At 42.9% G+C, this 72,089-nt stretch overlaps 1 protein-coding gene across 1 annotated transcript; it reads right to left on the bottom strand.

Annotated features, from left to right (window-relative positions):
• Positions 1-47,310: 47,310 nt before the first annotated feature.
• MARCO (macrophage receptor with collagenous structure) lies at positions 47,311-69,020 on the bottom strand. The gene is made up of 18 exons (XM_067549916.1): positions 68,842-69,020; positions 66,979-67,080; positions 65,112-65,339; positions 63,115-63,159; positions 62,749-62,820; positions 62,621-62,653; positions 62,071-62,163; positions 61,933-61,986; positions 60,738-60,782; positions 60,321-60,398; positions 59,108-59,215; positions 58,946-58,990; positions 56,764-56,835; positions 56,588-56,641; positions 55,917-55,952; positions 55,646-55,753; positions 50,986-51,168; positions 47,311-49,054 (listed from the first exon to the last, which is right to left on the bottom strand). The coding sequence occupies exons 1-18, from the start codon at positions 68,954-68,956 to the stop codon at positions 48,924-48,926; spliced, it is 1,602 nt and encodes a 533-aa protein (XP_067406017.1). The 5' UTR covers positions 68,957-69,020; the 3' UTR covers positions 47,311-48,923.
• Between the last annotated feature and the right edge of the window lie 3,069 nt (positions 69,021-72,089).

The following is a 72,089-nucleotide window of genomic DNA, read 5'->3' as shown; positions in this document are numbered from 1 at the left end:
GTCACTCAGCAAAATAATTTCTTTCCTCAGTCAATATTATTAACGTATCAAAAATCAGCTTTTGATCTCAAAGGGGCCTTATCCAAAGTCTACTGAAGCCAAGGGGATATTTTCCACCTGACTTCAGTGAGCTTTGGATCAGGCCTTCAGGGCCCCAACTAAAAAAGAAATCCTGGGTACTTGACCTCCCCAGCTCCAGTTGAAGTCAGTGCGAGCTGCAGGTTCTCTCATCAGCTCTGAAAATCTGCCCCCTAAAACTTCCTTATAGTTTTGTAAGGAAGTGATTTTATTTTGTGTCTTTTACATGTTAAGAACAGACGTAGAGAGTGGCATAATAGAAGCCATTTGCAGGGCACAAATTTTATTGGTCCTACAAAACCGAGGAACTCTGCTACATATTCCTTAGCACTATTCCCTGGCAACTTATGACATATATACAGAGAGATCACTCCCATAACTTCAGCCGTCTAACTTCCATTGGAAGTCAGTCACAGTTGCATGCCTACTTGTGCTTTTGGCAATTTCTCCCTGGATAACTGATGTCCTGGGACATTTGGCCATAGAGGATTTTTAATGCATTTAAATTGGATAAATAATCTTTCAGCCATTGAAACAGCAACTCTTAAAACTGGCTCCAAGGCAAGTCACGTGGGAGAAGGGAAGTGTTTCTCCTGAAGCTATTCAATCATTTCTTTTTGTACAGCAATAGTTGCCGGGGGCATTCCTGGTGGCATTTCCTCCTCCATTGGTTAATGAGATACAGTCCCCTGGTCAAGACCAGCTCTAAAATAAGGAAGAGCACCACTGACAGTACTAATAAGTCCCTTAATTGTCTCATTTTAGGCCTTTTAAAATAGAGGCAGGAAAGTCCAGTGGGTAGCACGCTGGACTAGCCCCTGGGAAAGCTGGGTGCTATTCACAGGCTGGCCACTGACTTTGTGTCGCCTCAATAGAGTCACTTCTTTGAGCCTGTATCCCAGCCCACCTTTTATGCCATGTTCTTTTTAGGCTGAAAGCACCTCAGCACAGGCACTTTGTCTTACCGAGTGAAAGTAAAGTGCCTAGCACAGTGGGGCCCTCAGCTCAGTGAGTGCAATGGTGATACAAATAGTGTGCAAATCCCGCATGAAGTTCTCTTCATTGGACATAGGACAAAAGCTCAACAACTTGTTTGTTCCTGGCTGACGAGTTTGTCTGAATTTGACAAACATTTGATAATTCCAAGCAGTCACCCATTGAGGTCCTGGACCAGGACATGTACATGTTATTACCTACCTACTCTATGCCAGCTGGCTCTGTAAGTAGGTTGGAGATCATGTATTAAAGATAAACCTCAAGAATTTGCATATTCCAAGGTTTAGGATTATTTATAATGGACCAAAGCAAAACCCCATCTCTAATAAGAGGGGACATTTGCTAGATTCAGCTCCACATCTGGGTTTGGATTTCAAAATTCACCCTCAAAATTCAGCGTTTTTTTCAGATGCAGCGTTATACTTTGGGGCCAATCTGTTATATACATCCAAACTGCAGAGAGATTTGAGGTTTTCCTCCATTAAGAAAGTTTACACCAGTGTTATGTCATTGATGTAGATGCACAAGTGAAAACCTTTAATGGAGATGTGCTACCCTAGCACAAAATGAGGTTTACATCTGTGTAGTTACATTGGTGCAACTGTTCTTAATGTAAACAAGTCCATAGTGAGACTTGGGCTTTTGCCATAATTGAAGGAATTCTATTAAATTGTAGCTGTTTCCTTTAAGAACATAGAGAAGAAGATCTCCATCCATTTTTCCAAGCCAGGTGGCTGCTTAGAGGTTTGTCTCAGACACACAGGATCATTTTAAGATGGGCTGTCAAACTTCATGTCCAGTGAATGATTTTAGAAGCCTGGCCTACTGGTTAAACGCATCACTCATGCAACAATCTTTCTGTGTGTCTTTCATTAGACCTTAAATAACTGCTCCATATATACCTTTCTTCACACGTGTGATCCTCTCTGGTAGGAGAGAGGAGGAGGAGACCCCTTTGAAAATTTGGACCATAACTCAACATTTACTTTATTATTCAGGCTGCAAGATTTGGGGGAGAGGGGATAAATGAGTCTGCTGCAAACATTTCAAAGTGAAAACAACTTGGAAGTTTTCCACAAAGCTCGGTTTTCATCGTGTTTGCAATAATTGCCTTTTTGGTCATTTATTACCCTTTGCACATAACAGCGTTGTCTGAGTTGCATTTAACAACTCTTCTCCTTGGATGGCCTTGTGAATGTCTAGTTTCTTCATGTTCTCACAGAGGTGATACATGCTGAGCAGACAAAACCCCCTCAGCCCATCACATTTGTGCAATTAGCTTAGCTGACAAACATCCAGCCCAGGTTCTAATCGGTTGGATCTTTTGCTTATCCTGCTGGTGAGGTCTTTTGGACCAGTGAGTACCGCTGGAATTGGGCAAGTGGTGCTTTTGCTAGGGATGGGCATACCAGTTCAGAAAAATATGCAGCCAACCCCTCCCAGGCCCCAAGCTTTTACTCATGCCTAGGATCAAACCGTCTGCAGTTCAGCAATGTTTACTACTGAGCTCTCGTACAGAACATTTCAGCAGTAGGTCTCAAAGCACTTTACAAAAGGAGGCCAGTTTCCTCATCCCCACTTCAGACAGGGACAATAAGGCGCAGAGAGGTGAAAGTGATTTGCCCAAGGTCACCCAGCAGACGAGCCAGGAACAGTACCCAGGTCTCTTGAGTCTCAGTCCAGTGCTCTGGCCAACTGGGCCAATAAGACTCTTCTCTCTGCTGCATCCCAATCTTCCTGTCTCATCAAGCTGGATCAGGACTTTGATTATGGTTTTGAAGTTAGTGCAGGCAGGGACAAATCATTTTCTACAGGGACCAAGGCCCAGCCACGACCAGCTGACACTACCTCGAACACACCTTGGTCCTATCTACTCTGTTTGCAGAGCCCTGGTCAGTACTGTATTAGTTACCCTGACTCTTCACAGACCTGTTCTCTCTGGATATAGCTAGAAGTGAAGACAAACCGCTTGGGGGAGGCTAGAGTGTTCGCTACCCCTTGCTCCTACCCTGCTACAACGTGCTGAGGTGGAATGGGAACAGGCACCGAAAGGTGAAGTAACTTGCCCAAGTCACACAACACTTCAGTGGCAGAGCTGGGAGTAGAATTCAGGGCACTGAGATGGGCGGCAGGAGAGCGATTTTTTTTTTTTTTTAAACCTTTGCCAGTTGTTTGAGAGATTTTGTCTGAGTTTGGAAGTGGGCCCAGGTCTGGGAGTGGTGGCAGGGGAGGGTTAATAACTTTTTCCTGAACTAATTTATCTATCCCTACTCATCAATACAGTATTAAGGGTAAGTGAGTGTGTGCCCCCTTTCTGCAGCTCATGCTTATCACTCCTACAAGCACCAGAGAGTCACGTGGGTGTATCAGCAGCTGGGCAGAATCTGTAATTGAGTCAAAGATTTTAACCGAGCTGTGGTCACCCAGCGCTTCATGGTTGTCAGCATGCTGAGCAGCAGGGTGATTCGGACCTTCACAGGCCTCCATTCCACTTGGAAATTAAAAAAAAAAAAAAAAGGTCTTAACTAACCTGAGTTAACTAACTCGGTAAAATCTTCCTGAAGTTAAGGCCCTTGGTATTTTTCACCTATTAGCAGATGGAGCAAGAGACTGAAGCCAGAGCCACTGGGTCAGAACGCCATTCTTTCTGTTGAGGTCCCACTTGGAAGGCACTTAAGCACATGCTTAACTTAAATTGGTTTATAACGGGATTTTGTGAAGCATTTTAATTTGGATGGAAATGGCATTATCCGGTGGAAACTGGTTTGTCAAAGTTTTTCTGGCTGTCTCGACTCGTAATCTCGTTTCTCTGAGCTCCCTCCTGCGTGATAACATCCTGCTTGTAGCGTGGCTGGATGGGGTAGTATCAGATAATTACTCTCCTGACCTGAGAGAGGCCACCGCTCAGGACGGCGTTGGCCTTTTTTGCTTCCATGCCACATGACTCTATTAAGCCCATCTCCTTTGCAGGCCCAAGATGGTACTCCATCTGTGTTACCATCTGTGGTACTCCAGAGACAACACCCAGGATGACAATGTATTGGTTACTGAAGCCTTCTGTACATTAGCACTTATTTCGGCATAACTTGTCGGTCAGGGGCATGAAAAAACACCTCCCTGAGCAACATAAGTTTTACCGCCACCATAGCTACTGCCTCTTGTTTAGGTGGTTTTATTATGTAGGTGGGAAAGCGCTCACCTGTCAACATAACGCAGCTACACAAACACTCGGACAGCAGCACAGTGGTACCAATACATCGTGTGTCCTTGCTCTTTGCACAATGTTAAAAAGATGAGGAACCATTTGGAACGGTGTTTCTGTGAAAGCATGTTTACTAGCTATGTATAAAAATTATAGACATTTAGTGCTGCTCTGGTAGGTTCTGGTGCTTCTGCAACAGAAGACCAGGAGGTGTAATAGAATGCTCCCAAACTATTTAAAGGGACACTGCTCAATTCCTATCCATTACACACAGTGTTTCCTCCAGCTTGGGTCAGGAGAGAAACTGGCAGCGTTTCAGGTTTCTCATCACTATCCCCTTGGGTTGACTATGGAGCTGTGTAGACAGGCAGAGGATTTCCATCCAGTCCTCCTCAGCCTGAAAGGCAGTTGCTGCAATGGGCGGGTCTTGAGGGTGGCACGCGTTGATAGGGAGCGATGCTCAGCACTTGGCCATGAACATGGAAGAAAGACAAGTAAAACATTTGGTCATATAAATACGTTTTTAAGATCTGGAATTCTCTTCTGCAACCTTTACTCACGGGGTAGCTGCACTCAAGTCAGACAGAGCACATGCTGCTGGGAAGGGGGCTTTTAGGATGGAAAGTACTACATAAAACTACCTACTGCAGCTTATGGACACATACAGAGAAGAATTCAGCTTTGTTAGCACTTCAGATCTCCTTAATCAGCTCAAATCATGGTATTCATGAGATTGCATGAGAAGACACTGACGGTTCAAGAATTATAGTTGGCCCGATGTTGTTAGCTATCCACACAAGAACTCCTGTTGACTTCATTGGGAGTTCTCCTCCTGCAATGGATATAAAATCCAGAAGCCAGCTGCTATGGAGAAGAACTGGCCTGGAAAGAAGTATAGTGGTAATGTGGTATGCTTTGAAACTCAGCCATTTTTCAATAAAAATTGTTTCAAAGAGCTGTTAAACTAATTTGTACTCTATCACTTCACTGTAGATGTGAGTGGATATGTATGTCATACATTTCAAGGGCCAATATTGTTGCCAATGAAGTCAATGACAAAACTCTCAAAGCCTTCAGTGGGGCAAGATCAGACCCACAATATTCACTTAAAAAAATGAATAGATGTGTTGTCCGCCTAGGTGGCTCACATGACACTTTTATTCCTTGACTGGTGGATCAAGTCTTTCATTGTTTTCTAGCTAGTGGATTTTCCACTATAACAGTAACCTTCGGGATACTCTCAGTCTACAAAAATATCTTGACGTACCATAAAATGGGTCTTCTCCTCCAGAAGGAAACGTTGAACAGTTTGATAGTATTCTTATTTCCTCACGATATAGCCTTCCCTCCATGTCTTGGGCCAGTTTGTAATAAGAACAGGAGAAGTCTGAATGGAAGTATTCTACTGTTGCGTCTTTATGTTGTACTGCTACACCTGGTACCTTTTATTCTATCACTTGCCACACTGGAGTAATCAGTCAACTACTTAACACTTACCAGGCAAAACATTTTAAATCTTTTATCCTGATTTTTCTTTGTTAGTACTAAGAGGAGACACCAACTCATCCCTAACTGGCACTATGTTGCACTGTACTGTTTTATGAATGCATAGAAACACCTGCTACCTGCCCTTCAATCACTTGTCAATGGGGAGTAATCAGTCAGCCACTCAACAATTACCAGGCAAAATGAAGCTTTTGAACTGGCAATTAGAGCACATCATTTTGGTGAATGACTGCAACTGTATGACAAAGCATCTAGGGGTCCTCAAAATAGCTTGTGTATTTCATATACATAATCTATAAATAATCTACAGTTGATTTCTTTCATGGATTTCTAAGAAGCCCTGGCAAGTTCTATAATTAATGATCATTAGGATTTAGAAGACAAATGAGTCATTCATTAGCTCAGTGTCCAAGCTAATGAGCAATAAATGTTTATGAAAGACATGATTTATTTGGTATTTAATGTCCATGTCATCACGTTATACATAATAAAGGTAGATTGTGTTACAATAGCAAGACACAGATGACCTATTGACTTGCAGCACCTATGGGATGGCAACACATTCAAAAAGACCTGATCCTGAAAACATTATCAGACACAATGCTCATTATTGTTGAGTCATTGGCTTTGTTTTGGCTAGGAAGAATAAGCTTAGCCAACCCTTGCTAGCTAAACCTGGTGTTTTTCCTACTGGTTAGGTCCAGGTTTTTTGTTACCATTCTATGATGTAACTAGCTAGCTATGTGGAGCATTTAGGTATACAGGACATTGGCATGGGTTTTCCATGTACTAAGTATATGTGATAAACAAACATGTAGTCAGCATTTGCGTTAAGGACATAGTAGCTGATTTTTAAAATCTTGACTGCTGCGTTTATGTCGTTTCTACATCAAGCGACGGTTGTTTGGCTGAATTTGAGAGAGGAAGAATTTTTGAAAAATTGGTACAGAGACATTTGAGCCAGACAATTGACATTTCCCCATTTTAGAGTGCCGGGTACTGTTAGTGTCAGGAATGTTAAGAATCCGTCAGTCTGTCCCCAGGATATTTCCCCATCTTTCCTTCAGGACTCTCAAACTTTGATAATTTCAATTAGCAGTTAAAAAAAAAAAAAAAAGCAATTGAGACCAAATATCTCATTGAAATGCACGGAGGGAGACATCTTAAAACCACCTGTCCTGAAAATTAATCCAGTGGGCTAAATATCTACTATTTTTTGTTGAGGCTAGAGACAAAACTTAGATGAGTTCATCTCCGAACAAACCGTACACTCTGCCACAAAGTTTAAAAATCCTATCAACATACACCAAACATAGCTGGCAGTGCCTGAGGTTCAAGAGAATGAAGAAAGGAGTCATGAAAGCATGGTACCTTGGTTTGTCAATACTCAAATGCCTGCAGCTTATCATTCAGGATATTTGAAGCTACTGCCAGCAGAAAGATTCTGGAGGGCATACACTGTACAATCTCCTCAGGGCTGCCTATCAGTTCTGGAGTAGACGAGTAACTCTATTGGGTTTAGGGAGGGCGAGATGCATATTTACTCACTGAGTTTCCTGCTTTGAACTGCCGTGTCATAGTACAAGTAAAACAGACTGTACAGATCTGGGATCTTACATGAAAATGCCTTACCCTCTGAATTGGGGACATGGGGAAAAATTGAGTCCAACCATCCCTAGTTTTGTTTTAGCAAGGGAGAAGGGGATTGAGAGATTGAGCCAGAAATGATAGGGCCATTTTGAATGAGGATACTGGGTGTGGGGGCGACTCCAAACAAAACCCACATACTTTCCCCATTATAAAAAGAACTTTGCAACATAGTTTGGAACAGCTGCACAGACAAGACAGCTGGAGGTAGACAAATGACATCTGGCAGGGAAATAGATCCCATTGATAAGGATAGCTGAGTGTTCCAGTGAAAATTGGTTTTGATTTGACTGAGTTATGAGCCTTTGAGAGTTACACTTTGTTCATGCAATTAGTATGATTTGTATCATTTTACAGCAGCCATCAGAGGAAAGCTAGGCTGCCCTGCACAGGGAGTGAGGAAAGACTCCTACAGGGAAATGACTCATTCTTTGTCTCGTTTGTAAGTGTACATATCAGTCCAGTGCATGAAAGTGTGCACAGCATGATACACACTTTATAAAATGTGCTGTAAGGGCCTGATCCAGAGTCCATTCAAGTCAATGGGTGTCTAGGAACAGTCCCTTAATGCAGAGCACTGCCTCTTTCATTGCACGTACTTAAGGTGCGCGTGTTAAGCTTTGAATATTTAAGAAACAAACTGATAGAGATTCTGCATAGGAGCCCTGCATAACATAAGGTGATGTTTGCCCTGGGCAGGGAGCAAACACAAAGTCTATGCGGCTTGTACTGGCCCAATGTCCAGGCATGAGTTTCAAAGGCATTGAGACTTTTGCCTCATTTGCTGAGCCTGAGGTAGGTGCATGGGATGTGGGCAAGGGCTCCCTGTGAAGCCTACTCGGTCTGGCTGTGTCCTGGTATACAGAGCAGAAACTGCACCACTCCCAAGGGTGCATATGGGCCCTCAAAGTGCATCGGACAGGACATGCCAGAGGTGTTTAGTGTTTATTTGATTTTTTTTTTAAGTCTAGCCAATTAGCTACATTAGAAGAACTTGAAGGCTGCATGATCAATTTTGTATTACAGTAGCACCTGTATTTTGTATTACAGTAGCACCTAGAAGCCTCAATTAGCACTATTGTGATAGGTGCTGTACATACAATAAGACATTCCTTGTCCAAAGGAATTTATGATCTTAAATCTCAAGGTAGCTAGGCATTTAAGCATGTGCAATTTTGAGCAGTTGAAGAGTCCCACTAACTTCAAGCCTACACACCTTGTGCAAGTGCTCTACATTGGAATGATTGTGTGGCTTAAAGTTGGGCAGATGCTTATTAAGTACCTTGCTGAATTGGGGCCTTAAAGACCTGTACACACAACTGTTCTGAAATTTAGCCACAAAATGCCCTCTTCTCCACAAGCAAGATGTTGCTGAAAATTGTCAACAGTACCCAACTTTTCCAATTTTTGTCTTCAAAAAAAGCATTTTTATTAAAAGTTTTAATTTTAACAGTTCAAGTTATTGAATTTTTACTTATTGAAAACCTGATTCAGTAAGAAAATGCATGTTTTGGTAAAGAAAAATGTAATGATTTGGAAGACAATTTTGATAAAAACGTTGGTAACATTAATAAAAATTTCAGTAAAAGAACAATGGTCATATTTTTTATTTCAAACACTGCAACACAGACAACTTCAAAATATATGGTTTTTGCAGAATAGTTTCCTCCATTGTCCCACCTGCTTTATTTGTGTAGCAATAACTTTCAAGGTCTCTGATTGTCTAAGAGATGGAGTAGTGTGCAATAACACTAGATGCTCAACTTAAGTTTGTAGAAAAGCGTGGTTATATATAAAATATATTTTATTTGAAAGTTAGTTTGTGATCATACAACATCATAGTGCATACATACAAGGAGCAGAGTTAAACTTGCACTCTGGACTTCAGCATGTCTTGATTTTTGAGTGCTTGTTGCGTATTCTGAATGATACTTTGAGCGCTTACCATTTTTAGGGTGAAATTCACCCTGGGCAGTTGACTAGAATAAGGTATATGCACTGCTTAAGCTCTGTTTTTAGAGATTTCCCATCTCCTGTAAGATCTCAATATGGGGCTTGTGTGTGCAGGACTTCTGCAGAGTGGTGAATTTCACTCCTTATGTGCATTTTCTGATGGGATTTAAAGTCACTAATTCCATTTTCTACATTCCATTATTTTCTTAGGAGACGTAGAATGGGCTCCTGTTTTAAACATGCTTGCTTGTACATATCTGGCTTGTACAACCAGGTGTTATTGAATTAAAGACACAACAAGTGGATAAGTAGTGGTAAAAAGGGGAACGTTTAGAAAATTAATTAGTCTTGAGCATTTGTTTATCTGGGTGACTCATCCAACACAAACATTTTGCTAAAAATGTGTGTGATTCACAAGATGAAAACTAGGAATAAAGACAAAGACAACAAGGACCTGGGGCTAGAATCTCAAGTGGTGTAAATCAGCATAGCTCTATTGACATCAATGAGAGCTCTGTGTATCAAATAAACATCATGGCCAGATTCTCAGCTAGTGGAATGTTTACTCTGCACATCCGTGGGAACAGGATGGGACTCTATGTACAGAATAAACATTACACCAGCTGAGAATCTAGCCCTTGGTGTTTATTTTGTTCATCAAGCTCTCTCCTTTTCCCCTTGCAGCCAATGGGGTTATGCTGATTTACACAGCTGAGGATTTGATCCTTTAGACTGGAATTTGGCAGCCGGGCTACAGAGAGAGTTAGGCACACAGCTCATAGGATTTGGGCACCTTCTTTGGATTTGAGGAAAAAATGCCAGCCTGAAGGGCAGTAGAATTTGGCTGTAAGAGCTCATTCAAGTGACCAAACTCATTGAATGGTACGAGATCAGGGCCTAACAGAGCCAACCTCCCGTTAAAGCCAAAAAGGAGTTTCTATCAACCAGAGACCACAGAATTTGACTCAATATTTATTCTGTATACAGACTAAATCCTACTCCCATTGCAGTCAAAAGGAGAAGGATCAGGCCCAGACAGCGTTTGCCCAATTAACAACATTTTCCTTTTAAAGAGCGAATTTACAAAAATTACACCTCCTCAAAACTTCCAGAAAGCTGATCAATATTAATCAATGGGTGGGTGTTAATTAGTATCTTATTTCTGAAGCTGAATACCATCAAACTGGCAAACCACTTTTAACCTCACTTCCAGGTAAATTATGTTTGGTTGCCCTTTTATTCAACATGTTTTGTATACAAATGAGCAGAAACTCCCCGTAGACTCCACTGAAAGGTTAGCAGTTGCACACAGCATCTTAGATGAATGTTAGAAATCTACTCAATACAAATGAGCATTTCAGCAAAGAGCACTTATATTTGATTAATAGGGACAAATTTCACTTTGATGGGAGTACAGAAGGTACAATGGCGAAAGTGGTTGTTAATCATGGTGCCAAAGTGTCAGCAGTTAAGTATTGTGTACTCCAGCATCGTAACTATTGTTATGACATCAGAATGGGGCTCTGGAATGGATGGTCTGTTATCCATGTTTAATCCACTTTTAAAGACAAGCACGTTAATGCAGGAGTGTAATGAGGGGCCAGTCCCTCATTTACAATCTTTCCAGTCTACAGACTGTCAGAAAAATCTTCTGACGAGTTGGGCAGTTTTGTCACATTTCCCTCCCCTGATGCTCAGCTGTTATTTAACTATTAATGTGAGTGGCTTAGGGTTGTCTCAGTAGGACAAATGAAAAGAGTCTCCCAAGAAAGCAACAGGTATATGTTTGAAGAGGCCAATAACATGAATGTTCTTGTGAGTTTTTTGGGAGAGTGGTGATACTGGATAAAAAGTCATGAAAACACCACTGAAAAATGCTTACTCCAAAGCTCACCGAAGTCTGTGAATCTTTCCATTCACTTCCATGGGCTTTGGATCAGTCATACTTTCCAGTTAGCCTTTCAGTGAGTCTCTAGAGTCCAGTCTAGACTCAGACTCACTCCTTGTATTTGAGTGTTCTTACTAATTGTGGTTCAACTCATTTCACAAGGGCGCTCACCTCTCCTCACAATACCTATACCTCACTTAAGTCCCTCCACTCTCAGGAAAATTCAGAGAGGTACTGGAGGCTGTGCAGCTACAAGAATATCTAGAGTTGCATCAGTTAATGCAAACAGTTTTGGAAGGGGTTAAAAACTAGTGTTGAATTACTCTGGATGAGATAACAGAGTCTCTAAAGCAGTTGGTTCTGGTCACTGTCAGAGACAGGAAACTGGACTACATGGACAATGGCTCTTATCCACTGTGGCAATTCCTATATTCTTGTGATGTTAAGTGGTGCAAGTGTCTCATGATAGTTCTCTGAACTGGTGTGTATTCCATCTTTGTGCAGATATATCAGCAAAAGTACTTTTGCCAGAAGCAGCTGCATCTAATGTAGTTACTGGCTTAGCTATAGCAACATACCCTTTCTGGCATAGCCATGGGCTTAGAATCGGAGCGGGGCTCCCTCATTCTGGATAACATTTTGGGCCATTTTTAAAGTATCTTCCCTGTGTGATGACTGTGGTGATGAATGTGGCTCATTGGGACATTTCAAGTCACAGATTATTTTGGAATCACTCTCATTCAGCTTGTCACAGTTTGACAGCCCTAATTTTTCTCATCTGTGAAACATCTTTTGCTTTAACTCCAAATTACTACCAGGGACTTCCATGCATAGCATTTTAAAGCTATTTTGGTGTGCTTTTTTATTTTAGTTTTGGCAGAAGAAATTTCAGTTTCTAAGGAATAAGGCAGAACAGGCTCTTTATCAATTGCCCAATTCAGAAATAGATTTAGTTAAACCCAAAAGAAAAAAACAAAACAAAACAAACAGTTTATGCTTCCAAGGATAATGTTCAGGGAGGCATCATGGTGTTAAATGCAGCAGAGACATACATCTCTTTCTTAGCAATGATGGCAGTAGAACATCTGAGGAAGAGCAGGCCCCGAGTGAGATTCTACAAGACAGTATATTTATGTTCTACAATTTAGTTCTTTTTCTTTCTAGCCTTTTTCCAATAACGTGGGAAGCGGAAAAAAAAATCTCAAGAGAATGATGTGAGATTTCTTGATCTGCCCTTAATTTCAAAACATCCTGGATGCGTTCACATCTGTCTTCAGTAAAGTGTACTTACCAATCTTCCACTATAGCCAGCCAGTCTCTTACTTGTTCTTGTGCTCTTCTATCCCCTTCACAGGTTGACTCAGTGATTGTTTCCAGGGAATAGCCCTGCCCAGATGCTAAGAAGCCATCATCGGGATCAAAGATTGTGGTCACTAGTAATAAATAGTCGTCATTGTAGTTTCTTTGCAACTATCAGACTTGTATTTGGCTATGTAGTGTTAGGGCTTGTCTACACTACAGGCACTACAGAAACACAGATGCAGTGCTGCAGTTATGCTGCTGTAGCACCTATAGTGTAGATACTTCCTACATGGATAGAAAAAACCCTTCTGTCGATGTAGGTAGCCACTTCCCCAGGCAGTGGTAGCTAACCAGATCTAGACCATGGGTTAGGTTGTCTTAACTACATGCTCGGGAGCATGACTTTGTCACATCCTGGAATGATGTAGCTAGGTCGATCTAAATATTAAGTGTAGACCAGACTTAAAGGAATTAGCCCAGGTTTAGGACTCAAAGTCCTGCATTTGCATCCCATCTCTGTCACTGACTGGGCTTTCACTAATGCCTTCTGTTTATTACTTTGGCTCTTTATTCAGATTGGACGTGATACTAAACCGGTTAGTTTTACTCCTGTGTCTAGTCAGTTTTATTTCTTCATTCTGGTATACTAGTGTGAGGTTATAATATCTGGATTGCAAAGTTTGCAGGGAAATAAAACGTCACTAACTTTTAAATCAGTCATTAAATATTTCTATTAATATTTGAGTTTGTAAAACTTTTTTTTTTAAAGTACTTAAATTTTGAACTTAGTGTATCTGAACTTAGTGTGTCCCCCTTTAATTTTACTATGGACATTTTGATGGGAGAGTTGGAGATTCCATGCATCCTTTCCCTTTCTAAAGGAGTCAGTTCTATTTTCTCTTTCTGCATTCATTTCAATAGGAAGCAGTTGTTTTCATGTGTGTGTATTTATCCCCAGCACTGTATTTTTTTAATACGTCCCTGCACATTTCAATATGCAAATTATGTCTGTCTATATAGATACGTTTACCTGATTTCCTCCAGTCTGCTTAAAATGCTTCTGCTAAAGTTATCTTTTTCCTGCCACTTCAAATGTGCTGTGCCTGCTCCCCTTCACACCTTTAGAGTCACTTAACTGACTGCTAATTGCGTAATGCATCAACTTTGAACTTCTTGTCCTGCTTTCAAGGCTCTGTATCAGCCCACACATTTCTAACTTGACCTACTTCCATGCTCCATCCACCCTCAATGAGGTCGACTTGCATGCTCGCATACTTCTCTTTTCCTAACCAAGATCTTTACTTTTTTCCAGGCCACCCCTTATTTTTAGGTTGCCCTTCCAAATCCTATTTGCCAAGCTTCCTCCCTTGACTCATTCAAATCATTCCTAACGATTCACTTCTGCAGCACTGCCTACAAGAATGACTGCGTTCACCCTTAAAAAGCTATACACCAAGATGTACAAGAGTCTAAATGGAGTAATCGTATAATCATGGAACTGTAACCCAGAGCGTCCCTGATGTGTATTTTATCCTCACTTGTCTATCAAATCCATTATTTTGGCTCCAATCCAGCCATGCACGTGCATAGCTTTAAGCATTTGTGCCATGTGTTGAAGTCATGCTTAAAGTTGCCCATGAATGGGGCTGAATTTGAATTAGCAACCCTGGGAGAGGAGATGGAACCTTCGACTTCATTCTCCTCGGGTAGTAAGGCCCATTTCTATAGCTATTAGAGCCAGAGATGTAATGAAGCATTGTATAATAATTCTAACAATGATCTCGAGGTGTTTGCTCATTATGAGCAAAAGGAAATGAGCCACAGAGTTTGGTTTAATAGCAGAGATCAGAATCTCAGCAATTCCTCTCTCAAAGAGAGACAGAAAATGAGGAGAAACAGGAGCTGGAGAAATATAGCTCTTTGGTATGTTAACAAAACTCTTAGCCCGTTGGAGTCCTTTCCTGAAAGCAGCTCTAGCAACTTTGTATTTGGCACATGACGTGGACACTGGTCAGTGTGTTTGAAAAAGCACTTCATTTTTAGAAGAATGGGTTATAAGACCATGACAAAACTGAGCCAGTTTCGAACTATTTTTATGTCAACTGGGATTTTGAAAGGAAAAAAAAATGTAGACCACTATCCATAGGCTTCCACAAGACTCAGACTCATAGATGGTCAGAAAGGGACCATCATGATCATCTTCTCTGACATCCTGCACATTGCAGGCCACAGAAGCTCACCCACCCACTCCTGTAATAGATCCATAACCGCTGGTTGAGTTACTAATCCTCAAATCATGGTTTAAAGACTTCAGGTGACAGAGAATCCACCATGTACGCTAGTTTACACCTGCAAATGACTTGTGCCCCATGCGGCGGAGGAAGGTGAAACCCTCCCACGCTGACCCGTGAAAAATTTACTTCCCGACCTCAACTATGGCAATCAGTTAGACCCTGAGCGTGTGGGCAAGACTCACCAACCAGACACCTGAGAAAGAATTCCCTGTAGTAACTCAGAGCCCTGCCTATTTAGTGTCCCATCACCAGCTGTTGGAGATATTTGCTGCCAGCAGTCGCCAATCGACTACATGCCATTGTAGGTAGTCCCATCATACCACCCCCCTCCATAAACTTATCAAGTTTAGTCTTGAAGCCAGTTAGGTGTTCTGCCCCTACTGGTCACCTTGGAGGGTGTTCCAGAACTTCACTCCTCTGATAGTTAGAAACCTTCACCTAATTTTAAGCCCAAACTTGTGGATGGCCAGTTTATACATAAGACTCATAAGGCTTAATAGATCCATCTTTAAAAATTGTGCCTGTGTTTAGACAAGTATAAGTAATTTTCTAGCGCAATTGTGGGTGCTAGCTGCTACAAAACATAGCCTCAGAAAACTGAAGTCCTTTACTGAAGAACTTACACTCTGAGGCCCTGATTTAGCAAAGCAGTTAAGCACTTGCCTAAGACCCACTGAAATCTGTCGGCCTTAAATGCTTTGCTGAATAGGGATGGGCTTACTTGCATGTTTAGAATTAAACACATGCTTAAGGACTTTCTGAATTAGGGCCAGAGAGAACTTCAGTCTCTTGGGCTGTCAAGCCTGGAAATTTTACTAAACCCCAAAAAGATTAGAACTAAGATATGTATAAAATTAACTTCCATGGAGTCTGATTTCCTACTAATTTTCCCAGTTCAGACTATCTTTACAAAACAGCTCTACATAAACAGGGGGATGCTAATTTCTTACAGTGTCCAGTTAACAGATGTAACAGAGTAGAGCATAGCCACACTCTTCCTCTTTATAGGAATATCACCAAGTGGTCCTTGGTGGATTAGATTGGCCAGACCACCACAGAAACTGGGGATGAAGAAAGGAGGCCAGGGATGTAGCAGTTCTTTAAAAAAAAGGGTGCATCCATATATATTTTACCAGCATCTACATTCATTTAGTTTTAGTCTCATTTCTCCTTGCTCATGTGCAAAATCTTTGTTTTCCTCCTTCAAGGATATTCCAAGTATAGGGTGACAAGCCAAAGCCTGTATACAAATTCAGTACCTTCGTTTCCAAAGTCTTATTTTTTCTCAGACACTGACTTGGTGTGGAGCTTCCTCTCCATGGAAATGTACTGGATTCCTTCAGAACTTCAGCTTTCATTGCTGTTACCTCTCTTCCTGCTACTTGTAGAATGATCTGGGCCTGAAAAATCAGGGTTCCAGCTCCACTCACTCCAGCAGACTTTGCAAAGGATTAGTTCACTCGAATCAGCTGGAATACGCTAGTTCTAATTCCAGAGGAGTCAAACTTGCTAACAAGAAGCAGCAGTAGAATCAAAAAGGTATTAGGTTGGCTTTTTTCATTCTTTGTCACAATGAGCTTAGTAAAGTATCTTTTCTTCAACAAGCTTTATGGCTGGAAAAAACATGGACCCATCTAGCTAGTACATGCCGCTGATTGGAGGCAAAGCAGCCAGAGCGTAACAGTGGCTGGCAGAGTTAGCACGTGTGGGGAAAAATCAAACAAACAAAAAGTAAAAAAGCTACGAAGTTCTCAATATTTTGAATGATTTTTTCCAACATCTTGAAATTGTTGAATTTTTTTCCATCAATGGAAAGTTTCATTGAAAAAAAATGAAACTGGGAAAATTTCAAACAGCTCTGAAATCTGGCTTCAAATCTTTAAGGTTAGCTACACGTTTGAGTGGGAATAATTTCTTTTCTCATCTAATATCAAGAACTCACCTTGAAACCTAGCAGAATTGCAATAACTCCAGGAGTCATTTGTCAGAGCTACAGTTCCTACTGCCTCTAGTGAGAATTGCACAGCTAGAATCCTCTGGAGATTACTCCTAAATGATTGGGAATTTTCAGCTCATTCAGAAAAAATAATGAATCCCAAGTGTAAACTGGCTTGACTTCAATGGAACTGCGCTTATCTAACCAGCTAAAGATCTGACCCAGTACTTACAAATCTGAAAACGATTTTCTGTTTTCATTTGCAATTAAAATATTTTCTCTCATGGCCTATCCTGAATGTTCATTACCTGTTCTTTACATTGTTCTGTTGGTTGGGATTAGCTTAATTTTGGTGTTTTGACACATTAGATAAGATTTTTTATTTAATTTTTGCTGCTAGCAGTACCATGCTATTTTAATACTCTCAGCTGTGAAGATCACATTTGAACAGGAGTGAGTGTTTAGAAAGCAGGGGTCAGAAATATCAACAGATCAGTACATAAAACTATGAAAACAAAGATTATAGAGTGAAGTGCTTAGAGGTAGTACATGTACTCCTCATATTTGAAGAGACAATCATACTTGTCATCTGGTTTATAAGACCCTGTCATGTGAGCATCTTGGAATAGTTGACAGTTAAACACCAGAAGACGTACAAAAGAATGGGGGGGGAAGGAAAGGATCAGCAGATGCTATGTGAAAGAAAAACTTTAGTTTGTCCTATTTGGAAGTTTGGAAATGGGTCTAACAAAGAAATTTGAATTTGGAAATGGGCCTAACAAAGAAATTTGGATGGTACCCATCCAAATGTGCCTTTTTTGTAGAACTGGTCTTTTTTCTTTCCTTGTTTTTTTTTTTTTTTGCTCATAATGATTTTGACAACAAATTGCTTTGTGTCAAAAATGAAGCTTTTTGGGAAAAAAAAACAAAAACCAAAAAACCACCAAAAACAAAACCTTGGTTGAAATTTTTTTTCACTTTTTAAAAAAGTCTGAAAATTAGGCATTTTTCAACTGACTCTACTCTTGTGTGTTCATATAGGGCCTTTGCATATCCAATAGCTCCATCTCATAGGAAAGAACATGTTACATGGGAAAAGCAGGATGCCTTCCTATTTTAGGATTGAATGATCAAAAGCAGTTAGAAGCCTAATTTCTTGTTAGACTCCTAATTCTGCTGAGATCGGTGAAGAAAGATCTGCAGCACTCAGGCTTTAGAGAATGAAATAATACTTAATAGAAACGATCCTACAATCTACCTGTATTTATAGAGCACCCGTCACCATGGTATCTGGGCACTATACATAATATTATAAATAAGGCCCTACTTGAATCATGGGATTCAAATAACTGTGGCTGAGTTGCAGACAAGATGGAAAAATTGTGGAAATGTAATAATGACCTTTATTAATAGCAGTAATTTGGAAAAGCCAGAGTAGACCTATTTATTTAAGAAAAATTTGCTGGAACGATATAAACACTCAAGTATTATATGCCTGCTAATTTTTTTGATAACCAGACATTTTGTTGCAACGATATGACATTCGTTAAGAAAAAGTGACCAGTACAATATAAAATCCAGAAGATTAGAAGTCTTACCACAACTGCTGTAGAAATCAAGTCCGGTCACATTAGCCTTTTACAGACACTGAATGTTAATGCAGTACTAATTACATATTCAAAACGTATGCAAAACTGTCGACTGTGCAAAATAAACTAATTAAAATCAAAATTGCGGTGGAAGCCTAATATTGTGGGTTCTGCAATACCATGAATGAAGTAGGGTCTTAATTATAAAACCTCTGCACTATCAGAGCAGGAGCTAACGGTTCCTCCAAAGTGAGTGCAACATGCCATGAGATTTAGGTCTGGGTGGATAACCTCTTCTTGATACTCTAAAGTGGAATCAGAGAGCATAGTTTGAAGGACATGAGTAGCAGGCATATGAGTGCACAGCTAACATTTCTATGTTGCTGGTAAATACTAGAGAGGAGTTCTTCTTGCTAAATCACAGGGCTTGTTGCCCCTTCTTGAAATACTCCCTCCACCAGGCCCAGAGAAGATTCTCATTTTCACGCCATTTTCTCATCGGTTTTCCCTCCCTCCTTTGTATTTTTTTTTAAATAAACATTTTCTTGTTTTTACTGTCCACCCCTCACTCACTCCCCCACTCACCAGAAGGCTGCATGCTACCCAGGGGCTATCAGAGGATGGAAAGCAGGCCTGCTGATGGCTTTGTGGAGCTGCATTGCATGTGCTTCCAAGGTTGTGCCATGGCTGAGTGCGGCATGAGCCAAGAGAAAAAAGCTGGGACACCTCCAGTTTTGTAAACTGGAGTTAGTACTGTGGCTTGCAGCATTAGACTCAAACCAAACAGCAAGCCTGCAGCAGAGTTTAACACCATTTTATTGCTAAGGGATGTGGGTAGGGGCAATTATGCAGGATTTTCAGGGCACCCTAAATCAGAAAAAAACCCCAAACACCCCAATGTCTGTAATAGGGTTATGACTAGATAGAGTAAGGAGGCAGCCAAGGACTTACAAATGTCACCCAGGCTCCAGATATTCTCTTGGCAGCTTGAAGCAGCTTCTGGCTACTGTTTCTGTGTTACAAGCAGATGCAGCTAATAGGAATTATTCAGAGTGATGGACAAGGGGCATGTGGCTCTGAACCGCCAGTGCATTTTCAAGGAGAGGAAGAACTGAAATTGGATTTCTTTTAAGAGTGAATTAACTGCAGCGAGCTACTCAGAGGATCAGAAAAAGCCTGGCTCATAGAGATGCTTAGACTCTGCATCATTATTGGGCCAAAACCCAGAAATACACTCAAAGGGAAACCTAGAATTTTGCAGAGTAAAGGTTGGTGAAGAAATCAGCCAATTGGCTATTACAGAAATTGGTTAAATGGGTTTATAAGTGACACTAAACCACCCTGTGATTGATTCTCTCCTGTAGGTGCAGGCATTCTGCATTAGCTGTGTCTGAGAGGAAATAATCTCTCTTCTTACATGTCCCCATCTAGGTCGGATGCGACCGCTACTATGTGGGAGCAGTACCACCATGAGCCTCCATCAGAAGAAGGTAGCTTTAAAGTCTGTCTCCCCATGTGCCCTGCTGATAGAGGCTCTCCAGAAGGTGTGCAGATTGACTGCCTCTGCCCCACTGTCCTACTTCTGCCATCTCCCTGTTTGGCCCTGCCCCTGCTCACTTGGTGGGCGCTGCTAGATGCTTCCAGGCCAGAGAGGGCTGCAGCAACTTGTGCTGTTGTGCTCCGGTAGCAGGTGACTTTCTCTCAGGAGAGACCCCAGCCGGTCTTCAGTGAGCAGGGTGGGGCTGGGGCTGGAGCTGGGGCCAAGTTTTCTACCTGGATTCTCTAGATGCAGCCCCTATTAAGCTAGATTCTTAGGCACCCAAATTAGCTTATTGGTTCAGTCAAATACTTAGGCAGCTGAGTTATATTAACTGCAGGCACAAATAATTGAGGAAGCAGATATGGAAGCTAGATGGAAAAAAAGAATCTGGCTCTTAGTGTAGGGTAGCAGATTGCACTCCAGAGGGCTCAGATGTTCACAGGGGAGCTTGTGACCTAGGGAAGACAGCATCAGGCTCTCAAGGTTGGAGTTGCTGTGGCCCACCCAAGTTTGCCTGCGGGGGCAACCCGCCTGGGTCCTGGAGGGAGAAGGAAGGGAGTAGGAAGGAAGAGTGGGTAGAAGGCACCAGTCTGTGTGCAGGTGACTACCACATTCAGCTGCTGCTGGAACTTATAGTGGGAGAAACTAATTGCTTTAATGAAGAGACAGTTCAAGAAGAAGGGAGTCCTCCTTTTACTATCCAGCACAGGGTACATGAAGCACCTGCAGACTCCCAGTTAGTCAGCTCCAACAGCGCTCCATTTAGTTGATCTTTCTTGGCCAAAAACTCTAATCAAACTCCATTCCTTTAATTTTTTCTACATCTCTCCGCTTCCTTGTGGTCCTAGCTGAGGTTGAAAGATGCATAGACAGCTCTCCTTTCCTGGAAAATGCATTTCCAGCCCAAGCGGAAACAAGTACCAACCAGGCTCTCATGACCAGAGCTGGCTGAAAAATTTCTCAGTAAAAACAGGGATACATTTTTTACAAAAATTCCCTCCTTCCCCAAAATGCCACCTTGTTTTTCAACCAGCTCCATTTATGAGAAGTCCTGTTCTTCTGAGACTTCCATCCCAGTTCTACAGAGCCAAGAGGCTAGCATAGTTTGGTTTGGAAAATGATCAGCACATTAGGTTACTCCTCTACATCCCATCACAGAAACTTCTGAGGTTGTCCATTTCTAGTTGAGACTGGACAAACTTAATCTCTCACTTCTTTGCTATTTTCCCAAGAGATATTCATTCTGAAGCTTTCTCATTGACATAACTACACATCCAATGTACTGTAATCCTCATTTAGAATTTGTAGATGGTGGATTTTTCCAATGTCACATCTTGGTGTGGTTTAGGATGTTTTTTTCACTGTACTGCTGTAAACTCCAAGCGTTGTGGGGGAGGAAGAAGGCGATTCACAAATATTAGCGTTCTCACTTTAGATAGTATTGTTATTGCCAGTTGCCGGTGCGGAAGATGCAGATCCAGGAGGTGTTGAAGCGATTGTGATTGTAAAGTTATCGTCTGCAATATTGCCAACCTCAAATGTTCAAACATCATGAGCCTGGCTCACCAAAACTCATGAGACTGGTTTAAAACCACAGGATTATGTAAAAATAATAGATGTGGTGTTCTTTTTATTTGCTTTCTGTTTTTTGAGCCTTTAGGGTGCAGTGGGATCACATTTGGAAGCTTTCTCCACAGCCACGAGGGCTAGAAACTTACTTTTTCTTTAAGAATGAAAGCTGAAATCTCCACATATCCACTTGACTCCAGGAGCTGGGGCTTTAAGGAAAACAATTATCATCAGACTCATGAGAGTTGGCAACACTGGTGCTGTGGCAATTTTCTTCCTGAAGGATCCCAAACCCATTTAAACTACAGCACTGCGAGGAGTTAAGTGCTACCACGAAGTACTGAGCACCCTCACCTTCCACTGATAGTGGAGTTGCAGGTTCTCCACAGCTTGACTTTAATCCCTGGAATCAAACCCTTGAATTTATCTGGCCAGATCCTCAGCTGGTATAAGTGGGCATTGATTTCAGTGGATCAATGAAAATGGACCAAAGTAGTGTGCACCCAATCTAATGAAATGTTTTTATAAGCTTATTATAAGAGATGCTTAGGAAGGAGCGGTGGATTGGCAGCTTATAAAATATGCCTGTAATTGAAGTGCACTTAGCATATAATTCTGACTATTAGTTAATGTGAGCCAAGCAGCTTTACAGAAAGGTGGGCAGAGCAAAATTAGAAATAGAGAGGCCCAAATCCTCAGCTGGATTTAATCAGTGTAGCTGCATTGATATCAATGGAGCAACGTCAATTTACTCCAGCTGCGTATGTGGCCTGTACTATGTACTCTGTTACCCACAGTCCCACGATCTGCTCTCAGTTATGCCTGTGGACCCTCCATCAAAGTCAACGGGTGCCGTACGTGCACATCTGAGGGTAGAACTGAGCCCCACATGTTTACCAAAGATTGTCCTTTTTATTTTTAAAGGCTCAGTGCACTCTGTCTGGTTACATCAGGTCACGTCATGCCAGGCAGTGGCAGGTCACGAATGACATAAAGGGATGTAACAGCATGTGGCACCGAGTGTCTGGAAGCAATGAAGAGAAAATGTTGAAAAAGTGTTTTTTACATATTCTAATCCAAGAGGTGGAAAGTCACAGTGCCCCAGAGCACCACCAAAATAGTAGCCATCAGAGCAAAAATGTCCCATCCCCTGCCCCCGTCCTCATGCCAGGGCGCAGAGTCAGAGAGCCTCTCTAAAGCAAAGAAGCCAATAGTCCATTTTTCTAATATTGGAGAGTCCCCTTCCCCCACCCAGGTGCCTAAACAAAAGAAAACAGAAGGGCGTTCTTCCCCCAGCCATCTATTAATTGCAGCAGAGCCCACTTGTAGTATAGAGTGGAGAGTCCTTTTAAAAGTTGATGAGAATAAATTGATTCATGGAGACAGCATACTCCCCAGCCCCCCAGGCCTCGCTGCAGGCGTCTGTCCCTGCTTGTTGTTAGACTGTATTCCTCTTTAAACTGGATCAACAGTTTTTACCCTTGTTGGGAAAACGCACTGTTTCTTTTAGCACTATGAGCTTGATCCTGCAACCCTTAAGTGTAAGAGTAATCCTCACTCATGCAACTACAGCCATTGAGACTTACACGGATCTCCTTTTCACCTGGGTGAAGACCCACTCCTGCAAGAAACTGAGCATCAAACTGAGTTGCCAATGAGCTAAGCCAGAGAAGCTGAGCACCTTGTAGTACCTAAATTCAGAGCAATGATATTATAAACAAGTCTAAACAGAACTGGTGTGAAACCAGAATCAGGCCAAGTGAGCACAATCAGGAATACCCAGGTGAGCAGAGGTTGCAGTAACCATTATCTTCAGATAATTCACTTTTAGATCATGAACACTAGTAGAATCCAACACTATGCTTTGGGCCTGATCTGAGTGGTGCTGAGCATTTCTCACTCCCTTTGGGCAGGTCTACACTACAAACGTGCAGCAGTGCAGCTGTACCAATGCAGCTGCGCCGCTGTAGTACTTCTGGGGAAGACGCTCTAAGCCGACAGAAGAGAGTTCTCCCGTTGGCTTAATAACTCCAAGTCCGCGAGAGGTGGTAGCTATGTCAGTGGAAGAAGTTCTCTGATTGACATAGTGCTGACTACACTAGCACTTAGGGTGGTATAGCTACATCAGTCAGGGGTGTGTGTATTATTCACACCTCTGTGCAATGTAGTTATACCGAAGAAATTCTGTAGAAATGCTGAAATTCAGCGTGCAATTTAATGACAATGGTGGAGTAATTTCTGAGTATTAATTAGTGCTACTTTACCAAGGGCTCAAATTGTGAGCCATCCCATGTGCTCCTTTACTCCAATACACAGACTACCTACATCTTGGATGACAGGGCAGGAGGTGGGTAGAGCAATCACTGTAGGATTGATATTCTCCTCCTGTGCAGGAGGGTTGGGAGTGGGCAAAACCTTGAATACATTCCCCAGTGTGCTAGACAGGGCTGGCACACCCTACCCGCTCCTCCCACACACAGAGCAAAGAGTAGCAGGGACTAAACTGAGGCCAGGTCATAATTCAGTCTTTGCTGTGCTTCTGGAGCAGCACAAATACTCATGCCCCTTCCTCAGGGCAGGTTGCAAGGTGCCAACTTAGCACCAAGTTCTGGTATTCATCTTTCGAAAAGGATGTTGAGAAATTGGTAAGGGTTCAGCAAATAGCTGCAGGAATGATTCAAGGTCTGGAAAACATGCTGCCTTACAGTGAATAATTAAAGATCAACTAGCCAGTTTATCCGAGAAAAGGCTAAGAGGTGGCTTGGTCACAGTCTACAAATACATCCATAGGGAAGAGATTTCTGATAGTAGAAGGCTGTTTATCAGAAAAAGGCATAACAAGACCAAGGGACAGACAATGAAGCTAGACAAATTCAGACTAGAATAAGCTGAGCATTTTAAACAGTGAGGGTAATTAACCGTTGCAGCATCTTACCTAGGAATAAGGTGGATTCTCCATTGCTTGAAATCTTTAAATCGAGACTGGATGTCTTTCTAGAAGATATACTATGGCCCAAACAGAAGTTATGGGCTTGATGCAGACACTAGTGAGTGAGGTTCTTCTGATATACAGGAGCTCAGTCTAGATGATCATGATGGTCATTCTATTCAAGTTTGCTGCAATGTCTTTGAATAACAGACTAGGTTATTGGGAAATGGTTTTGTTGCGTTGGCATGTTAACAGACTCATTGTAGTTATGAAGTTATGGGGCAGCATCAGAGGGTTTAGCATCTGAGCCCAGTAGTATCACTCATTGGCAAGGATCTGTGGGGCCAGTAGTAGAGGAACCCAGGCCCTCCCTGATCTGCCAGGTTCCCACCCAGGGCCCTGTGATTGGCAGCTCATATATGCAGACACCACCAACCCTACTTCCTGAGCCACTTCCTACCAAGGCCTCTGCCCCTTCAAAGTCACAACCAACCTTGCTTATGGACTCACCAATTGGGAGGTCCTTCCAAACCATGATCCAGAGGCTCTTCTCCATCAGTCACAGCCCATCATTCCCAGCCTCCACAGGGGCCTTCAACAGCAAGGTCTAATCCAAGCAGTGGGGAGCTCACACAGGAACTAATAGCACAGGACTGGTCCCTTGCTCTGTCCATTCTGACTAAGCTGGGCGGTTCCCTTTTGAGCTCCGCCTCCACTGTGTGCTTGCCAAACAGTTGCAAGTGGGCAGGGCCTTCTGGGCCCAGAGCAGTTCATTATCTTTGGTTGCCCAGTGTGTGGCATATACTCCCCACCACAGGCAGGAATTCAGATCTTTAATGATTTATAGCCCAATGCCTCTGCGTGAAGCTTCCATTGATTTCCACGGGACTTCCTTAAACGGAGGGCTTGCAGGGTCACTCCTGTAGTTTCAACTTTTTGTATTACTCTTATCCTAACTCTATGCCGCACAACTATTTACAATGCGACTAGTTTCTTAGTATTGTAAAAACTAGCATAAATACTCTCGGAATAGTTCAGATTTTTCACGCTGAATGCAAAAACCTCTGTTTAGAGGGAACACATATTCAGCACCTTAAAAAGCTAACCAGTTGATAGGTTTTATATACATGTATATTTGTCGAAGAGTAATTAGTGCAAACCGGTTTTTTACATTGGAATTTGTACTGTTAAAAGTCATTTAACAGCAACAAAGGAATAGAATCGGCCTTTGTATTTCTTCTGAACTAGGTTAACCTAGGACTCAGAAGACAGCCATTGAATAGCAATGATTGTTTAGCACTCTTCCATCTACATAATCTTTGTGCATGTGGATGAATATTTCCTTTTGAACTGTAGAAACAAGTTCTTCTATTTGCCTGCAAACCCCTTTCTTCATCCTGTACTGAATCCCCCAGCAAATCCTCAAATATCTTTGCAAATCTCAAAGATATTAAGGCATTTAACTTTTTTCCCTCCCTATTTAGACCTTTGAAGGCTGGTGTGACTAGAATGATTTTATAGTTACAACTCCCACTCTGAATAAGAAATTAAGGGAAGAACATTGAAGTACTGTAGCCAGTACAATAACTAATTACTTATAGATTTTAAGTCACATTTGAAAAAGATAAATATTTAAATAAAACGTATAATCTTTTGGAGTCAGAGCTAAGACTTCTTCGGCTAAACTCAGCTGGGTCATAGCAGAATAACTGACTTCATTGGAGCTTACTCCAGATCCACACTGATACAACTAAAAGCAGAATTTGGCTCATTCTCTAGAATGGGAAAACCTATTCATTATACAGCACTGCTATCAGAACTGACTCTGGTCGTTTTATTTGGTAGGACCTTTTGTATGACATTAGTTTAAAATATGTATCAGAGCTGTAGTTTTTTTGAAAAGGTTAATAAAATTAGGGGTCAGAGGGAAATGATAAAGGAGACGGATGAGAGAACGCTTTGCCAAAAATCTTTCTCTTTGTTAGAAAACTTTTGTAGAATGTATGCAACACAATGTATACATAATGCATATATACAGGCCCTGCAAAGATTTATGCATGCCAGTAACTTTATGCACATGAGTAATCCTATGAAACCAATGGGGCTACTCATTTGCCTAAAGCTATATAGGTAAGTGTCTGCAGAATCTGGGCCATGAGATGTAGTACATCTGAAAGAACCATTTGATAAGTTACAGCTATGAGGCTTCTTCCTTCTCTAAAGCACCTTGGGGTACCAGAGTCGGACAGCCAGCCTCACTGGATCTACACCACCCAGGGATTGGCTGCTTAGGGGAACTATGGCAGCTTTTCATCATCAGATCAATAGGAGGCAACCAATGGAGCCAAAGAGCTGGACCCCCATCCCTTATCTACTCATGTCGTTTGGTTGACTCTAGTTAGATCAGTTTGTTTCTTTTAACCCAAGCAGTAGTTGCCTGTGGATTCTTATTCCTTCACAGAGACATATACACATTGATACAGAATAGAAGTGGCCTTTGTACTTTTAACTAACACAGTGTCAAGCAATACGCTGTTTCAGGCAATAAATGTGAGCAAGTAACTTAGGTAGATGGCAGGAGAGTTAAAAAGGCATATGCTGCATATATTGTCAACATTGGTGTTGGCTTCTGAAGAGGAGTAGTATGAAGGAGACTGAAAGAAACAAGATTTTGTGGACACATATTTCAGGCAGATACCTTCCTCTATTGTTACATTTATCTGAATGAAGCTAGGAAAAAGCCTTTAGCCAGAACAAGTGCTTGCAGAATTTAGCTGATGAGATTTTATTCAGGTTCACAATGGGAGTGTTTGGAGGAGATGAATGGAAATACAATTTGTGTATCGAACATTATCAGATGATTTTAACCTTTCGGCACGCCTAGCGTGCATGTTAAAATTATTACCTCTCTTACTGTCTCCAACATGAGCAGGAGAAATCATAATTACATTTGACATTTAATGTTATAGTTTCAATCGACTTTTAAAAAAAATCAAACAGATCACCTTTTTAGCTGTGAGCCAAATGTAATTGCCCTCTTCTGCCTTTCAGAGCTAAATCATCCTGCCATACCAAAGTTATTGATATCCCCTAGATGCATTCAGCATGCAGCTGAGGTTGTATACATTTGTTTTAAGACAGTAAACATTTTAGTCTTCAGAAGTGAAGGGATCCTTTGGATTTGCAGGATGAGGGCACAATTCTTAGCAGTTTGGATTATATACAAAATTCATTATTGGTACAAAAGTTGTATTATACCTGTTGTCTAACCACATTTTAGGAACTATATTTAATCCGTGTTCTCCTATATATAGTGTCTGACACGTCAGTGGTAATGCCAGTGTTGAGACATGGTAATGATTAAATAAATACTAGTTATCATTCGTGCCTTATGAACTCCAGAGTTCCACAGATATGGAATCCACCCCTTGCTGCAAAACTGAGCTTCAGAATACATGCTTTCATTAGTGAAACAGTGTTGCTAGGCCATATTGTGAAGAAAAGGGTGAAAATGTGAACCAAGTGCTGCCTTCCTGAGCCTGCAGACAGTCTAAAAGAATAGCTCAGCGAGATGCGAGGAGCCCTATTCATTTCAATGGGTTGTTAAATCTGAAACCTAAAGATGGCAATTTAAATATCACCATGTTCAACATTAACTATATCACTGGTGAAGATTTTAGCAGTAACTCCCAGCGGGTGTGCTTATCCCACAACCTCAGACTACTTACCCCCACCGCCTCCCATTTGCCCCCTACCGAAGTACCAACCCCCACCCCGGCTTCAACCCTGATAATACTCCAATGCTCGGTTTATTGAAAACTGAAAAAGTGGGGAGACAAGATAAGATTCAGTGAATTTAATCAGAAGCTAACATGGGGGCCACTGTAGTGGCTGCATTCTTCAATTTCATTTTTAATTCAATAAAAGCTTCACTCATTTAAATGTGGCTACCATGTCAGAGGACTGCAGGATCCAGGTCTCTTGCTGCCTAGTTTATATTCAGCATACAGGGGCTCTGTTACTGAACACTCATGATTAGAGTTGGGTGAAATTTTTTCAGCCTATAGTAAATTTGCTGTAAAATGCATTGTTCAGGGCACTGAAGCTATTCACAAATTCAGGTTGAATTCAGCAAGTAGTTTTGGCCAAAAAAACCCCTAAAGACAAAAATTTCAAATGTGTCGAATTAAGTCATTTCAAATCATTGAATCGAATCGACAGTGAAAACATTTAGTTCAAACCAAATACATTTCTTTCTGGTTTTTCATTTTGATGGGAAAAACTGAAAAAATGTCTGTTTCAGTTTGAAATTAACCATTTTTTTTCCAGGTCAGCCACTGAACTAAAAAATCATTTGTTCATGCAGCTGTCCTCATGACTATAAGGGAAGAGGTGTAAGGGTAAAAACGGTGAAGAAAAAAGTTGTTGATTCACTCTCCTGTCAAGCTCTTCAACAGCCTGGACTCCTTCAATCCTACCCCAACATCCGCTTCTGTGCTACTGAAGGTCTCTGCAGACAGTCCCACAAGCATGCTCACTTCTGTTGGAGGCCCAGTACAATTTGAGTTGCTTGACCGCTGTCCTACAGGCTTAGCATAGCATCAGTTGCTTGCTTGGCTATTCTGACCCCTGTAGCATGACATCTTCCAGTTGGCAGAGACTGAATAACCTTAGAGATGTCTCAGTTTCTGCATAGCATGGCACATAATAAGACAAAATACAGATACTGTGTGCTTGGAGCTGCACATAGATAACGGTGATGGGAACAAGAAGTTATCCTTGAACGTCTGGGGTACACTGTTTCATTGCCAAGGGGCATATTTTTACTCCGCCCCTCCTATCACCAGATGTTGTTTTGATGACCCCAATTATCATGGTAAGAATGAAATGTAGTTAACGGTGGAAACCCAATGTAGGTCATTAGCATATATGATAATGAGAGAGCTAATTAGGTGAAGGTTGTTTATGGAAGGGTATAAGTAGTCACCACTTAGACAAAGGGGGCGCTCCATCAACACCTGACTCCTCGGGAGGTGCTGCCGGTTGGACCAGAGGAGCCACTGACTCCCTGGCGGGGCCCCTGAAGAAAGCCGTTCTTGTATATAGCCTTCTGAGTGACTGCTTAGCTCTCCAGGCTTCGTGAGTATGATATATTGTAGTTAATTTTAGGCTTTGTATCTAACTAGTGTATTTATAGAAAACCTTGCACATTAAACCTTATTGATCTGCAAATCGGGCGTACCGTGTCTCACTGGTATCCACACTGATCACAAAGTGTCCAGAACCAACAACAACTTCCAGCTTAAGCTGATTTTTCCCTTATTCAATCTGGCCATCTGCCTGGTCAAGCAGCACAATTAGGCATCCTCCTCAACTCTCCCTCCCCACCCCCTGACCTATTTGTCATCAGCAGCAGGCATATCCCCCCTGCATATACCTGCTCTCTCATACCCACTTCCCTCCCTGCTCGAGATATTGCTGAAGAGAATTTTGACAAATTCCATCATGCATGGGGAGATGGCTAGGAGTCGGGAGGGCTGCCCGGCTGGGCTGCCAACCATTTCCCAACGTTCTCCCCTCATTCATTTGCTACCAAGTGCTGAGGACTCTCACCTCAATTCCTCCTCTGGCCCTGCCAGCTGTCCCAGTGATCTCTGATCCCCTCCCACAAAATGCTAGGGCGTATAATAGAGGATGAAGTGCTGGTTCTAGGTAGCAGCTCTGGGAATGATAGGCTTTTAACAGTATTCAGGTTTATTGGCCAGAAGCATCGTGTGAATAGCCTCATTGACTTCAGTTGGAGTATTTACTGGGCTAGAGGCTGCAAGATCAGGCCCCACACCCCTAAGAAGTCAGTGCAAATTAAAAATGTTCATTGCCCATCCATGTGTCACTGACGCCTTAAAGATATGGAGACGCTAGTCCGTTGGTCTTCATAATGCGTCCATGTGTCCGTGTGTGTGAGAGAGAGAAATGGATTAGGATAGCAACTCACTTTAACTCTAGACTTCTTTTCTTTCTCACCAACCTCTTCTAAAATTCCAAAATAGCGTAGTTCCAGATCATAAAACATGATCAGGGAAGGAGATGGGCAACATCTGGAAATACCAACAGTCCTCAGGGAAAATATTCAGTTTTAATTAATTGTATCCCTTTTATCCATGACAATGTAATTGCATTCTCTTTAACTAAATCTTTTTAATTGGCGCTGGGAGGAAATGATAAGCAGAGCTAGACAATTCTTTATTAGCTATTATTCAGCGTGCACACTCTCTGCTGCTCAGAGAGGTTGAGCTGAACTACATCAATCCAGCTAAGGACATCCAAGCTCAGCGTGGTGTGGTTCGTTTTTGGCTATGATCCTTGTGAGAGAGCAGAAGGAGTGAGACTTGAAGCCTGAGCAGGCTTGCTAAATGAGCCACCAGAAACTCCTGGCCTGAGGAGGGAACCTCAAGCAGTCGGTTCCTTATAAGAAAGCTGAAGAAGTTCTTGAAGAGGGAGCTGACTCTGGGAAGTCTGTAAGGGAGTCAGCTCTGAGCAGGGCAGTGCAGTGCAGATGCATGCTGACCATGACAAGTGGCTAGCTTGTTGAGAATCATGCTGAGTCACGCCAGCTAATGCTGAGCATGGTATTTGGACAGCGAGGGGGCTGGAGATGCTAGCTAACATCCGAATCTTAAAGTTGTCCCTTTGCCTTTGTTCTTACACTGAAGGCCTGCACTGCTCCAGAAGGCCTGAGAAGTGTAATGCCGTACATTCCCTATGTAACACAGCTAGAAAAGAACGCTGATCTCTCCTAGTGGAGCTCTGGAAGAAGGCCACAGCCTAAATGTGATGGGCCGATACAGCTGCTCCCATTGGAACAGGGGGGCGGGTCAGCTTCAGTCTCATATTGTTGCTCATTGTCAACTCTCATGATTATTTCATGTATCTCGTAGTATGGGGTGTTTGTCTTAACACCCCAGCTCCTAGACTCACGTGATTAATCAAGTGAGGATCTCAGCTCTCATTAAAAAACGAAAAAGAAAATTTCTAGCCCCTATGGCAGCAGAGAAAAAGTTTGAAGACATGCCTCTGATAGGCTCAGCAACCAGAAGGCAAAGAACAAGAACTCCCATGTATTTTTTTTTAAATCTCATGTTTTTGTAATGTTTGGGGCTGTCTTTGGGGCAGGGATTAGCTCACTGTGTCTTTATAATTCCTAGCACAATAGAGGCCTGATTTCAGTTTGTCCAACTGAATGGCAACGTTTCACTTCTGGTCGGTTCTGGCAATACTCTGTGTACACCTCTGCTGCCCTGTTTTCTCATGGGAGTTGTAATTTAGGTGCTTCCTGTGCCCATTCTCACCTATGGGCCAGGCTCCCTGGCTGGACCTCTGCACTCTGGTTGAACCAACATAGTGCATCGTAGGAGATTACGGGCTGGATTTCTTGACTAGACTATGAGAAGACGGGAGGCATGAGGTACTTTAGCAGCCCTGGCAGACACAGCTCAACGTCAGACAGAGATGAAGCATAGATTCATAGATCCCAAGGCAGAAAGGACTATTGTGATCATCTTGTCATTGGTACAACAGAGACCACAGAACTTCCCTGAAATAATTCCTAGAGCAGATCTTTTAGAAAATCATCCAGTTTTGATTTAAAAATTGTCAGTGATGGAGAATCCACCATGACTCTTTGTAAATTGTTCTAAGGGTTAATTATTCTAACTCTTAAAAATGATACCCTATTTCCAGTCTGAATTTGGCTAGCTTCAACTTCCAGCCGTTGGACGATGTTATACCTTTCTCTGCTGGACTGAAGAGCCCATTATCAAATATTTGTTCGCCATGTAGATACCCATAAACTGCAATCAAGTCACTTCTTAACTTTCTCTTTGTTAGACGCAAGGAGCTCAGTCTGTTCAGTTTAGCATTATAAGGCATATTTTCTAATCCTGTACTCATTCTTGTGGCTCTGCTCTGAACCCTTTCCAATGTAGCAACATCTTTCTTGAATTGTGGACACCAGAACTGGACACAGTGTTCCAGCAGCAGTTGTACCAGTGCCATATAGAGGTAAAAGGATCTCTTTACCGCTGCTGGAGATTCCCCTGTTTATGCATCCAAGGATCGCGTTAGCCCTTTGGGCTACAGCATTGCACTGGTAGGATATGCTCAGCTGATTTATCGACCATGACCCTCAAGTCTCTTTCAGAGTCACTGCTTCCCAGGATAGAATCCCCCATCCAGTAAGTAGGGCCTACAATCTTTATTCCTAGATGTAAACATTTACATTTAGCCATATTAATATACATAGTGTTTGCTTGTGATTAGTTTACCAATTGATACAGATTGCTCCAAATCAGTGACCTATCCTCTTCATTGTTTACTGCTCCTCCAGTTTTCACATTGCCTTCAAACTTTACCAGTGATGATTTGATGTTTTCTTCCAGGTCATTGATAAAAATGTTAAATAATGTAGGGCCAAGAACTGAGCTCTGTGGGACCCCACTAGAATCAGATACCTGCTTGATGATGATTTCCTGAATGTGGTGTATTTCTAGTGGGGTCTCACAGACCTATCCATTAGCCATATGTATTCCATTTAATGTGTGCCATGTTAACTTTATCTTATTCTAGTTTTTGTCAAAATATCATGTGATACCAAGTAAAATGCTTTACAGAAGTCTAAGTTTATTACATCAACACTATTACATTTATCAGCCAAACTTGTCATTTCATCAGAAAGAGATATCAGTTTAATTTGCTAGGATCTCTTTTTCATAAACCCATGTTGATTGGCATTGTGATGGAGCATTGGCACATCACTGGGCTCTACGGGGTTAATAGAGCCCTAGGAAGACTGCGCAGGAAACAGCCAATTAGAGATGGCTGAGAGGAGCAGCCAATCAGGTCTAGGAAGGCCTATATAAGAAGAGCTGCAGGGCAGCGGAGGGTCAGTTACTTCCTGGAGCTCAAGGAGGGAGGACTGGGTGCCTGGCAGGCAGAAGACGGGGAGAACCCTGGACAGAGCTATGCTGCTAGCAGGGACCAGGGGAGTTAGAGAGAGCTCCTGGCTGGCTGCTGGGATTTGCAGGCTGAGGCCCTAAGGTAAGGGTGAAGAAGGTGCTGGAGCTGTGGGGAAGTGGCCTCAGGAGAGATACTGAGGAGTTGGAGGGGATGCAGCACGTGGCTGTCATCTACAGGGTCCCTGGGCTGGATGGGCCCAGGTCCCACCCACTTCTCACTGGGGGAGTGGTGGAACAGTTTGACTGCAACACTCACCCCCGCAAGGGAGGAGCACAGATCATGACATGGCTGGAGGGCTGTATCGTGAAGAGGATCTGGATCCAGGAGCAGAAGTGACAGAGGGCGAGGAACCATTGGGAGTGAGCCTGCCAACCTGCAGAGCTAATTCCCAAGATGGCCAGCAGGAGGCACCAGCGTGGTGAGTGGAGCTGTGTCACAGGCATTAATTGTATTGCTTATCTGTAATTCTTTATTAATCAAATCCTATATCAGCCACTCCATTACCTTGCTTGGCATCAATGTCAGACTGTCAGGCCTATAATTAGCTGGGTCATCTCATTCACTCTTTAAAAATATTAGCACAACATTAGCTTTCTTCATGTCTTCTGAGACTTCCTGAGTGTTCCTTGACTTTCTGAAAATCCGCGTTAATGGTTCAGTGAGCTTCTCAGCCAGCTCTTTTAAAACTCTTGTATGCAAGTTACCCGGACATGATGATTTAAAAATGTCTAACTTTAGTAGCTGCTGTTTAACATCCCTCTGGGATACTAATGGAATGGAAACAGTGTTATCATCTTTATATGCTATAACTACATCATCTGCTTTTTCCCAATATGGAGCAGAAATATTTATTGATTACTACTGCCACTGAATTATTATGGATGATTCTACCATTTCTGTCTGTAATGGACCAATGCCGTTGTTAGGATTCTTTTTGTTCCTAATATATACAAAAGACCTCTTCCCTATTGTCCTTAACTCTGCTGGCCGTAGATTTCTCTTTATGTCCCTTTGCTTCCCCTTATCAATTTTCCACAGTTCCTAGCTTCTGATTTACATTCCCCGTTTCTTCTATTGGTTATATATTTATAGCTGCCTTCACTTCTGCTCAAAACCAGGTAATTTTTAAAATCAATGTGGCCTTTTTCCTTGATTGTGGCTTTTTGGGCATCTAATAAAGTGTTCTTAGACAATTCCCAATTGTCATTCACATTTTTCTGATTAAGTTCTGCCTCACACCTGTTTTGGCTCATAATTTTTTTTCAGCTTTATGAAATTGACCCATTTAAATCACCAAGTGCTTTACTTTTTGATGTTTCTGAACTGAAATTTTTCTGAATTTTCCATTATGCAAAATATTTTGCTATTTCAAATTTTCCTTCCAATTTGGAACAATAACAAATATTAAAATATGAGAATTTTCCAGTGAGCAGATATTTCAATTGTCAACCAGCTCTGCTTAAACAATTTTGAAAATGTTCCCTTGAGTGGTGTGTGATGAAAAATGAGGTGGTTGGTTTTTTTTATTTTTCTTTCTGGGGCACATGCAGCGTTTACTACCCCCATACCATTACCACTGTTCAACTTTATCTGCTTCCTAAGGATTTTGGGAGAGATGATTCATATTTGGGGACATTTCAACACGTGAAAATAGAAGGGTGGTGTGTGTGTGTGTGTGTGTGTGTGTGTGTGTGTGTGTGTGTAAATGATTGAAAATTGCTAAGTGACCTACAGCAGAAAGTCATGTGTAATAAGCAGACGCCCTAACTAAAGGAGTTTATATGTTAGCACAACAACATATACTTTTTAATTAGTTTTGTCAGTGATTCACTCGTACTCTAGCAAACCGATACATCTTTATTCAGAATAGGTGGTGGCCCTTGAGCTCCCCCTAATGTCGGGAAGGATTTTTTTTTTTCAGTCTAAAGCCTTTAGAATAGATTATTTGTGTGTGGCTGTAAACACCTATTTGTTTCTAATGTCATAATTCACAACATTCAAAGAATCAAATCTTTAAAACAATATGTCCTTAATACTGGTATAGGAAAAGATGTTTAAAGGAAGTCTTTTAAACATGCCAACATATTTTTATTATTTTAAAATATTTTTTCTGCTAGTCCTAGAACAACAGTGCAATAGACAGTCAGACCCTGAATGTCTTTTGTAACCATCACCATTATATGCAGTCTATCATAGTCTACCGCTGAAGCAGGAAGGTCCAGCAGTTGTCTACTATAACAGTTTTGTTTTTTTAAGAGGATACAGTGGGCTGATCCTGCAACTCCCAGACTGCTGGTGTCATAAACGCTATCATACATTCAGCAAATTGGCCATTCCAGATAGCAAACCTGACAGCATTTATCTAATACAAAGCTTTGTTTTCACATATTTCAGAAACTATTATTGCCCTGTTGATTTTTCTGAATGTAGGTCTTAAACAGAGAAATAAAATTCTTGCATTTTGGAATTAAATCAATAATCCAGAAATTTAAACCACCTGTTAAAAAGCTAAAAGACATCCATTGCTTATTAAAATTCCTAACTAGTAGAAGCTGTGCTGACTGGCATCGGTTTCCAGATCTTTGTGCTTTGAATCCAAAGGGTTAGAATTTAGCCAAACCTCCTAATTCTACAAAACTGGGCTAGAAATCACTGAAAGAACTTTTTATTGTGTTCTATTTCTGGCACTTCCATGCCCAGTCCTTGCAGGAAATAGATGAGACTAGTTTCTCTTGTAATAGTTGTACAAGTTAGTTTCTGCTCCTGACAGGAAATTAGAAATGGAGAAGCACAGAAAATTTGGTTCTAAAAACAGGCAAAGGCTGTTGTTTTATCTGCACTAGTTCGCTCATCCCTAGTTCAGATGGAGACTGTCAGCTTTCATGTTGCTGTATACTATATATGATATTTCTATGTTCCTCATGTCCAAGCACCTTATAATTTTGAATATATGTATCCACACAGCATCCCTGCGATATAGAGAAGTGTTCTCATCCCTCTTTTACAGGTGGGGAATTGAGGCAGAGAGAGATAAAACAACTTGCCTAAGGTCACACTGCCTTTCTGTAGTGGAGAAGGGAATTGAACCCAGGTCTCTGAGAGTATGTCTACACTGCCTCTGGGAGGTGTGATTCTCAGCTCAGGCCCAGAGGGTCAGGTAGGGCTTGGACTAAGGCAGCTAGTACGTGCTGCCACCAGTGCCACAATGTCCATACTGCTATTTAGGGCATAAGTAGGCAGAAGAATCCTAACATGGATCAATGGCCATTCAGCCCCAGGCACCTGGCAGGAGCCACATGGCCGAGTTAGCAGGCACTGACGAGCAGGCGCAGCACCTTTCAGCCATTGAGCCTTGCCTCTCTGTTGGGTAAAGGTGGTGGTGTTCCAGAGAGTGCATCCTGCTACTATGCATTGCAGATTGTCCATGCAGAATAGTTTAATGTGCAATCTACTGGTACCAACAGCTTCCACTCTCCCAGTTCTTCACCATTATCATTCATCAACCCCTCACCAAAAGACTCCTGGTTCAAAAGACTCAAAAGACTCATGAGTTTCCTTGGCGGTGCTGACAGGCCTGATAAGCTGGTAGCCAATGATCTCCACATGAGCGACCTAGGTGTGATGGTCACATAATTCTTGCTTGGTGATGGGATCATGAGGTCGTACTTAGGTGACTGGGTGGCCCTATTGGCGGATACTCTGCCTGCCTCAATCCGAGGAGGCCCTGTAAAAGTTGGAGTAAAAAAGGCTTGCCTCTCACTGATTCTGGCTGGTTTTCTATGACCAACGGGATCACCATTTCAGTGGGAGGAAAGAAAACCAGAAATCGACAATTGGATGCAGGACCATTTGCCCACTACTTGACTCAATGGAAAATCGAGGCTGTAGAAGAACTGCATTAGTAGTGAAAGAGCCATATAAGTATCCGATCGATATTGTGGCCTTATCCGAGACTAGATTATATGACCGTGGTGCGCGTAGAGAAAAAGAATATGCTTTCTAGTCTTCAAGCTACAAGGATGATCAAAACATCCTACATGGGGTAGGTCGCACAATAACAAACTCCATCGCTAATAAGCTACTGCAGCAACCTGTGTGAATATCTGAGCGCCTCACGACATTGCTGATACTGCTGTCCCACAACAACTTTCTAACAATAAGTGCCTACACTCCAACACTACTTACTCCCGAAGAAATGAAGACCGAGTTCTACAGCCAGTTGAGTGGCACTCAAAGAAACATACTTAACAATGACAAAATCTTATTACCAGGTGACTTCAGTGCTTGCACTGGAGATGATTACACTGCTTGGAATGGTGTCGCGGTGAAATGTGGACACAGATCTCTAAACACAAATGGAGAACTACTTCTAACATTCTGCACAGAGTTTGACCTTGCTGTTACAAACACCTTTTTCAACAGGTCTGAGAAGTGATTCTGTTCTTGGCAGCACTTTTGGTCAAAACGATGGCACCTTCTAGACTGTCATTGCTCATTGTAATGACCTGAGGGATGGTTACATTACCGGGCTATGCGAGGTGCAGAATGCATGTGCATATGCATATGGATCACCTGCTTCTCCATACTAAACTGAACATCAGGATTCATAATCCCAGATTGAAAATTGCCCCAAAACTGAACTGACATGTCGATGTCTCAAAACTGTGCAAGGAAGAGGGGAGAACCCAGTTAGCAATTTCCATTCATGCTGCACTATTAAATTGTGTTACCACAAGAGTAAGTGGAACTTTCAATGAAAGGTGGGATGCCTTTTGAACTGCAGTGCAATCAACAGCTAAAGCAGTCCTTGGTGTCCCAACTTGACAAAGTGTGGACTGTTTTGATGCAATTGACAATAATATTCAAACACTCCTTGTGGCCCATCGAGCCATGCACCAAGTTAAATTGAACAACCCCTCCTCTCCCATGGCTGAAGAAGCCTCCGGGAAATCAAAATCTGAAGTTCAGAAAAAGCTATGGGAGATGGAGGACCCTTGGTGGAGAAATAAAGCAACAGAACTACATGGTCTTGCTGATACTAACTGATACTGAGGTTTTTTTCAAGAGTTAAAGTCCATTTACGGATCACAAAAAGCCAATGACTGTCCAATCCTGTCCACTGACAGCATTACCCCCTTGATTGAGCACAGTATGATACTAGAAAGATGGAAAGAACATTTTGCGACTCTCCTCAATCATGTGTCAAGCACAAATGATCAAATAATAGACTCAATTGAACAAAGACCAGTTTGATTTGAACTCGAATATCCACCAACTTTGGAGAAGACTAAGAATGCACTTATGGAAAGGCAGCTGGAGCTAATGAAATTCTAGCTGAAGTTCCGAAACATGGTGTTCCTCCACTTCACAGATCTTTACTAGATCTATTTACTTTCTGCTGGGAAAATGAGGTTTTACCCCAAGATTTCAAAGATGCCAAAAGAGTTACAATCTACCAGCATAAAGGAGACAGACATGATTGTGGCAATTATCATGGCATTTCATTCCTCCTCTCCATCGCTGCTAAGATGCTTGCTATGCTGTTGCTGAAAAGGCTTCAGGCTGTGCAGGTGATGTGCTCCCTAAATCCCAGTGTGGTTTTCGTCCCTCACGCAGCACTGCTATTTATGATGCTATTATAATGATATTTAGCCTATGCCAGTTACAGGAGAAATCTGCTGAACAACAAATGGCCCTGTATGTAGCCTTTGTTGACCTTAGTAAGGCGTTCGACTTGTCGGGCATTCTGTTTTCTGGTGCCTTCTTGCAAAGTTTGGCTGCCCAGGCAAACTAATCAACCTTATACGCTGCTTCCATGACAACATGCAGCCTATCAATGGGACTCATCAAGACCCATTCCTGTAGCCCATAGGGTTAAACAGGGCTATGTGCTTGCCCCTACGTTATTTACTCTGTTCTTGGCTGGAGTGCTAGAAGTCGCCACAGGTACTACCACTACAGGTGTCACTTTACCAATGCGATTCGATGGCAGACTTCTAACCCTCTGCTGATTCCAGTCTAAAAATAAATCCCAGCAAAGTGAAGTAAAGGATCTACCGTATGCTGATGACTCAGCATTTGTCACCCTTTCTGAGAATGACCTGTAACATTTGCTGAATTCCTTTGCCTATGCTGTATCCCTTTTTGGCCTTTGTGTTAATGTAAAGAAAACAGAAATCCCGTACCAGCCATCCCTTGGCAGAAATCCATTACTTCCATCACCACCAGAAATCAAATTGAATGGCTGCCAAGCAAACGTCAAGTCCTTCTGCTACCATGGTAGCAGAGTTATCTACGACACCAGCATTGATAAAGAACTTTTGACACGCTTCAAGTCAGCTTCCTCAGCTTTCAGTCATGCACAGAAAAGACTTTTGGACAAGAAGGGAGGGTCAAAGTGTCCACAAAATGCCAAGTTTACAGAGCAGTTGTGCTCTTTTGTCTTCTGTTCTCATTAGAGCTCTGCCCCCTTTATCTTCGCCGTATCCAAAAACTTTACTGCCTGCAACAATGCCGCCTCCGCAGTATAATGGGAATCAAATGGTCTGATAAAATCCCTAGCAATGAAGTACTATGGCTGGCAGGCATGCTAAGCATGGAAACCATGCTAGTGCGGAGGCAAATGACCTGGATCGGCTACCTACTACGTATGGATAACAATTGACTGCCTACGAGTTCTGTACCGTGAACTCGAAAAAGGCAGTAGGAAGATTGGCCATCTCAAACTCGCTCCATGGATTGCATCAAGCGGCACGTACAGTCTGCCAGGCTGGACTTCATGACCGGGAGGATACGGCCCATGACAGGCGAGCCTGGCACTGTGCTACGAAGCAAGCAGGACAGAATGTCGTCATGCCACTTTGGCCGACAGTCGGAGGGCACATGGACACCACCGTGCCCGGGAACGTCTCCTGAACTGTACATGCGGAAACTGATGTCCAGTCGTGGTCGTACTTGAATATGAGTGACAGTCATATGAAGCTTGAGCTGGGCTAGGGACAGTCTGTCCATTCACGCTGGGAATCACACCTCCCAGATGCAACTGTGGCGACAGGTTATGGATCCCCCAGAGTCAATAATCAGTCAGTTGGATAATACAACAAAATTTTATAAAGGAATATGGGGTACACACTGTAATACTTAGCTTAAACGATTATATATGCAACAAGCAAAAAAAAAGGCAAAGCAGTTACTTATTATATCTTACCACTAGGCACAGAAGGAATCGCATGTCATTCGTTACGGAAACGTAATTCGGGCCGGCTTGCGGTTCGCGCTCAGAGTACGGGAGCGGGAGAAGCGGGGCGGGTCCAGTTTGATCAGGCTGGCGTACGCTTTCTCCATTTGGGCATGGGGCGTACCCCTTTTTATACTAGGGAATGCAGCACAAGTCTGGTAGCTCTGGTTTGGGGGAGGGATATACATTAGTACGTGCCAGACTATGACGAGGCCTGTGGCCTTGGGTAGAGCTGTAATGGCACGGATACATAGCCCGTTATCGGTGGGCAACAAAGCTATCTGAGAACAACATAGGCACTGGGGTGCGTAGGCGATTTTCTTGTGGGGGGGTAGCAGCATAACAACTAAATGCTGTAAACAACAGATGCAGCCTAATAAGGTCAGGTCACGGTTTTACTGTTGGCACCAAGTGGGTGGGGGTGCGAGGGGTGGGCATATGCTGGGAATTCTGCTGCAACAGCAACGTGTCTGTACGTTTATGTCGCAGGCTATGCCCAGGCTACTGGACCATCACTTGTACTACTCATGCTCATACGTCCGGAAGTGATCTCTTACGGGATGCTAGTACGACAGCGCAAGCCAGAAAAACCAAATGACTTCTGCCATTAAACTCCAATTCATTATTCTGGATGGTGAAGTCAGCAATTTGCAGTTCTGTAAAGGGCCACCACGCCCACTTGAAAAGTTAAACACAGCAGCTGTTCAACACGATCCAGACAGTACATCTGCAAGCAGTTCACATTACCGGTGTGGCAATGGGAGAGAAAGCTAAACCTGTTCAAGAACTCTGGAAATATCCCTGAAGATACACAGATCATTTGAAAGTCACACTCCTCTTTCACAGGCATGAAAGCGATCATTGAACATTTAGCTGCCGTTAAGATTCTCACCCTCATAAGAGGAACATGTGAATGCAGTTCTGCAGTGCAGCAGGCCAAACTCACAACAGGTTTAAATGGATTTAATGCAGTTAAATTAATTAGACCTTCTCCTTCTTAAGCTAGGAGTGAATTTAGCCCAACGTCTCAGCACAGATTTGATAAAAACATACTATCATGCAGCTTCATGGGGTCAGATCCTCTCCAGGTTAGAATCAGCATATATTGATTGACATTAGCCAAAGCTTTTGCCCACAGACTAGTACTAGAATAGACCCTGGAGACCAACTCCCTGCCACTGCAGGAATGTTGTATGGTTACTGATATCTTTTTTCAGTCTAGTTTTAAATGTGCCAAGTGATGAGTCGTCTTTGCCAGACTGTTCCTGATGAAATAGTATTGTAACGCTCCCTCCCCTGAGGGCTGCATGCCACTTTGAATTCCCCACAATTCAAGTATGCTGGGAACCTGAGACAGATTCACAGGGGTCCAAGATTAGGATTTGTGACTCCAACCACCAGGGATATTATTTTAGTGGACCTGAATAACACAAGCAACCCTTCAGACCAGAAATGCTGCTCAGCTAAGCCCATATTAATAGAGATAGTGAAGTATATTTTTTTCTTATCATTGCCCCTACAGATTTTTCTCTGGTTTCACTTTGAATATAAGCCTCATAGTATTTTGGGTGAAGACTCAAATATTGTAAGTCTGATCCTGAGACCTTGAAAGCAGGGTCAGCCCCTTTATTTTAGGAAGGCTTACTAAAGACAGTTCACTTTCCTGGTTGCACGGTTAAGGGTACTTAAAAAAATATGACCACTGTGACTCATTCAGTGTTGTCCTTTCAGTTTTCATGTACTTTGCTTGTTAGAATGGGCCTTACCCTGTCTGGCACTGAAGAATGTCTTGGTAATTTTTGTCTTTTTGACCCAGTTCCCCTCAAGTTGCATGCACAAATAGTAAAGCATTAAGAAAATACGTGCCACTTTATTTTAACAGACAGAGATGCCCCTTGGTTAGTGTTTATAATTCCTATATGTGAGCAGAAATGACACACAATACAGAAGAAATGGGATTAAAAAAATTGAGAGGCAAAAGCCCCAGATCAGTCTAACAAAAGAATAAATATATAATGTCGTCCATGCTGTCCTGATCTGTCTCATTTCTTTATGTATCATCTAGTTCCCTGATCTTGATAAGACCTGTGGGGCAGGGGCCAGGGCTTGTATATGTTTATAAAGTACTCCACTGCATGTAGGCACAACTTTAGCCCATTCAGAACAGCTACCAGGGAACATGACATGTAGTTAAGGTTAAGATTTTTGTCACTGTTATTTTTAGTAAATGTCATGGACAGGTCTCAGGCAATAAGCAAAAATTCATGGAAGTCTGACCTGTCTGTGACTTTTATTAAAAATAACTGGTGGGTGGGGTGTGTGTGTGGGGGGAGGGGGGGGGCCAAGGGGCTGACTGCCAGGGAGAAATGAGAACCCCTATCACAGCAGGGAGGGAACGGGGGGCGCAACACAGCTCCAGCGCTGGGGAGCGGGGGACAATTCTGGCCCCAGCCCCAGCTGCTGAGTGGGGAGGGAAACAGCTCAGGCCCATGACCACAATGGCTGACAGCTCCAGCCCTGGTTGCAGCTGGAGGGTTGGGCAGGGATGGGAGGAGGGGCAGCCCCCGAGGTCTAGTAAAGTCACGGAATCCGTGACCTCCGTGACTAAATCGTAACCTTACATATGGTGTTAGCCCAGCGGATGAGGCTAATCTATTAGGGAATCTCAAATTCCGAGTGCTCTACAAGCAGGAACGATGCCAGTGCAAACATACGGTTACTTAAATCAATGCTTGACAAAGTGCAATACAGCAGGAGAACCAGGGCTTCATTTGTAATGAAAGAGTGGCCAGGACTCAAGCAATTTTCTTACTTTCATTACTGAGGCGGCAAGCCCAGAGGTGCCGGGGCTCAGCTCTGGCAAGCCCCGGCACAAATTAAACACTGAGGAGAACAGTGAGTGGGTTGAAGCGTAAACATGCACTGGCTGGAAGATCTTGAAACAGTCCCAGCTGTCACCCAGTGACAAGCGTGTTGACAGTCTCAGGTGAGGGAGCAAGGACTGAGGACTGAGAGGTGTCCGGTTCCTTTTAAAGCTTTCTCTAATAGCAAACAACTGATATGCAAATATTTCCTTCCCCCTCCTCCAATCTGGTTGGTTCTGATTTGGGAGGGGACATTCCTCTGCCTCAGTATTTGAACCACCAGCTATTTGTGAAAGCCTGGGTGAATGAGAAGTTTCACATGGTTTAGCACAACGGTTACTTGCCTGGTAACATATCAGAAAGTGCATTCGGGCAGGGCTACACGACAGAGTCTTGTTGACAAAGTAGTGGAGGCGTACACACTGAAATGCTCCTCCCACCGATGTAACTCCCCTGCTGGGCCAACATAATAAAACCACCTCAGCCAGAGGGGTAGGGCTTATGTCGGTGTAGTTAGGGCGAAGCAGTGTCACTGGAGACATTGCATTCCTTACATCAGCTATTGGCTGTCATTCTGGACAAGCTGGACAGCTAGAGCCCAGCTGCCCCCCACTTGGCTGGAGAACTGAGTGGCTGGACCCTTCTCCCGGCAGGGAACAGAGAGTGCAGGGGAGATGCCCTGGGTGACTTCCCCTGGCTCCCGGCGGGGAACAGGGAATGGAGCGGGGCAGCTCACCGGGCACTCAGAAGCCTGTGGGGCAGCTGGTCTCCCGGCAGGGATCTGAGAGGGTCGGTGGAAGCGCTCCTGGTGAGGATACACACCACTGACCCAAGGGGGGTAGTGTGGACATCAGCCACCGCAGTAATTAATATGGTGGCTGTAAGTTGACTTAATATAGGTTGTCTTATCTTTGTAGTCTAGACAAGGCCTTAGTCACTGTTCATTTTTCTCTTGTTTAAAATATTTCAGTCTGTCCAATTAGGGAGCAGAAATAGTGCTAGGCGACTTAGGTGACCAACCACACACCAGGAATGATAAATAGTGAACAACCAAGTGAAGAGGTCACAAAACCCCCATAGTCTGAAGATAACGCAGTAAGGAGAAGTTATGCTGATTTACACCTGCTATGTATCTGGCCTCCTAACATTTATCCAGAATATCCAGTGAATATTTATGAATAATGAATACATTAAAAAAATCCCCAAAGATCAGCATGAGAAAGTTTTGCTAACCAAGAAACGGGGCTAAATTCATAATGGCTACTATTCCTCACTAACAATCAAGCAGCTGAAGGCTCACCGCAAGGGTGTTTAAGCACACAGCTAGGTTGTAGCGCTGGAGGGTTAGATTTTACAGAACATCTAAAATCCTAATGTGTGCTTCAGAAAGTCTTACCCTGCTCCCCTGCTGCCAATAATACATACGCTTCAAGATATAATTGGAGGACTTCAGATGCCGGTGCTTCTAACTGGAAACCAATACAAAATTCACTTTAGGGTTAAAAAACAGAAGAATCTGTGGACATTCTAAGGCATTACATAAGCACAGGGTAGATAAAGTTTCATTTTGGGTAAATGGAAACTGAAAGGGTAAAAATGCTTACTTTTAAAATAGACAGTTTGCAAAAAAGGGCTTACTGTTGTAATTCCCAAAACCGCTGAACTTGTTTTACATATGCAGCGAAAGCTAAAGGATAGGAATAGCAAGCAGAGGTACCCAGGCATCTCAAATCCTATATTCCTGGGATCTTTGACTAGGAAAGTGTAGGGTCTTCCTGTCTGTCGTCCCTACTACTTCAGCATGATTTTTAAAATAAGTTTGAAATAGTTTAAACTTAGGGCCAGATCCTGCTTGCTATACTGAAATTAATAAAATCATTCAGAAAAGGGTAAGGACCTTGTGGGTGACTCAAGTCCTGGATTAAGGAAATATTCCCATGATAAACTGCTGTTAGCAAAAGAAGGGCTGAGAAGAACAGTTATTTGTTTTTCTCCTTCCAGGAAACATTCACCAGTTTAGAGGTCGAGTGTAAATGGAAAAAGCAAGTCATGAAATGCAGGGATTTAGTTGTCTACACTCAAGCTTTACCCTGTATAACTATGCTGGTCAGGAGTATGATTTTCCCCCCCCCAACACAGTTATATCCGTAGAAACCCAAGTGGGGATGCAGTTATAATAGTATAAAGGTGCCTTATATCAGTATGGGATATTTCATTTCCCAAACCAGAATGAGTGATGCTGGGACGAGCACTTTCATACTGTTGTCAGGGCCCAAGCATAATTTTTTCAGGCCCAGTACAAACTTGTAATATGGGCCCCCTCCCACACACATGCCCATGGGGGTTGCAGCCTGGGCCAGACCCTCCAGGGCTTCTGGGCCCCGGTAAAGTGTACCCTTCCCCCTCTCCCCATGTGGGGGCCCTGACCTGGGGTACCTGAGTCCACACTGGGGTGGGAGTACTGCTGTAACTTTAACAGTATAGTGAAAGCAGAACTGTCCAGAGCAGATAAGGCCTTAAACAAAGTTCATGCCCAATCAGATGTGTAATATTAACAGAGTGGCTGCTTTTGTAAGAAAATGGCAGTCTGGGGCACTGTGTGTGCATGTAAGTGATGTGACACTGATGTTAATGAGCACAAAGCTCTCCCTCTCTAACACTTGGGCTATATCTACGCTATAGCTTGTGTTAGCATAACTTATGTCACTCAGGGGTGTGAATAAGCCACCCCCCCAAGTTACTTAGTTATACCGACCTAAATGCTGGTGTGGACAGCGCTATGTTGGCAGGAGAGCTTCATCCACCAACATAGCTACTGCCACTCGATTAATTAAGTCAACAGAAGAGCCCTTTCCCATCAGCTTAGAGTGGTTACACAGAGAGCTGAATCAGTGCAACTGTGCTGCTGCAAGATCTCTGCTGTAGCTATAGCCTAAGTGTGAATAAACTAGAAACAATTGCGAAAAATTAACTTTACATCAAGAACTTTCTTTGGTTGCACTGGGACCAAGACAGGGTGGATTCCCATGTTAAGGAGCATTAGATTAATAAAGTTCCAAAGCAAAGTTACAATGGAGGTTATTTCCAAGATTGATCTGTGTCTTGGCCAGCACTGACTGTCGCTCCCTCTTTTCACATAGTTAGCTTCTCAAGTGCTCTCCCTTGAAATTCCTGTTTTTATCAGTTTCCTTCTCTTAGGTAATTACTTGTTTGCCACATCTTTGTCTATCTCTTCTTAAAGAAACAGACCACCTTGTCGTAAGGACATTATAAACAACTGTGATTGAATTTCAAATGTGGGAGACTTAGTAAGATGGCCATATTCTGCACTGGGAAGCTGAACTTATCATGGAGACACATAGATGGCCACTTAACTCATCCAAATGTGGTGGTTGAACATCCTGTGAGGATGCCCACATTTCAGTTTGGGGCTCTGACTCAAACTAGAGCTGGATAACTGATATGATAATGGATTTGCAAATATTTTGGGGAATGGAAGTGAAGAGTTCCATTTACTGTTAATTTGTGGGGTCACATTAGACAATGTTTGTGAGTATTTGGATGGCCCTGTATAGCGGTGAAAAAGTTTGAAAATCCTGACTGTTTTGCATATTTTAACATGATGATGATTAATTTAAAGATTTAGACCAACGTGCGCTATTCATTATCTGCTATTATTTGTCACTTGTTTATTCTCTGGTTTAAACATTCAGTTGAGGAGAAGAAATAATGCACCGAGATGCGGATCAACAACCACATGTGGCAAGTAATAGAAGTTGACACCCATAGGCTGAAATGTTTCCATAAACTACTATGCATTTACTTACAGTTAACCAAGCCATTCACAGAAATAAAGATTGGTTCATGAACAATTTTGGAGTTGAAAAAAAGAGCTAGCACTTCAACAAATGTTAGTCACAATGAATAACGCAACTAGACATACATACTCCAACCAAGTGGCAGGGTGAAGTCTTGGGAGTAGAGATGGTTATTTTCCAGTCATTAGATTTGATAGACAAAGGCACTAAGGTCCCATTAAGAAACATGACCTTTCCCCTTTAAAAGTTTATCTGCCAACTGGAATTTAGAGGCAAAAGGATTTCCCAGCAAAACTTTAAGTGGGACATGAAACCACTAATGTCAGCTTTTCAAAAAGCTGGGGAGAGAGGCACCAGTCATAAAGATAGGAACTTAGGCTGAACTTTGCATAACACACATTATAAACTGGGAAGTCCAGAACTGAACATTTCCTTAACTTTTCAAGATTGAGTTCTGATGGGGAGAAAACAAGAACTAACTGTAGTAGCAGAAACAAAAATTAGGTGAGCACCTGGGAAAAGCAAGAACTAAATGTTTGAATGGAAATCACCCTCAATGCAATCTCTTTTGGGCAGCGCTGTTTTTGCCAGCTTGCCTTTGTTTGTTAAGTCCTGCTGGGTTCTATCATTTAATCACATTTGCCTGTCAAATATCTGCTGCGTTTTGACAAAGGCAGGGGTCATCTCTTTATCATTTGATTTTGATACACCTCTCTCCCCATCTCTACTGAGCTTCCAGGGGCAGAGACCTTGTATCCAGAGTTGTCTCTAAAGCCGTGGTTCTCAAACTTTTTTTTTGATGGGTCCCCCTTTGAAAATATTTCAGGCTGTGATGATTCCCCATCAAAAAGTGATGATAAACACCCCCATGCCATTCCACCCTTACTGGCATGTGTGGGGGTTAACAGCTCGCAACCCCCTACATAATAACCTCGTGACCCCCTGAGGGTTCACGACCCCTACTATGAGAACCCCTGCTCTAAAGCATCCATCAGTGCAATGTTGGTGCTATATAAATAGTCAGAACTACTAATAGTGCAAACTTCTTTTAAGACCTTGAGCTTAGGTCTTGAAGATAAAGTTTTAAACCTATTTGTGGTGCAGTGGCAACCAACACAAAACAGGTACAATACATGTAAACATGTACTGAGGCCTGGGCATACGTGGAAAGCCGTATGTCCTGCTAGGACCAGACACGGAAAAGCTTTTAAAGCTTGTACATCACTTGGATACCTACTTTAGTACAGGAAAGCCCTATGGCCTGTGTTCTACAGGAGAACAGATTAGACATTCACAATGGTCCCTTCTGGACTTATTCACCACCCATTGTAGTTTTGTGACTACTGGATTTTCTGGGTTACTTTTGACATTAGTGATTATTAAGGATTTAAGGAACAATTGTTTGCCTCATAAATGTATATTTTTAATAGGTAAAGGTATAAACATAGAATCAAAGAGGCAAGTCCCAGTTATGGACAACGGAACAGTCTGTTGGAATGTATGCGAGTAAGATATTTTATGCCCGACGGCAGTGTGTATCATGTCCATTTCTACACCGTCTTAGGCACATTCCACACCAGCATCTTCAGAGTGACTGCAGTCGTTCTCACCCCAGTTCCTTTTTGGACAGTCAAAAATAGAAGCTTCCGTTCCACTGCATTCCACTTCATCAAGCCAAATGCGTCCAGAACCTTTTTGGGGAGGAGTGGTTAAAAAAAACAAATAAAAAACCACAATCAGTCACTGTAGGGCAAGCAAGACAGAAATAGACAGCCGCCCGAAGCAATCTGTGATGTGAATCACAAAAAACGTTCTTTAGGTTTCACATTTCCCTCAGGGCTAGGCTGAGCCTCTAGGCACAGCTCTGTGTAAGGAGGGAATACCTGTGTCACCCCAGGAGGAGGCCGGGGAAGGAAGTGTGAGCTGCGGCACATTTCCCCTCCTTGCTCCACCACTGCTCTCAAGAGAAAGTAACTCGCTGCGGCCTTTTACTGGGCGCAGCTCACTTCCTCTCTCACACCAGCGTGGCATTGTGGGTTTGTGCTCTGCCTATTCCCTGCCCTGCCCTCCACCCATCTGCAGGGGAATGGGAACCGTGCTCCCGCAGAGACTGCTCTTCCCAGAGCTCGGGGACCTGCAGTGCAACTAACCCAGATGGAAGGAGAGGGCTCTTTGTATAGAAACTAAATCCAGCCTGGCTCATAGCACAGAGTGGGGAAGCAGCTTTCCCTGGTGCACCTTTGGCCCCCTGTGTATCATGGTAGGAACAAGTCACAATCCTGTCCTTTGTTACCAGTGAAAAATAGAGAAAACGCCTCCCTAAACAGAATCCATAATGAATTCCTGAAGCACCACACAGGAAGGGAAGGAGCTGCCCAGTTGGAATTGAAGTTGTCGCCTGACACATTGGAGGAGGTCTCTCAGCTTGATTCTCATGCACTTTGCTGCACATATTGCCCATCGTCCCCTCCAAACTGAAGGGGTAACACAGAAGAGACCTTTGGGCACCCCTGCAGGGGATTACACTTGTCATTAATAAAGGGCATATCTAAGACAGTGCAGAGATTTAGGTTAGATGGCTTCATCCAAACTCTCTCTCCTCTCTGGGTCTGCAAAACTGGGCTGGAAATTTTGCAAGAGCAGACTTTCTTCTACGATTGGGACTCTTCTGCTTTCAGCCTAGAACTAGGAAGTGCAGGGACACATGGAAATCAGAGATAAGAGAGGAAACAACATTAAGTGAACTTTGGTGAACTTTGGAACAGTTTAGTTAGTTCAGGTCGTGGGTAAAACTTGGGGGGGGGGTGGAGGATAGAAGGGTTTTTATTTTAATTATAATGGTTCACCCACTGAGAGTCTCAATCAGAGATATGTGCACTAATCGCAGCAATTCTCTTTAACACAGAAGCCTTTAATAAACCTTGTTTCTGTTGATCATCCCTATATCTGAATGGCTTATGCTCACGTGTCCCATAACACTCCTATACAAGTGTTCTGTAACTTCTTGAGTGCTGGGTGATTAGTCTATAGTTGATGATACTGCCCTCTTTGCTTTAGCAGAACACCCATTTGTTTCAGCAGGAGCTTTGTCTGGGTAAGAGTGGCAGGATCAGGACCATCATTTCTCTTTAGGAGGCCGGTGGGAGTGGATGGGTATTCTGACAAGAGGGAAAGAAAAATAGTGGGGGGTGGGAGGGTAGGGAGATAAAAGAGATGAATAGAAATTCTAGAGTTATCCTCTGAGGCAGAATGTCTGCAAAGCCCACACAGCTCACATATGAATGCCGGCATCTCGGTATTTGCCAGCAGGAAACCATACATTTTGTACAACCTTAGACTGTGATCCTGCACTTGGAAAGAATTTCAGGACTCCCTACTGTGAACAGCAAAAATCCCGTGCGACAAGAGCGGCACCAAATTTTTTCTGGACTGGAAAAATTCCCCTATGTATCTGAATGCCTGGCTGTAAGAGGCTTGGGTGCCATAAGGCCTTGAATACTGTCCCTGCATAGGTTGAATCTTGCACCGAACACCAAATATAGAAGCAACACTATATAGAATTACAGATAGGAATTTGGGAGCAGGAATGTAATTGGTTATTTGGGTGACTTTATTAACTTACCTGCGGGTGCCGCCATGGTGCGAACTGAACGACTATACCCCAGCATTTTGCAGACCACAGTTCCATCTTTTTTGTCCCATCTATCATCACATATTGTTCCCCAGGTGTCTTGGTACAGAATTTCGACACGGCCCTCACTCGCTGATCCAATGAGCCTTATATTGGGATGGAAGTGGTGTCTTGCTGATGGATTAAAATGTTATGAAATAAATGCGTCAATTATACACAGAAAGAAAATTCGATGTTTACATCAGAAAAATGACACAGAAGAATAAGGTGCAATAACACAAATGAACGCGCACGCCCAAATGAACATGGCTGCATGGAAAACACAGGTTGCTGTTATAGCAAAAATCCTATCAGTTCAGACCCCTGTGATGGATTTTAAGATTATTGTATCCATTTTAGGAATGTTATTGGTACAGGTTCTGTGTAACATTGTGGGCCCGGGACTGTATTCTGTTCCATACCGCAACTCCTCCAGGAACTAAAAACGATAGCGTGCGATTACTGCAGATCCTGGGACCAGTAAACAGCTCCAGAGAAATACCACTCTCTGCGGTGGTTTGCATATACTGGTTCAGGTGCTGTTTCAGAGACCTCGGAGACTGGGGTGGAAAGAGCCAGCTTGAACTTACAGACAGGCTTTCATTTTGAGGCAACAAATGGTCATGACCTTTTGTCCAAAGAGGGGGCGGCGTATCAAATCCCGGGGAAAGGTTGAAATGACTGGAACACGCAGGGTCTCGATAGATGTCAAGAGGGGCTGCTGATAAACTTAATTATGCGTTTAGACCTTTTATTGTATTACATGTTTTTTCTGGAAGGCTTTTTTTTCCCCCTAAAACAAATGCACTCTGCTTTGAAAGAGCGGCTGGTTACTCATAACCGCTGGCACATGCTGTTCATAGCCCTTGGAGAAAAAACAAAGCACAGATGCTGGACATCAGTCAGACCTGCTGGGATAAGCAAGGGAATTGCAGGCAGGTGGGTTGCAATCTAAAGCCCCGCTCAGCAGAAACAGTGATGCAGATCCCTGCCCAGAGATTGCTGATGGTGGGAAGGAAGGGCTCAGTGCAATTACCCCAGAAGTGTGACAGCCCTGATCCTGCAGACTCTTATCATTTGCTTCACTTTATGCACATGGGAGGTTCTGTTGACTTCATTGGAACTATGAAAATGGTTAGAGTTAAGCCCGTGTGTCCTGGATATTGACTGTGTCTTATATTGTACAGTTTTGGTGTTTATAGGGCAAGCTATGGAGAAGAGATAAATGTCTAGTATCTTGTGAACCCTTGTGACCTTTCCTCCCTGGCAGTCCTATTCCAGATTAAAAAATTAACATTAGACATGCTTTCAATGTAAAGTATAATGATTATCATGATGTCTCATACTTCTGTGGATTGGGGTTGCATGCAAGTGTTCAAACAAAACTCCAGCCACCTCACACATTTAGGATTTGAAATGTACTCCTGGAATTAAACCTCTGATGCGGTTAAGCGCATGGGACAGCATTGAAACTCATGATAGCAGCATGTTAAAAACAGCGGGAACATTATGCACTGCAGAGTATTCTCAAAGTGCAACACTGGTGAAAAGGTCCTGTGATGGTGTATATCTCAGCATGCAGAAGCCTGCTAAATTAAGTGGACTATTTTATGGGTGCTGTCAATTTGTATTTTAAAATGTTATAAAAACAGCTGCAGCGCATACATTTTAAAACCTTTGTTTAAAAAAAAAACAAAAAACGTCCACAAACAACCGCAAGCTGCTTATGTTAGTCTCCAAATATAAAAGTCCCTTTTTCTATTTTATGGTCAAATGCCTAGAGCAATTAATTTGACCAGCCACATTTAGTTTGTCAGCTCTTTACTGTCGGGCACCATCTCTCACTGTGTGTTTGCATAGAACACAGCACAACAGGGCCCCGATGTCAGTTCACATCTGCAGGTGCCACCATATTACAATAAAAAAACCCAACAATAAACATTCATGATTATTTGTACTTCTACAGTACCTTCCATCCAAAGATTGCAAAATGCTTTAAGAACGTCAATTAATTTATTTAAAAAAACCACAGTAACAAACCGACATGAAAAAAAGGATTATTAGCTTTCTTTTATAGATGGGGAAATTGAGGCAAACAGAGGATAAGGTCCAGATCCTCAAAGTTATTTAGGCACCTATTCCCTTTGAAAGCTGGGAGTAAGGCATCTAAATACCTTTGAGGATCTGGGTCTAAGTGACTTATCCAAGGTCAAACTGGAAGTCAATTGCAGAGCGAGAAATAGGATCCAGATCTTTTGACTCTCAGTCCTGTTCTTTAGCCATAGGACCACTTGGACTCTCTTAAGGGATAGTTTAGTTGGAATGCACAAAAGAATCCCAAACGGACTTAAAAAAGCTTCCCAACCCTTTTACTAAAAGCACTAAAGATACAAGTCTTTCTTTAAAAAAAAAGTATAAATAAATATATAAATGGACATTCATAACCTAGTTTGTAATCTTGTATGTGTGTTTTTTGCATCATTAACAAAATTTGGATGCAGCAGAAATCCAAACTCCCTGGCTGCATATTGACACCTGAGTCTGGTGTGGCCTAAAGCAGATTTCAGATATGTGCAAAGACTGAATTCTTGGCCTCAGAAAGCAAATCTAGTTTTACTGTCCTGATTGGGGCTAAATCTCTTTGAGCTCAATGGGAGTTTTCAATGTGTAAGGATGGCTGGATTGGGGCCACTTTAGATCTAGTTCATCAGCAAAGAGGCAGCCTCCATCTTGTGAGTGGTAGTGGGCAAGGACCGGTTAGCGTCACAGTGAAGTGGAGCGATGTCTCAGTATAAGGCTATCTGCTCATGCTGATGTTCTGTGTTGTGACTTCTGAGCCACTTTAAACTACTGTCTCAGCCACTTTTGGGCAACTGGGGACCTCGGAGCTTCACACAAGGAAGAAAATGTACTTCAGTCCTGTGCAAAGCGTGAATTATTGATAAAAAAGGCTCCCACACTAGTAACTGCACCGGTGCTGGAGCCACCAGAATAAATAAGGCTAGACTGAGCCTTTACATCTTGCCCTATGTAAGGTCATAGTGTAGCTACACTACCCCAAAGCATCAAGGGGAGGAACTGTACCTCTCCTCCTCAGGCTTCCCCTTTGCTCCTGGACTTGCGGGAATAATTTATTTCAGAGGGTGCAGCATGGTCCCCCTTTTGGGGCCAGCTCAGCTCTGCTGGCTGACCGCGGTTTGGAACCAGGGCCCTATCAAGTCCCTGGCCCCCTCCACTCATTCCTTGTTCACCCGCCCTCCTTGCCCATCTGCTGCTGCCATCCTCCCCTGTATGCAGAGTTATGATCTGGGAAAGGAAAGCAGGGGATCACATCCCCTTATGTTCTAGGAACTGCTTGGAATCTAGAAAGCAAGAAAACGAACAAACAAATGAACAAAGGATGTTTGACACAGAATCCTGCACTGCATCACTGCCTTGATGTATTGTCCACAAGAAATACATGAACTCAGATACAAGCAGTGAGTGAAATTTTCCTTGTAATGCCCGCACTAAAATACACTTGTCCAGGAGGCAAATTTATGAAACCAGACGACATAGATGAGGGATGTTAAAAGAAAACATGTTTGCATCTAACACAGACCTGCCCAGAAATGGTTCAAGAACGGGGCATGATCATCAAAATGCTACCTCTGCAATGCTGGCACAATTGCGGGTCTCCCAAGTTATGGGTGTCTATGGGCTGGTCTAATGATGAGACCTAACTTTACTGATAGGTTTTGAAATGTTTTTCCATTCATCAGTCAGTCTTTTCCTCTTCTCAGTACAATTGCATCCCTTTATTTTCACTCCACATTGCATGCAGATGAATAGATATTGTTGAACTCTTAATTTCATTTAAGTTATGAGGACAGGTGCATTGCAAGATGTGTCTGCTGAAATGATGCAAGGGGACAGAATGACGGGCTGGCAACCAGGGAACATAAAGATGGCTGGGGCCAGAGAATCTAGCCAGTGGTGTACCGTGGGTCTCTGGCACCCGGGGGCCAATACATGTATCTGCACCCCCACCCCCCCATTGGCAGCAGCACCCCACGGGGGGAGGGTGTCTGCAGGCCCATTTCCCACTCTTGCCCACTCCTGCTCTACTGTGGGGGCAGCATGGGTGGTGGCTGTGGCGTACCAAGGGGGCCATGCCCCCAGGCGCTGGCCTGGGGGGGATGCCAGCTGGGTCCTTGGGGGAGGAGCAGCTGCTGGGGATGTCAGTGGGGTGGGGGCAGCTCCTCCTCCAAATACCCGGCCAACGTCCCACACAGGCTGGTGCCCAGAGGCATGTCCCCCTTGGTACGCCACTGCCACCACCCCCTCCTGCCCTCTCCCCAGTACGCCACTGAATCTAGCTTCATAACTTTAAAACTCTTTGCATAAATTTTACCAAAGTTTCCAGAAAGATTATACAGTGGGTTGAGATGTAGCATCCAAAATTTCAGGAAGATTGGTTTCTTTTGAGAACTTGGTAGTGGGGTTGAAAATTGAGTTTATAATGGACAACTAGCAGCAATCTTAACCATGGAACAACTACTGCAATTCCATAATACACACACAATGCAAAACATACCAACCAATCATCAGAAACCTTGATAAATAGTTTTACCTGCAGGTCCCACGTCTCCTTTGGATCCTTTCATTCCTGGTTCACCTTTTGGACCGACAGAGCCATAACTCCCCTTACTTCCCTTTTCACCGGGTAGGCCTCTGAACCCTAGGAGGAAGATAGCAGAGAGCTGATGCCTTAGTCAATTTCCAAAGAAAAGAGCATGACAAGTGTTACATACAATCACCTTCAAAAGTCAGTGAAACTTTCCATGTAAAATTCTCTACTTTGTAATAATCATTTGCATAATTTAATACAGTAAGTGCTTTACCTGTCTCTCCCTTTGTCCCCTTTAGTCCTGGAATGCCTAAAATAATCAAAACCAAAATAAATAAGTCAGATCTTTTCACACTTTTAAGCTTTCTCAGGCTTACATTTACTGTCCACTTTTCAATTAATGCGGATGGGAAGGCATGCTGATTCTCCAGCTAATGGTTAATTAAGTGGACAAGGCACATATGATATATAAAAATAAGAACTTATTAACCTGTAAAAATTGGTTTTGCAGATCCAGGTCTCAGAGGATAAGTGGACCTTTCATTGATAACATACCTAAATTGACCCTATGTGCCAGATACACAGCTGGGGTAATTCACGATAGCTCCATTAATGTCAGTGGAAGGAGATTTGGGGTGGGTTATCTTAACCTGCTGCACGTTATGTTTTTAAGTTATATAAAAAGATGTCTCTCCAGGACCTTTGACATAGCTAAATAAATAAGTATCCTGCCATAGCAGCTTGGGAAAACTCCATGCCCACTACAGCAGGTCCATGCTGCATCAGTCCTTCATGCATGGGATTGAAAAAACTTCTCGTTGCTTGGGCTGTGTGTTCCTTCCAGTGCATCACCCTATTCCAGTGCATCACCCTATTCCAGTGCATCACCCTATTCCAGTGCATCACTTGTGTTGACGATGCTGAATATGTCTTGTTCTCCTTTACCTGCCACTCCGATCTGTCCTTTTTCTCCTGGAGGTCCTCTCACCCCTGGGATTCCTGATAGTTTAAAAAAAAAAAAAAAAAAAAAAAAGGGGTACATAGGTAACAAATATCTTGCAGGATATTATTTGAATAGATTTAAATGCTAATAATAGATGTAAATGCTGGTCACTATGTACCTTTCTCCCCTTTCTGACCAGGCGCGCCATCTAAACCAGGAAGTCCCGAGTTACCAGCTTTTCCATTCAGACCTTAATGTTGAAGAACAACAACAACAAAAGTGAAGTACAAAGAACTATAAAGGAACCAAAGTAACATAACATTTCTTTAGGGGCTGATTCTCTACTGCCCACACCTTTTGTAGTTTATTCCTGTGTGGAGTGAGAGCAAAGTGGGTGTAAACTGCTTCCAAGTTGGAATTCTCCACTTGCTTTCACTAGTGGTATAATTGTATAATTTTATAACTAATTTTGTACAGTGTAAATGAGCCTACAAAGTGAAAGGCACCGGAGAATCAGGTCCATACAGCATTTCAACTGGAAGGATCCCAAAGCACTTTACAAAATTTAGGTCAAATTCTGCCCTGGGATCACACGTGGTTCACAACAGGAGATCTTTTCTATAGGTTTTCTAAGTCATCCCATATAATTTTATAGAAGGGCTATAATTCTGCAGGAGAGCTCATGACTCCTAGAGAAAGGATAGCATCTTCTACTAAGATTTTTTCACAAGGGAGTGAATATTCATTTGCAACTGCAGGGGGAATGTTCATAGACAGAATTATCTGCGCTGCAATTTTCTCAGGGTACTATGGGACTGATTCTTCTTTCACTTACACTGGGCTAAATCAGGAGCAACTCCATGGAGTTACTCCAGTGTGAAACTGATGCTCAGAGGACACTCAGTACCAATACTTCCATATCTAAATGTGATGATGAGTCAGGCCATGAAGCAGGGGACACAATATGAATTTAGAGGTAGACGAAAAAGGCCTGATTCACTACTGCATTATTCCAGTTTGACACTGGTGTTGCCTTAGTGGAGTGAAACTGGTGTGAAAGTGGAGTATTACCATGGTGAATCAGGCTGTAGAGGATTAAAAAGGGACTTACTGGGTGAAATTCTGGGACCCGTGTGACAGACTAACAATTTCCTGCAATATTGTAAATGAACATTATTGAATGAAGTTAAACATTATGGAATTAATTTGAACATCTTTGGAGTTCCTTGTACTAAAAATGCAATTGTGCATGTGTTATTGTGGAATTGTATGTATTTTCATACAGCCGGGTGTGATTGCACAAATTCACTCAGGTTGTAAAGAAGCCACCCCCAGGAGAGGTACGCATTGCTACTTCAGACTGGATTCTCTAGGGACTGACAGACAAAGAAAGGATTTTTGAAGAAATAGCTGGTTTTAAACTGGTGCAGGGCCTTCTTCCTGATTCAGCAAACGAACTGGACCCCTAGTTCATGGAGGGCCCCAATCCTCAAGCTAAGGTTGGAAGGACGGGCCTGAAGAATCCATGTTAGGGTTGGGAATAATTCTCTTAAACGTATTAGCATGCATGTAGGTTCTTTTATTGGTTTTACTATGTTTCCTCTGCAATGCAGAGAAATAAGAATTATTATAAGAATTAAGAAGAACCTTAAGAAAAAAGTAGGTTTGCATAGGAAGAACTGCATGGTAACATCACTTTTGACAATCACTCTGTTATCAGTCTCTGAAGAGAAAGCCAGCAGGTGTCCTTGGCCAACCTGTCTGTGCTGGGAAATACACAGTGAAGGCAGGGAACTGCGCAACCTGGGACTACCCAAGTCAGAAAGGAGAGATATATGGCTCTCCATCCAGAATGGAAATAGTTGGAAGCCTGAGAGCGGATGCCTTTGCTGAACCACTGGGGGGCGATATAGGTGCGGTTGCCCTGGACTGTGGCTGTCTGAGTTACGCGGGAGGTCAGACTAGATTATCGTAACGGGTTCTCCTGCCTTTAAAACAATCTATGAAAAATAAAGAACAAATGATTCCACTTCTTTTATTTACATCCATTTACAGTAGTTTTACCCCAGTGTAACTCTACTGAGTTCAGTGGAAGTACTCTTCAAATCCAGTGTTACTCTTCCTTGGTAACTGGGATAAATGGACATTTCTCAATTACAGTGACGGTGGGTTTGATTTTCTTTTAAATTACACTTTCAGGGCTGATCCACTGCTGCTGTTAATTGACTTCAATTAAGTCAGTGCCAATTTACACTAGCCAAGGACTTTCCCCTTAAAACAACTTGCTTTTTAATTAAATGCACCTCTAAGAGAAATCAGTGTCATACCAAAAGAGACACTTTTCTTTTTGCCTGGCTTACCTGGCTCTCCTTTCTGTCCACGAAGCCCAGGTGCACCCACGGCACCTACAATACAATATTGGTGTTAGCCCCAGTGATACTTCTACAAATGATTAAACATGACATCTCCCCTCTCTTCCACCACCTCCCTGCCAGATCTGGCTTTCTGCCTTGTTAACTTACCAATTAAACCTGGCGACCCTGCATCTCCCTTGTTTCCGGGAACACCAACTGGTCCTCTGGGGCCCATTTCTCCCTTCTTACCCTCTTCACCTTTACTTCCTTGAACACCTATTTAACAATACAATGAATGTGTGTGAAATAAATGGTGGGAATCAAATCTGGGTCTTGCTCCCATTGGCTTTGACAGCATCAGCATTTGGTCCTGGGTCTGCATTTCTAGATCTCTGACATTTTCAGTTGGTAAGCGACATACTTATGATAGCATATAAAAGAATGCACTAAAATATTTCAGAAGTGATTGCAATTCCCTCCTCCTCTTTTCTATTCCAGGATTTTCCGGAGGTTCCTAGAATTTCTTAAGATCTGTTTTGCCATTTATGACTCAGACCCTCAGCTGGTGCAAGTCAGGGGCGTGTATTAAAATAAATGGAACCCTATGGATATACACCAGCAGAGGAGCGATGCTACATTTCCAAATGTTCCATCATATTCTGCTCATAAGTTTCCACTCCCCATCCTGTTTTCATCTCATTCTCCCTGTCCACATCTCAGATGCATCTGATGAAGTGGGTTTCTGCCCACGAAAGCTTATGCCCAAATAAATTTGTTTGTCTTTAAGGTGCCACAGGACTCTTGTAGTTTTGCCGAAAACAGACTAACACGGCTACCCCTCTGAAATGTAATGCAAGTTACACAGGCCAGATACATTGCATAATTCTTCTGTTTAACCTACATGAAACTCTGGCTTATGTAGGATATAAACTACTCAGAGATAGGCTTTACTATCACTTTAACCAACCAAACCTGCACATGATTGTGCATATAAATTATATTGTATTAGTTTATACCATATAAATCCTACTATAAACACCACTACGATAATCAGGGACGTGCTGATAATGAAATCTGCTGCTTTCATTACATGCACATATCCCCAAAAGAGAATACAAAAACTCATTGCTCCAAGTCAACATTTCTGGAGGACCATGTTCGTTGGTGCATCGGCATAGCAAGAAACAAAATGGCACCCCACAAATAAGGCAAATAACCTCATTCATGCAATCCCTTTTTAGATGGTCCGAGATATCTGAATCTTTGTGGAAACAACTCATATAGTGATACCACACTTTACACTGTGAACAGAGAAGACTTAACTAGAAAGGTATGTGAGTTTGTTAAAATTGCATAGGTAAAAATAAGGAAATTGTCTTACCTGTTGGCCCCAGATCTCCTTTAATTCCTGGTTCACCTTTTGGACCTGCAAAGCCACTGCCCTGTGGTCCTCTTAAACCTGGATGAAAAATATCAAACATCTGATGCTTGGATGATTTGAACATCCCATTAAAAGACCCATTACACACACTACACAATGCAAGCCTAGTGTGAGTCATATTCTGCTCTCATTGTAAATCCAGAGTGACTCTGAAGATGCCAATGCAGTTATTTTTGAATTAGACATCTATCACTGAGGCAGAATTGGTCCTATCCATATACATTTGGTACTGTCTGCTGGATTCTACTTTCATTCACTAGTTTATTTCTGTTAACTTAAATGGAGTTATTCCTGATTTACACAAGTGGGACTGAGAGACAGATCAATAGTAACAACACACTGAAGGAAATGCATTACCTTGGACTCCTTGGTCTCCTTTTGCTCCCTTTGATCCTTCTATTCCTGAAATCCCAATACAGACATATTATTAATGGAAATGAAAGGTAAGTATTTTTGAGCCTATGCAATCTACAATTATTGGGCCAGATTTTCAGCTGGAGTAAATGGGCATAGCCACTTCCCTGAAGTAAATGGAGCTATGCTGATTTACACTAGGTGGGAGCTGGCCCAACAGTGTATGAACCAAACCCTGCTGTCCCTGCTCAGACACTGATGTCAGTGGGAATGTTTCCCTGAAAAGGCACTGACATATACAGACAGCCAACTACAGGATTGGGCCTGAGGCTGTATGTCATTGTTGTAAATCATGCTGCACAGCAAGGAAGACGTGGATGCATGATGTTTAAAATGCTTGTTTAGCATAAACATGGACGAGCCCCAGGGAGCAGCAGAGCAGATGTGTTAAGGATCCAATCTTGCTGCTGCCCACTGACTGTGAGGGCCCTTACCTTGGGAGACTGGTGCAATTCCACTGAAGAAAGGTTTGGGGTCCCCAAGCAGGGGTAGCAGTCTCCCAGCATGTCAGGAACATTCTGCACCCCAGCTTGCAGGTCAGTTAGGGGCCGTGGGGATGGAGGAGGGAGAAGGGAGAATCCATGGTTTGCCATTGTCCTGAATGAAGAAGGAGGGCATCCACCGGGGGGGCTATAACTGTTGTGAGTGCAGAGCACAGCTTGAGGGATAATTTCTTCCCCAGCATATACAACTGCCCAGGATTTAGTCCTAACGAAAGGCCATATTCTGATCTCATTTACACCAGTGAAAAATAGGGAAGAAATCCTTACACTTTAGTAGAGTTACTCCCAATTTAGCCGAGCGTAAATGAGATCAGAATCTGGCCTGAAGATTGGTTCTCCAGGAATGGGAAACACAGGACAACTGGATCTCATGTTGATTACACATTTTAGTTTGCATCTTATAGAGAAGTGATTCATAAAATGATATGGTATCAGTGTGGCTCCATTGGTAGGACTGTCATTTCTGAGACAGAAAGCTAAGTTACCCTCTGGTTACTGTCTATAACCCATAAAACCCCATGTAAATCACTCAGAGCACTGCTGCACGTCCTAGGTTTACTGAACTTTGTGTATTCAGTTCTTTGCTTATCTCTTCACTTACTTTTTAGGAGCTGCTGCTACTAATCATTCCTTACCTGCTTCTCCCTTGTCTCCCTTGGCCCCTGGAGCTCCGGTCCTTCCAGGTAGCCCTAAAGTATCAAAGGAAATATGTGGACTGAGTATTATGTAGGATAATATTTGTACAGGGGCTGTCAAGGTTAGCAACTAGGTACCTGCACTTCCGTCCCTTCCAGATGAACCTTTCTCTCCTTTCTGAACACTGCGAAGGCCAGAAGGACCTTCAGAGCCCTTTTCTCCAGGATTACCTTGAAATTGAATTGGAAAAAAAATAAACACTGATTCATTTGTGAAGACTGAAACCACCGCTCCCAAAAAGGCAAACTAACCATATGACACGTATTAAACCTGCAGCTGCGAAAGCTCATCACACCTATGTACTTGTTTTCTAAATGTGAATGGGGTGAAATACAGGGAATATAGTAGGGATTATAAAGGACACTCTTCAACAATGCATGGGGATGCATTCATATCCCTCAGAATGTGTTGTGGGAAACGTGTTTAAAAATAATTTCAGATTTAAAGATGGTGGCCAAAATGTTCAAATCCAAAGTGCTTAATGCTGGGTATTTCAATCCATGTTTACGCACCAAAATCAAAGTGCTGGTGGGAAGTCAATAGGAAATGCAACACTTCTGAAAATCAGGGCATTTTTATTTATATTTGCTGTTCTAAGGCCTGGGAGAGTTCACTTCCATGACTTACCCTTCTCTCCTTTTCCCCCAGGAAGTCCAATACCTAAAATACAAATACATTCCCTTTTGTTCTGTTTTGCTTGTCTACACTGTTAAATATGTACCCATCCCTCTTCGAGTTTTATGTTACTTGCTTACCATTTGAGCCTGGTTCTCCTTTGCTTCCAGCTGGTCCTCTTAGACCTGTATCTCCCTTCTCACCTTTTCCTCCTAGAAGATGGATTTGACAGTAAAATGAAAGTGTAAATTAAAGGCTATGCCTCAAATTCTGGTCTCACTGAATTCAATAATAAAATTCCCATTGATTGTAATGGGACCAGGACTTGACCGTTTCTAGGACCAGATCCTCAGATGGGTGTAAACTGACATAGCTGCATTGAGTGCAATTGAACGATGCTAATTTACACCAACTGAAAATCTGGATCCGTGTATATTTCAGCGTGTAACCAACATCCTTTGGGTGGTAAAGTAAAAAACAAGAGGAATAAGCACTTGAAAACTGACCTTGAATTCCCTTTTCACCTTGACTTCCTTTCTCTCCCTTGGCACCTGAATTGAACAGAATAAACCCTTCATTTCAGGAAGACTGAGATAACATTGCTCAAAAGACATGCTGCAGTTGTATGCACTATTTAGATACCAGTTTGAAGTATAAATCTTGGGGAGATTGCGGAACAGATAGTCAGTGTTAGAAAAGGGAAGCTGGGTATCTCTTAATGCTCCATGTGAACTCATCTAGGAGAAGTAATAACCTTCACATCTGAGCCTGATCCTGAGCTCTGCTGAACATCTGCAAACATTTCCCCTCCCTCCCCCGCAAGTCACTGGGCCCAGTCCAACTCCCACTGAAGTCAATGGATGTATTTCCATTGTCTTTGATGGGAAATGCATGAGGATCTTATTCAACTACTCTACTACAGGTGGCACAGATTTGGGGTGCAATGCTATGAAAGGCCAGGTGGGAGATGCTCAGCACTTTGTAGGATCACACCCATCATCACAAAGGAAAACTGATGTATTGTATTATTCTTTGTGGGCTAGATGGATCCTGAAGTAAGAGGTGGTATGAAACTACTTCTCTGCAGCAGAGTTGCAGCTCCCATGCTGTTCCCATCAGTTCCTCCCCTAGTCTCATCCAGATTCAAGAAGGGAGTAGGAAGTAAATTACCAATAAAGCTCTTGATAAAGTACAATTTACTTCCCCCATCATGTCTTGTCAGATACCCTGGCTAGCGAGCAGCTGGGGCGGGGGAGGTGAGGGAGAGGAGACGGAGTCAAGACGTTACCAACTCCCTGTTTTCTCCACCCACTTGCTCATAATGGGGAGAACCCAGAGAGCAGGGACAAGCACTCTTCACCAAAGCCAGACTCCCAGCAGGCCATGCGAGGGGATGTGGGAGGAGCTTGACTTCAACGGGACCGCTCACGTGCGTGAAATTATCCAGGTCTAATTATGTCTGTGTGGGATCAGGGACCAAATGTTTTATTGAATAGGATTCCAAAATCTAACTTCAGATTCTGTACAGAACAGGGGAAGGGGGAGAGGAATCTATTCTTTGCTCAGATGTTTACCTACCTAGAGGACCTGGTTCTCCTCTGCTTCCAAGTTGTCCTGATATAGGTATTTGGTATGCATTTTTAAACAGCCAGTGCTCAATAATCAATTGAACAGTATGTTAATAGAATTTAGCTCTGAGTTGAAAATGTTACTCTCTCTGCAGGAAGACTAGAAGTCCTAGAGAGGCTGAAAAAAGTCTGAGCAATATTATATGGATGTTCTGGGTAGGAGGGGACAGGGAGTCCATGCCCATTCCAGCACAGGAAACAAACTGAATTTAGCTGCAGAGAAGTGGGACCATGAAGGGAAATGCCAGCCTGTCCTCCACCCTTCCACCCCATGCACAATCATATCTAATTCTTAGAGCCAGATCACCATAGCTCCATTCATTTTTGTGGCAGCAACTATCTACTACTCTGTGCTTATATAATGGGGCCCTGTTCCTGGTTGTAAGTATTATTATATTTTCATAGTAGTGCCTATCTATTCATATAATGCTTTTTCTTCGTAGTGCAGTGCTCTGAGATCTATCTTTAACATATTCATCTTCACAAGACTTCTGTGTGGTAGGGCAGGGCTATCATCCCCATTTTACACATGGGGAACTGAGGCACAGGGAGGCTAAGTGACTTGCCCAAGGTCACGCATGAAGTCTATGGCAGAGCAGAGAACTGGTCTCCCAAGTCCTAAGGCTAGTGCCCTAACCACTGGATCATCCGTAATAATGAGTCAAGTTAATGGAGCTACACCATTTACACCAGCGAGGATCTGACCCCTTCAGTCTTAGAGCAGAAGGCTGTAGATTCCCATAGGGACCATTGGATTGTACATTTTCTATTCAAAGAAGGCTCTGCCTGTTGTAGTGCTTTGTATGGCACTATCGGGCTTTCAGATTTTGCACAAAATATGACCGTCAGAAAGATAAGGTGAAGTGGAAAGATACCTGCAGCCAGCGTGATATTGTCCATCCTCATCAATAAATTGTTGTTGCTGACCCGAATGATGTTGATTTCCTCTGTTAAGCTTTTGATCAATGTTTCTTCATGTCTAGTGTTCTCTCCATTAAAGCTGCTATTTAGAAGAGTTTCCTTGTAGGAGTTGACCCATTTTTCAGCTACATATGGGTCTTCATCTCTTTTGATTTTGTGTATTTCCTCCTGTAACTTAAACACTGGGAAAATGGAAGGCATCATGGAATAAATATTCTCAATCTCTATCCCGGGAAATTCCTGCTCTGTAGGGCAATTTCTATTGCCTAGTCCTGAGTTCCTGTAAAACAGGTACTTCTTTCCTGCAGGACAGGTAGAATATTACCTGAAACCAGTACCTATGTACTCGGCACAGCTCAGCCATGCCTCTGCTGCTGTGACCTGTGCTAACGTGGCTACACTGCTATTTATACCAGGGGTTCTCAAACTTTTTTTGCTGGGACCCCCTTTGAAAATGTTTCAGGCTGTGCTGACTCCCCCACAAAAGTGATGACCCCCCCCATGCCAATCCATGCCATCCTTACCAGCATGCATGGGGACTGAAAGCTCATGACCCCCCCCATAATAACCTCACGACTTGCTGAGGGGTCACGATCCCCAGTTTGAGAACCCCTGATTTATACTCTTGTCCTCTCAATGAGAGTACATTGACAGGGGAGTACTTAGCTTGTACCCAGCTTGTCGTGTAGACATAGCCACTGTCTCTCATCTACGTACGTAGGCATTTTTAGTATGCCCTTCACTATTGTATTAGGTGCTACATGTGCCTAGATGTGTGACCAGATATGACAGCAACGTACCTAATACACATCTGGAAAACCACAGTTTCCAGTAGAGGGCAGCTTAACTCAGAGTGCTCAGGGTCATTTATTTGTCCTCCAAAGTTTCTTTGAGGAACTGGGGAAAGCGTACTTACCCTCAGTTCTTCATGCCACCCATCTCTCACCCACGTGAAACACTCAGATCAGCTTCCAGGCACGAGGAGAGCACATGCACGAAACTCCCCCCACCCTGTAAACACACTCTCTCTCTCAACGCACTCTTTCAGAGCCAGCCCCCAGAGACTGAGGGGGATCAGAATCCTTCATTGGAGCGACATTGATCGCTCTTGGAAATCAGCTGGATAATGCTTAACCTGTCTAGCTGGCTGTCTATTTATAACACACCCATCACCCCAGTCTCTTAACTGGCTGAGCAAAGAGAGGCTTTCCCAGGCCGAAAGAAAACATATGAGAATAGTGGGAAGGAGGAGGAATTGGGGGGAGGGGGCACACAAAGCATCTGGAATGTGGGATAATGGTATGGAGGAGGGGGACATAGGGAACACACAGAGCACCCTGGCATGTAGCAGAGGGAGAATGGGGGCACACCAAGCCCTCGCCGTGGTGGGAAAGGGGAGAATGAAGGAGAGAATGAGGGACAGTGGTATGAGGGCACACAGAGCCCCTGGCATGATGGGAGAATGGGAGACTTTTGAGGGGAAGGGGAAGGGGAACCGACAGAGTCCCTGCCATGGGTGAGGGGGAAATGGGGAACCGACAGAGTCCCTGGCATGCGGGAGAGGAGAATGGGGTTACAAGGAGTCCTGAAATAGAGGGGTGTGAGGCTGGCACACAGGAGCTTGTTGGAGGGAGGAGGACAGGGACTGGAGGGATGCAGAAAGCCCCTGGTATGTACAATATGCTTAGCCTATTGAAGCAATAGAGTGTGCAGCCCTCTAGTATGGCCTCTTACAAAAGCGTCAGGCTCAGACACATTGCCAACCATTACAAGAGTCTCTGGATTTCAAGGCTACGGTAAATGGTCACTTAGGCACATTACCTTTTACCGCCAATAGTCCCAGGCCTATAGTTAGCATCATTAAGTACACTGCCAGTGCGGTCCAAACGAAGCACGCAGAGAGCTTCTTACTGGTTCGTGGTTCTAAAGTCCAACAGAAATAAGACGAACATCATTTAAAATCTTGTTCACTTTGCCCTCCTCTGTTCACATATAGCACAAGCATTCCTTCGGCCAATTCCATGCAAACAAAGCATTTGTACCATTCTTGAAACACGTCTTATCTACACTTGCAGTGGTGTGTAGGGTACATGGAGCTCTACTCTGCCGGGAAAAGCAGGCTGTGTCCACACTGCCATGTGTAGCTACACGCAACACAGGAAAGCTCTGGCGTGGGGAAAGTCGCAAGGAAAGGGTCTGGTAGCAGGGAGCTCCTGGAGTCTTTCCCCGCTGCCTCTCCCTGCCAGAGCCTTTCCCCGTTGCTGAAGCCTGTCATTGCAGCGGGGAAAGGCTCCAGCAGCAGGGAGGCAGCAGGACGCTACATTGCTAAAAACAGCAGTGTAGATGTGGGAGGCACAATTTGGGTATATAGACAGCCATGTAGGGTATATATACCCTAAGGTTCTGGAGTTTCTGTACTCTACTCACCTAAGCAGTGCCTCACCGTCTACATTGCTATTCACATCTGCGCTAGCTAGGCATGCAGTGCCTGTACTCTACACGCTGCTGTAAGTGTAGACATAGACCAGGAAGATTCTTATGACAAAAGCATTGTATACAGAGCTGCAGTAGGAGCACGCGGTTGGTACTAAAAGGGGAGGGATTCCTGTGAAAGGGCGATATTTTGAAAGCTTTCCACTTAGAAAGCTACAGCATTAAAAGCAAATCTAACTTTCGAAGAATTGTTCTTCAAAACAGTGATTCTGTCCCCACATGCACACAACTTCCTCTAGCACTAAAAGATCCAGGGGCATATACTGAAGGGTGGATTGCTCTTAACAGCTAAAGTTTGCCTGGACTTACAGCCTGAACAATCCTAGCACTCACGGCATGGAATTCCTGTTTAACTAACTAAGAGTTCTACATGTAGAGCGTTCACTGGTTCGAGCCTGGTAGATATTACTGGGACAGTGTATATTTTAATATGACATAAACATCTGGGCTTGCGTTTCATTTTCAGTTGTCCCAGATTTCCATTCAAAGAGGTTTGTTTAATAAGCATACCATCCCACTGGACCACGGGACGAGTTCTTTTTTATATCTATGCACATGCACATCAAAATAAATTAATACTCAATAGCACAGGGAAAACTAGAACCAGCAAACATGCTAGTAACATTTAAAACAAATTTTGAGCTGCAAAGGCAAAAGAAGTAAACTGCTTGGGAAAGCTTCAGCCTTTGGGCAGAAAAAAGAGTACTTCTGAAGCGTTAATAACTATTTTGTAAATGCAGTAAGTTGCCCTTAATTAATTTGCAAAGTGTATCATCCTGCGTCATAATGATAATTCATTTTAACAATAGAATTGTTTTGAGTCAGCACCAGTGTTTTTATATTCACCTGCGATTCATAAATTTACATTTTCTGTTAGCGGTGGTGATTTGAATAGCTTAAATATTGAAGACATTGAAATTTTACACAATGGAAATGTATTTCGGTTATTTGAAAACCCACTGGGAGAAAAAATGGTTAGTGTTTGCTGAAGACTATCTACTCAGCATTAGCTTTTCAGCTGGAAGAGATGTGTCCCAGATACATCTCTTTATTAATGTTCAGATATGTTTAGTAGCAAAAGTTACAATAAAAAGACATTGCATATGTCACGCAAATAGATCAGCTATTTTCTTCGTAGATCAGCCTAAATACTTATCAATCAATTTAAGTAAACAATGAAAAGTACTTTACCGTGTATTTCAAATGTGGTGGTAGAAGGTGAAGCAAACCTAATCTTGTCTAAAGTATTGTATGTTATGGTATCATGCGGAATTCCATCTTCAGTGTGAGTCTTCTGAATTTCCATGGTGAATTTTTTACGGTTAACCTAGAGTCCTGCCAGATTACAGACACTGAGGAAATAAGGAACTTTCCACTTTATCTACTGAATTTGTGTGTCATCTGATATGCATTCCGATTAACTCAATTCTTCTGGACTTGCAAGATACTTCTGATGTGGTAATTTGATAAGTTCCTCAAAAATCCCATAGCTAAGATGTTTAGCTTCTCCCTTGTGCTTTATTAGAACATAATCTGGATGGACCCTACGGTTTAGCCCTGCGAGGCGTGGATGCTCAACACTGCAAAGGGTTGCTTAGCACCTTGCAGCATTTGAAGCCTAAGTGGCCAGCCCTTAAAATTCCCACTCAAGCCAATATGGTGTTTGGTTGAACTTCAGGATCAGTTTCTTAGGGACAGAAGGCTAAATGCTGGGTGCTAACAAAATAGTGTCGCTTGCACTGATATGACATTTAGTAAGTGTGCAAATGTAGTATGCTTGGGGGAAGGCACTGACAGGAACATGTAAGAGTATGTCTACATTGCAAATAGAAGATGTGTTCTTACCTCAGGTTAGCTAACTCAGGTTAAAATAGCAGGGAAGACGTGGCAACTCAGCATTTAACTCAGGTTAGACACTTGAATATAAACCTGTAGGAGACCGGGGTTGAACTCAAGCTGCTAACCTGAGTTAAAAGCCAATCTGCTGTCTCTTCACTGCTATTTTAACCCGAATAAGGAACGCACCTTTTATTTTCCGTGTAGACTTACCCTAAAACAAAGCAGGTCAGAGCAGGGGACCCGAAGAGCGCGGGGGTGGGTTTCAAGTGAAAGGAGTATGTAGAGAAAGCTAGGAGGAGGGCTGGTTTCTCTTACACCCTCCTTTTAGGTCTTGTCTACACTTATAGAGGCATGTAAGGTACGTGTGGCTACATGCTGCCATGAAAAACAGGCTGCACCTACACTCTGGTGTGTAGCTACCTGCGGCAGTGAAAGGTTCTGGTGGGGGGAAGCAGTTCCTCCCTGCAGCTGGGAAAGGCTCCGGCAGTGGGACATTACACTGCTAAAAATAGCAGCCTAGTCTAAACATAGCAGTGTGGACATGGGAGGCACTGCTTGAGCAAATAGAGAGCCTGGGCCCGTGGCGAGCCAGGCAAGGTATGTATCTAAGGAAGCAGGGCCTCACTGTCTACACCGCTATTTATACTAGTGCGAGCTGGGTGTGTCGCGTCTGTACTCTATGTGCCACTGTGATTGTAGGCATAGCCTTTTGCTATGGTCTCTTTCCTGCTACATCCATTCCTCCTCCTCAGCAAGGAAATTGCATTCATTTGCCAAAACCACTGAACGGCAGCTTGGTTCAAATCATGCCCCTTTACCACTTCCCAGCATAGCTTGGCCCACTGACACCTTCATGTCACTTTCACCACTGTTCTCATCACCAATGAATTTGGCATTTTGGCCCAGAAACTGAACTGAGTGGCACTTACTCCAGGGTTGATTTTGGCCTGGTGAAATCACTTGCCTGCGTTCGCATATGACAGTCATTGGTAGAGCCAGGCATTAGAAAATGCTGCCACCTCCTGGCATTCTTGCCCAGACTCAGGTATTAGAACATGCTGCCTCTTTTCAGAGGTAGAAAAATTGAGCACCATGCAGTTCACTTTGTGTCTATGTGATAAGTTCGTAAAAGCCAAGGTCCTCTCTGCTCTGGATGGATATGAAATAGCTCATGGGACTTTTCCTAAGAGGAGAGATTTGCCCATACTTTGCCCCTCCCGTTCACTGTTGTAGAAGGTGCCATGTGCTGGCATCTCAGAGGAATGGATTTAATTGGTAAATGCAATGATTTTTATTATAGCTGAGGATCCGGTTGGCTGAAAATTGCTAAGTAAATAGCAGATTTTTAAAATTACTTGAATAAACCTCAGCTGTGCATGAGCCAGAATCCCGGATCCCAACTCCCCCAGACTTTGGGAGGAGGATATTCAGAATCCAAACTTGAATCCAAATTTGGCTGCATGCATGTATCTTTATAATGGGCCTACACAAAAGCACAGAGCCACTCCTGCTGAAATTTGAAGGGAGTTAGAAATCCAGACCTAAATTTTGCAGCTCAGCCCTGTCTCTGCAAATCTGTGCCTTAGCCGGGCATAACACAGTGGGAAAGGATACCCATCTATAGCTCTAATGTGGAGAATAAGAGAACATTGTGCAGCACAAAAGGTTAGTGATTGCCGTGCTTCAGGTTTATGTTGTCAGTGTTTGCTGTGTGAAGCAAAATGATAAACATGCTTGCACTTCTGTTGCCAAAGAGGTTTTAGGAAAGCCATGTGTAGACTGGTGGGTAATTTACACTGAAAACACTTATAAACATGCATGCAGGCAGGCAAACATGTTTCATGTAAAGGAATAATAAGAAGCAGCAGCTAGTTACTACAGTTTTCAATGAACTGTATTTTTTAAAGACAAGGGGTGAAAACCAGCCAATAGATTTTTGTGCCTCTCACCCCTAAAAAGAGATTTGGAGTCCAATTTCTCCTTTCCTTCACACCAGTCTGTGTGACTTTGATTTCAAAAGAGTCACACTGGTGTGAAAGTGGTATAATAGTGCAGGTCTCAGGTTTGTGACACTCCCCGTCTATTTACTCCAGCAGTTTAGGATTTGAGGTGCAGTTCTCCAATTCGGAATGTTATTTCCAAAAGACCAGCAAACAAGGCAGTGACTTCTTCCACCCGACTTTCCTAGGTACTTTTCCTTTTGTTTTTTGATTGTTACCCTGGTAATGTATGTTTACACCTATACATGCATATGCACACTCAGCCTGAGTGTCCCCTCATTTACACCTCTTCCACACTGGGGCAGCTCCGTCGCCTTCAGTGAAGTCCCTCTGGATTTACACCTATTCAGCTCAGGGCCTGACTTTACCCTCTAGATCCATAGGTGGAGATTCCCCTCCATACATAGATCTCACCCCTCCTTGCTCAGAAAGTGAGGCTCAGAGGCCTCCATGATAGTCTTAGCCGTACTGGCACTTCTCCAGGACTCTGTACTGGGTTGAGGAGGGAACTGTAATACAGCCCCAGACGTGCTGCATTTCCATCCTCCCCTCCCAGCTATATAAGTCTTCTCGGTCACTTTTATTTCAGGGACATTAAAG

This window comes from Emydura macquarii, unplaced genomic scaffold (genome assembly GCF_026122565.2).
Source record: "Emydura macquarii macquarii isolate MOO-44397 ecotype Brisbane River unplaced genomic scaffold, CSIRO-AGI_Emac_v2 contig_1253, whole genome shotgun sequence".
Taxonomy (NCBI): Eukaryota; Metazoa; Chordata; order Testudines; family Chelidae; genus Emydura; species Emydura macquarii.
The sequence above is the reverse complement of the archived record's forward strand: the minus strand, read 5'-3'. Positions and strand labels throughout refer to the sequence as shown.

What these genes read in the sequence shown, in the direction of transcription:
- MARCO (XM_067549916.1), bottom strand. Translation starts at nt 68,956, where the DNA reads ATGGAAATTCAGAAGACTCACACTGAAGATGGAATTCCGCATGATACC. An exon ending in TGGGGGAAAAGGAGAGAAGG is followed by an intron (nt 62,164 to 62,620) that starts GTAAGTCATGGA and finishes TTCAATTTCAAG; the next exon opens with GTAATCCTGGAGAAAAGGGC. An exon ending in AGGAGACGTGGGACCTGCAG is followed by an intron (nt 51,169 to 55,645) that starts GTAAAACTATTT and finishes TTAATCCATCAG; the next exon opens with CAAGACACCACTTCCATCCC.